Here is a 72,089-nt window from a genome sequence, read left to right on the forward strand (position 1 = left end):
TTAGATAGGACTTGTTAAGCTGTTGTTGTAGGATGCCTTTTGCCTTGAGGCACTGATTCTCCTATTGCTCTCTTGGAGTAGAGAATGCCTTGGCCGTGGCCTTGGCCTTGGCCCCATGGCAACTGGATGAGAAGAACACAGTGGTAGCTAGGTCGACAGTAGTTGTAAGGAGCTGCTAACACTCCCAGTCAAAAGAAGGATGGGGTTGGGGTGGGACGTGGGATGGGGTGCAGCGTGGTACTTACTGAACAACTCCCTTGGGATTCCAGCTTTTCCCATCTGCAAGGGATCTTGGGATATGCTAGAGTGTATAGGAAAGGGAAGATTAACTAAAGAGAGTCCCTATAAATGCAGCTCCATGAGGTCACCACTCATGCTAGGGTGGAAAGTTGTGATGATATGTCAGTTTGGGGTCTCCTCTACTCCTATAACCCTTCCCATGAACCTGCAAGTAAAACCAGCAAACACACTGGTTCGTAACTGGGGGTTTGGGTTGAATTGTACTCTGATTTATCACTGGTGCACGTCTGGAGCGAGAAGAGATTTATTTACTTCTTCCCAGCAAAGTTAAAGTGAGGAATCAGATGGGGAAGGGGCGTTATAGCCAATGACCCCTCTCTTTGTAATGGACAAAGACACACATAGCACAGAGAAGGCAGATGCTTCCAGGCAAGGTAGTGTCCTTCCTGAGAACCCTCTGATTGATGTGTGGTACTTTCAACACCTTAAACTTGAATTTCTGGCCTTTGGGACAATGGAGTAATAATTTGGTTGTATAAAAACACTCATTTTATGTTCATTTACCCCTAAGACTATTCCAGGCATAGAAAAACAGTGACATGAACATGAGCAGGCTTTGGGGCCTGCTTTGGCTGTTCTTAGCTATCAACAAAGCAGTATCTGAATTCCCTTGCCTGTTGAACCGAGTGAATGTTGCACGTGTTAGGAGCTGCATGACGGCACAAAGGTTAAGCCTGTTAACATACATGAAGAAGTATGCTTTCCACCGTAGCTCCCCAAGCTGCTTTCAGAGTGGAGAGCAGAGGAGCCTCAGAGCATGGCAATCGTGGGGCCTTGTCCTCTCTGTGATCTGTTTGCCTTCTTTCCCAGGAACACTTGACCCATCCTTTTCTTGGTCTCTCAACACTAGAGTGTGTCAGGCAAGCCTATGCTCCAGGCACTTTGTTGGGAGAAAGCAGACTGTGAGATCTGTCAGGTCTTTGTCTCATCTCTGCTGACCTAACAGCTAGGTCTGTAACTGTGGCTGCTAGGGTCAGAGGCTCAGCCCTGCCAAGGCACTCAGCCTCAATTGACCAATTAGAGAGATAATTAATTGTGAAAAACAGAGAAAGGTTTTTTTTTTTTTACAATGCAGCTACTTTGTGAAGAAGAAGAAGAAGAAGAAGAAGAAGAAGAAGAAGAAGAAGAAGAAGAAGAAGAAGAAGAAGAAGAAGAAAGAGGTCTGGTGACACTGACACCTACGTCCATCTTCCAGGTCTAGACAGGTTTAGGTTTAAATAGGCTGAGAGAGGTATGCAGAGTGGAGCAGTCTGGGAAAGCTGTGCACTGGTCAGTCATTGTCTGGGCCACAGTCTTTCAGCAAGGTGGTCTGGCAGGTTGTCAAAATTAGGCGTAAAGTCTTCTTGAAGACAAATTCTCTCTCTGGCTGGCACCGGGCTTCAGTTTTTGTCTTCTCCCAGAAGCAATTTTCTAGAGAAATACCATTTTTTTTCTGCTCCATCTTCTGAATAGTTTAATATTCAAGGAGTAGAATGTGTCTTCTTTTCCACCAGGATGATCACAGGCTGATTCTGAGGCAGAAATGCAGGATTTTAGCAGTGTACTTTGCTTTGCCTACCCAGAAGTTTTGGATGCTCCTGCTATTAGGGTGTAAAGGAGAGCCTGTAAGGGCTGAGGACTCTTCTTTTTGTTTTTGTTTTGTTTGTTTTTGTTTTTCGTTTTTTGTTTTTGTTTTTGCTTTTTTTCTTCTGTGTCACCTAAGCAGACAGGCACCAATGATGGTCATAGTGACACTGTGAACCTCTAACAGCCATCACAGCTAAGTACTGCATCGTTCCCTATCCCTGTGGCTTGTACCAGAGAGAGCCACAGAATTTACAAACGTACGAGCACGTAGCTGACTGTGATGACACCTGTTCCCACAGTCTAAAGATGCGGAAAGATAAGGGCGTGACAGAGACTCATGCCCTGCAAGTTCAGGCCTCCCAATTTATCCTGTTTTCTGTGGCCTGGCTTCTCTATCTTGCCACAGTACGAGCCCACACAGTGAGAGATGGCCTCGGCAGGTGAAAACGCCCTCATTCATGAGCAAAGCCTGATTACACTGCTGCTGCTGCCTATGCTGGAAATTTTGCTGGCTTCAGGCAAAAAAAAAAAAAAATCTGTCCTGATAAGTCCCACTGGTAAGAGAGAAAGTCTGTGCTCTCTTACTGTGCTAGAATTTTACCACAAGTATACCCCACAGCAGGTCTCAGCCCCCGCACCTCCCCCCCAAAGAAAGAAAGCTTTGCACAGAGACGGTTGAGGTCATTTCGTAAAAATGAGCCTTTCTTTTCATTGTTTTTATATTAAAATCCCTTTACACTTATTTTATTAATAAGTTGGGGGGAGTGCATGAGCCACAGAAGACAGACGGCAACCTAAGGGGTAGTTGGTTTTCTCTTTCTACCATATGGGTTTCTTCCAGGGCCTAAAAACTCAGACCATCATGTTAGCCATCAAGAAACAAGTGCCTACATGCAGAGCCACTGTATACACTCTATATGTGTTCACATTTATACATGAATGCATGCACGCATGAACGCACGCGCACACACATGCATACATCATGCCCACATAAGAGAAGGGCCCTCAGGCTGACCTCACACTTCCAGTGTAACTGAAGATCGCTGCTCTTGCTCCTTCCCTCCTCAGTGCTAGGCTAGGAGGTGGGAGGCATCATGCTTCCTTGCTTTCAATGTCTCCTGGACCCTCTTTCTGTTCCTCCTGGAAATTTCCATCCATCCTCCTTATTCTCTCTAGCTCTCACTCACTAGGCCTGTCTACATCTGTGAATTCTGCTCTGTAAGTAGGGGCTGAGGTGAGAGTAGTAAAGCAGTAAGATCCCACATACACACAGGAAAGACAATCCCACATTCCGAAGATTACATTATGTGTACGCACCATGTGGAACAAGCACGCACCCACCAGTCACTAGGATATTTTAAAAGTCACCGTCTGCCTCTTCAGGGGTGATTCCTTTTTGTTTCCACAGAAGTAACCCTTTCCTATCCCCAGCTTTGTCTATTCTTCTTTTTCCTGTATGCATCCTTGATTTATCTGCCACAGCTGACAACTATATACATTTATTCTTTTTTCTTTTTCTTGTATTATGTGTATGGGTAATTTGCCTTGCACGCATGCCATGTGCACCATGTGCATGCAGGGCCCACTGAGATCGGAAGAGGGCAATGGATTCCTTGCAACTGGAGTTGTGGGCTTCTGCGTGGGCTCTGGGTGTTGAACCTGGGTCCTCTGGCAGAGTGGATGGTGCTCTGAACCACTGAACAATCTCTCCAGCACCCATATTTATTATTTTCAACAAGCCAAAACTTATCCAAAAATTCCTTTAGAGGAATACCTATTGGTGCTAGGGATCAAACTCATGTCTTCTGTAAGAGCAATGCATGCTCTTAACCTCTGCAACCACCTCCCAAGCTCTCTCATGTCCCACCTCTTCTGAAACAGGATCTCGTGACACTGCTTAACAAGGCCTTATACGTGACTTGCAGCCCAGGTAGACCTTGCGAGCCTCCTATCTTAGCTTCCTTCCTAGATGCTAGGATTCCACCTTTAGACCATCAAGCTTGAGTCTTTGTGTTTCTTCTAACAACCCTTGTCCCCACCCAAGCCCTGCTAAATTTTTATTTGATACTTAATTTATCTTCTATGCCAGTGTATGTATGTAAGAGTAGAATATTTAACTCTAATTGAAATTTATTCTAGAGTTACTAAGTAGTGCATCTAATCGCTGTTCAGTTTTAAGTACTTATATTATTAGCTCAAGTTACTTTGTTGTTTATAAAATTTGAGCTTCTTTAATGATATTTTAATTTCATTTATTTTTGGATGATGAGTTATGTTATAATTGTGATGTGGATCAGAGAACATTCATGTGATGCTGCTTCTTTGAAATATCGTGGGACCTCTTTATGCTTATTTGTTAACATTTGTTAAGTCTTCCATGGGTGCTTAAAAAGAAATGCATACTCTACCCATTGGATATAATTTTCTTGTAGAATTACATGAAAACAAACATGACAATTTTATTAATTGTATTTCCTGTCTTTTCTTTTTGTTTATATATGTGGCTATTTTGCCTAATTTATTAACTATTAGCATAAAATTTGAAATCTGAAAAATTCATTTTGTGCTGTTTAGTTTTTTTTTCTCAACCTACACAAACTACAGTCATCTGAGAAGATGTCAATCTCAGCTGAAAAAAAAATGCTCCCATCTGATTGGCTTGTGTGCAAGCATTTTCTTGGTAGATGGCTGATGGTAAAGGGCCGTGCCATTCCTGGACAAGTTGTCCTGGGTGCTATAAGCAAGTGAGCTGATCGAGCCAATAAGCACACTCGTCCAAGGCCTCTGCTTCAGTTCCTGCCTCTAGCTTTCCTACTTGAGTTTTTGTCCTGACTCCCTTCAGTGACCTGAAAGTTGTAAGCTGAAATAAACCCCTTCCTCCCAGTATTGATTTTCATCACGGTGTTTTACAACAGCAATAGAAATCCTAACAAAGACAGTCTTACTGAAAATCGAAATTTCGTGCTGTGTTGAAGATTTATGTGTTTGTTCTAGAGGTTCTGACACATTTTGTTTTATATGTTGTATGATTGTGTGTATGGCAGTTTTGACGTCCCATGGATTTTTGGTGAATTGAAATTCTGGTTAATATCAAGTAACTTTTGTCTAGTACACCCTTCCAAAGGAATTGCTTTTTGTTTTTCCTGACTACTAGAATAATTCCTGACCTGGCCTCATAGTTTGAGAAATCCAAATACTGTTTCTTATTTTGTGATACGTTATAGGTTATTTAGAGTAAGCTCTGATGCCTTAGAGTCATATCAGTTGAGTGAAGACTTCAGACTCTGTGTATTTGCTAACTCAATTCTTTCCTTCCAAGTACAGATCTCTCCCTCCCTCCCTCCCTCCCTCCTCCCTTCCCTCCCTCCCTCTTTCCCTCCCTCCATCCTTTCCCCCCTTCTCTGTCTGTCTTTTCTTGTTAGACAGTAAGTACAAATACCTTCAAAAATAAAAGGAAAAAAGTGCTTTCTGAGGTTGGCCTATTGTTTGCCTGTGGGTCTCTGCATCTGTTTCCATCATGCTGCATGAAACTCCTCAAAAGACATTTATGATAGGCTCCTGTATTCAAGCATAGAAGAGCATCATTAATAGTGATAAGAGTTGGCTCTCTCGAATGGGGTGAGTCTCATGTTGGGCCAGTCATTGGTTTGTCATTCCATAAATCTCAGCTCCATCTTTATCCCTACACATCTCGTAGGTGAAACAAAATTTAGGTCAAAGGTTTTATGGGTGAGGTGGTGTTCCCCTCCCTTCGCCGGAAGTCCTACCTGGCTACAGGAGGTGGCCATTTTAAGCTCCTTAACATCTGATGCTGGCAGTCTCAGCTAAGGTCACCCCCATAGACTCTTGGGAGCTTCACTTGTCTCAGAGATGCTCCTCCCTCTGCCAGTTCTGTTCTCTCCCCCTCCCCACCTCCACCCAACCCCGATCTTCCCACACCTGATTCTCATCCCTGTTACCCTCCCACCTCCTTTCCCACCAGTTTTCTCCTTCCATCTATTTCAGATGTCTATTTTATTTTCCCTGCTGAGTGAGAGTCAAGCATCCTCCCTTGAGTCCTCCTTGGCTTCTCTGAAGTCTGAGGAGTATAGAATGGTTAACCCATACTTTATGGCTAGTATCCACTTATAAATGAATGCATACCCTGCGTGCCTTTCTGGGTCTGGGTTACCTCACTCAGGATGGTCTTTTCTAGTTTCATCCATTCGCTTGCAAATTGCATGCAACCTAGATGTCCCTCAACTGAAGAACAGATAAAGAAGATGTGGTACATTTACATAATGGAATAGTAATCTGCTATTAAAAATAAAGACATCATGTATGTATTTGTGATAGATGAGTGCCTAGTGCCGGCAGAGGACAGTAGAGGATGCTGTGTTCCCTGAAACTGGGATTATGGTTGGCTGTATACTACTACCATGTGGATGCCAGGGCCTCTGCAAGTGCTCTTAACTGCTGAGGCATCTCTCCAGCCTGTAGATACTCTGTTTTAAACTTCTTTAGAAACCTGACCGCTGACCTCCACAGTGGCTACACCAGCTTATGATGCTAATGGAGTATATTTTTGATAGCTGCGCTAACATTTTTGTCTGGTAACATTGCCACAAGTATTTCTGGTTTTGTTGGTCTTTTGTGGATTTCTTTTCAGCTCCTTTGTATATGAGGCAGTTTAGGGCTTAATGCTGTTGAGTAATTGCTTAGGCTTCTTTTCCATACATATTTTGGGAGCTTTGTTATTAGACCTGACTTTGCTATTGGGAATCAATTGAATTTCCTCATGAATTAAATATTTCATCTTGTAAAGGTGGGCACAGAGCAACTTTACCTCTGTCCTGAGAATTTGATAATGCCCTACTTTGAGTGACAAAAATTATCAATTGCCTGGTCATATATGCTACAGGGATTTTTTTCTGCCTTAGACTGGGGTAGTTATTTCCCTGAGCTCTCATTTATTTCTCCTACTTGCATACACACACACACACACACACACGCACACACACACACACACACGCACACACACGCACAGACACACACACACGCACACAGACACACACAGACACACACGCACACACACACACACACACACACACACACATCATAGCTGGGCCATTCCTTCAGAGATCCTGCATATTCATGTTAGGTAGTTTTTTTGTTACTCTGCTCTGTGATTTTTGCCTGTCCCTCCAAATCCTAAGCTCTATTTTCTCCAATTATTGAGGTTATTCTTCTGTATGGTGGCTCCCTGTCTCTGTGACACCCGGCAGCTCTCCAGACAGTGAGCTGTTGCTTCCTCTCAGTCATCACTGGCCCACATGACCTGTTATGTGATTCTTATGCTATGTGACATTTGAAAACTTGTTTGATACAATCTTGCTATGTTTTCTAACTGGTTAAGGCTGGAGAGTAGGTTTGGTCTTGTTAGTATTTCACGGCCTTCGGGCAAAGTGATAGTCACTTCTCTTGCCTTCCTGCATGCACTCCCATGTGAGAACTGACAGGGCTGCACCATGAGGCCCTTCCTCATCCCTGAATGGTTTCCCTTGCACATTCTCCATGCTACTTCCTATCCCAGGCTGTTCTTCTTGTGACTGGTAGTTTTTCTAACCATGCCTCCTTGAACTCTCTGAAATCCTTCCTGTCCATCCTGTTAATCTCTCCCTTGTTTGAACCCTTTCTGTCTTTCCTTCTTGACAATGATGCTCTCGACATTGGAGACGGTAGATTTGGCTAGGGATTTATGCACATTATAGTACTAATAACAAGAATAGCACCTGGCCTTGTCCTGGTCTCTGTTTTTCCTCTTTTTTCTTTTAATAATTTATTTACTTCTCATCACAATCATAGCCCTCTGCCTTTTCTCCTTCAGGTCCCACCTTCACTCCCTCTTTCTCCCATTCCCTTTCCCCTGGTCCTCAGAAAGGAGGAGCCCTCCTCCCTTACTAACAGATCCCAGACTCTCAAATCTCTTCAGGACTGCCTGCGTCCTCTTTCTCTGTGGCCTGGCAGGTCCCCCTCACCTGGGGGGAAGTGATCGAAGTGCAGGTAACAGAGTTCATGTTGGAGATAGCCTCTGGCCCCATTACTAGGTGACCTACATGGAGACAGTTTCCAATTGGCTACCTTTGAGCAGGGCTCCTGTGTCCTCTCTACGCCTGCTCTTTGGTTGGTGCATCAGCCTCTGCAGGTCCCCCCTGTACCCAGATATGTTGGCCTTGTTGATCTTCTTGTGGAGTTCCTGTCCTTTCTAGGTTCTTCTATCTACTCTTCCAAAAGACTCCCTGCATTCTGCCCAAAGTTTGGCAGTGAGTCTCAGCATCTGCTTCAATCCCCTGCTGGGTGCAGTTTTTGAGAGGACATCTATGAAAGGCTCCCTTCCTATTTTCTCTATTCAGCCACTTCCAGGGTCTGTTCTAGTTTCCCTTCTGAATGAGAATTAAGCATCCTCCCTAGGGTCCTCCTTGCTACTTAGCTTCTTTAGGTCTATGGATTGTAGTATGGCTATCCTGTATTATATGGCCAATATTTGCTTCTAAGTGACTATGTTCTGTGCATGCCTTTATGGGTCAAGGTTACTTCACTCAGGATGATTTGCCCGTAAATTTCATGATGGCTTTGTTTTTAAAAGCTGATAGTATTCCATTGTACAGATGTACCACAGTTTCTTTATTCATTCTTCAGTTGAGGAACTTCTAGGTTGTTTCCAGATTCTTGCTATTATGAATAAAGCCACTATGAACATAGTTGAGCAAATGTCCTTGTTGTATTGTAGAACTTCTTCTGAGTATATGTCCAGGAATAGTAAAGCTAGACCTTGAGATAGAGCTGTTCTCAATTTTCTGAGAAAGGACCAGATTGATTTCCAAAGTGGTTGTACAAGTTTTCACTCCCACCAGCTTTGCAGAACTGTTCCCTTTTCTCCACAACCTTGACAGTATATGTTATCACTTGAGGTTTTGATCCTAGCCATTTTGATAGGTGTAAGATGGAATCTCAGAGTCATTTTTAAAGTGCTATGAGCATTTTTAAAGTGCTTTTCAGACATTTGATAGTTCTCTGATGACTATTTTGTTTAGCTCTGTACCACATTTTTAAATTGGATTGTTTGGCTTGTTGGTGTTTAAATTCCTGACTTCTTTATATATTCTAGATATTAGCCCTCTATCGGATGTAGTCTGTAGGCTGTCATTTTGTTCTATTGAGAATATCCTTTGCTTTACAGAAGCTTTTCAGTTCCCTGACCTCCTATTTATTGTTGATTTTAGAGCCTGAGTTGTTGGTTTTCTGTTCAGGAAGTTGTTTTTGTGCCAATGAGTTCAAGGCTCTTCTCTTCCTTTTCTTCTAGTAGACTCAGTGTGTCTGATTTTATGTTGATGTCTTTGTTCTATTTGGACTTTAGGTTAGCACTGGCTGATAAATGTGAATCTATTTGCGTTTTTTCCCATGTAGACATCCAGTTAGACCAGCACCATTTGTTGAAAATGCTGTCTGCATTCCATTGTATGGTTTTGGCAACTTTGTCAAAAATTAAGTGTCCATAGGTGTGTGGGTTTATTTCTGGGTCTTTGATTCAATTCCATCGATCAACCAGTCTATTTCTATGCTAGTACCATGCAGTTTTTATTACTGTTTCTCTGTAGTATAGCTTGAAGTCAGGGATGGAGATATCTCCAAATATTCTATTATCTTTAGGATTGTTTTTAGATATTCTGGTTTTCTGTTTTCCCATATGAAGTGGAGAGTTGTTCTTTCAAGGTCTGCAAAGAATTGTGTTGGTATTTTGGTGGGGATTGCCTTGAATACGTAGAATGCTTTTGGTACAATGGGAATTTCTACTATGTTAATCCTACCAATCCATGGGCATGGGAGATCTTTCCATCTTCTGACACCTTCTTCAATTACTTTCTTCAAAGATTGGAAGTTCTTGTCACACAGTCTTTGACTTGCTTGGTTAGAGTTACATAATGATACTTTATATTATTTGTGGCTATTGTGAAGGGTTTTGTTTCTCTAATTTCTTTTTCAGCCCTTTTGTCATTTGTATACAGGAAGGCTACTGATTAATTTGAATCAATATTGTATCCAGCCACTTTGCTGAAGGTATTGATCAGCTTTAGGAGTTGTCTGGTGGAATTTTTCAGGTAGCTTATGTGTACTATCATATCATCTGTGAATAGTGATACTTTGACTTCTTCCTTTCCAATTTGTATCCCCTTGATCTCCATGAGTTGTCTTATCATTCTAGCTAAGAATTCAAGTATTACATTGAAGAGATATGAAGAGAGTGGGCAGCCTTGTCTAGTCACTGAATTTAGTGAGGTTGTTTTTAATTTCTTTCCATTTAATTTGATGTTGGCTATTGCTTTGCTGTATACAGACTTTATTATGTTTAGGTATGGACCTTGTATCCTTGATCTCTCCAAGACTTGTATATGTTAAATGATTTTTTCATGATCTAAGGAGATGATCATATGATGTTTTTCTTTCAGTTTGTTTATATAGTAGATTACATTGATGGATTTCCATGTATTGACCCACCCCTGCATGCCTAAGATGAAGCCTATTTCATCATAGTGAATGATATTTATGATGTGTTCTTGGATTCAGTTTATAAGTATTTTATTGAGTATTTTTATGTCTGTTTTCATAAGGGAAATTGGTCTGAAGTTATCTTTCTTTGTTGAGTCATTGTGTGGTCTAGGTATCAAGGTGACTGTGGGCTCATAGAATGAGTCTGGTAATGTCCTTTCTGTTTCTACTTTGTGTAATAGTGTGAAGAGAATTTGTTTTAGCTCTTCTTTGAAGGTCTGGTAGAATTCTGTGCTGAAACCATCTATCCTTAGGCTTTTTTTTTTTGTTTTGTTTTTTGAGACTTTTCATGACTGCTTCTTTTTCCTTAGGTGATCTAAGACTATTTAATTTGTTTTCCTGATCTTCGTTCAACTTTAGTAAGTGGAATCTATCAAGAATATTGTCCATTTCATTTAGATTTTCAAAATTTGTGGCATATAGGCTTTTGAAGTAAAAGTAATGATTCTTTGGATGTCCTCCATGTCTGTTGTTATGTGCTCCTTTCATTTCTGATTTTGTTGGTTTGGATAGCGTCTCTCTGCCTTTTAGTTAGTTTGGGTAAGGCTTTGCCTATCTTGTTGATTTTCTCATTAATACTTTGAATTGTTCTCTTTGATTCTAATTTATTGATTTCGGCTCTGAGTTTGATTATTCCAAGCAGTCTACTCCTCTTGGGTGTGTCTGCTTCTTTTTTTCCCCTAGGGCTTTCAGGCATGTCATTTAGTTGCTTATATGAGATATTTCTAATCTTTTTATGGAAGTACTTAATGATACGAACTTTCTTCTTAGCGCTGCTTTCCTTGTGTCCCATATGTTTGGGTATGTTATACCTTCATTTTCATTGATTTTATGAAGTCTTCAATTTCTTTCTTTCTTCATTCCCTGACCCAGTTGTCATTGAGTAGAGAGTTGTTCAGTTTCTATGTATGTGTAGGCTTTTTGTTATTTCTACTATTGTTGATGTCCAGCTTTAGTCTGTGGTGGCCTTATAAGACACAGGATATTATTTGAATCTTCTTGTATCTGTTGAGGCTTCCTTTGTGACCAACTATATGGCCAATTTTGGAGAAAGTTCCATGAGATGCTGAGAAGAAGGTGTATTCTTTCATGTTTCAGTGAAAAGTTCTGTAGAAGTCTGTTAGGTCCATTTGATTCATGACATCTGTTAGTGCCATTATTTCTCAGTTTAGTTTCTGTTTCACTGACCTATCCTTTGGTGAGAGTCGGGTGTTGAATCTTCCACTATCAACATGTAGGGATTCATATGTGATTTAAGATTTATTAATGTTTCTTTTATAAATGTGGGTGCCCTTGCATTTGGGGCATAATTGTTCAGAGTTGAGATGTCATCTTGGTGGAATTTTCCTTTGATGAATTTGAAGTGTCCTTCCTTATCTCTTTTGTTTAAGTCTATTTTATTAGATATTAGAATGGCTACTCCAGCTTGCTTCTTAGGTTCCTTTGCTTGGAAAACCTTTCTAACCCTTTACTCCTAGATTAATATCTACCTTTATGGTGAGGTGTGTTTCTTGTATGCAGCAGAATTATAAGTTCTGTTTACACATCCATTCTATTAATCTGTGTCTTTTTAATGGAGAGTTGAGTCCTTTGATATTGAGAGCTATTAATGACCAGTGACTGTAAGTTCCTTCTTTTTTGATGTTGATTATGGTAGCATGTTTTTGTGCTTGTCTACCTTTGGCTTTGCTGTAGTGAAGCTACTTATATCCTGTGGTTTTGTTTTGTTGTTGTTGTTGGAGGTGTAATTAACCTCTTTGGGTGGGAGTTTTCCTTTTTGTATCTTTTGTAGGGGTGGGTTTGTGCATAGATATTGTTTAATTTGTTTCTGTTGTGTAATATCTTGTTTTTTGCCTCTATGGTGATTGAAAGTTTTACTGGATACAGTAGTCTGGACTGGCATCTATCTTCTCTTAGGGTTTTTAAGGTGCCTGTCCAGCTCCTTCTGGCTTTTATGGTCTCTTTTGGGAAGTCAGGTATAATGCTGGTAGGTTTGCCACTATATATTATTTGGCCTTTTCTCTTGCAGCTTTTAATATTTTTTCTTTGTTTCATATACTTAGTGTTTTTGTGATTATATGGTAGGAGGATTTTCTTTTCTAATCTATTTGGTGTTCTCGCCTGATCTTTTCTTGCTCTTTATTTTGGTTTTAGATATTATTCTCATATTTTATTGGCAGAGATTGAGAGTGGATGAATGTGGATTGGGAGGTAGTAGAGTGGAGACATTTAGACTGGACACTGTGGGGCTGTAGAAAATGGCTCAGTAAGTAAAGCGCTAGCTGATCAAGTGCGAGGACCCGAGTTAGATCCTCTGTACCCTCAAAAAATTGCTGAATATAGTAGTGCATATTTATAGCTTGTAGTTACATCTCTGGAAACACACTGGCAGGAAGATTTCTGGAGCTTGCTGATGAGAGAGCCTAGCTTAGTGATGAGCTCCAGGTCAATGGGGACCATGTCTCAAGGTAAGTGGACAGCATCCTGAGGATGATACCCACAGTTGGCCTCTGGCTTATTCATGTATGGGCACACACACAGGAACTTTAAAAACAATAAGAAGCCATTGGAAGTGTTATCAGTAACTGAGGCCATGCCATAAAATTAAATTTTTAAAAAGTCATGTGTTGCTTTATATCTAGACTCTTAGTTCAAATCTTACTTTCACTTCTAGAACTATGAAAGGCATCTGAAAGCAACATTCAGTTCTACTGTTATTTTGAGAGTCACTGACTTTATACATAAGAATCATTATAGCAGGGCTGAAACATACTAAATCTCCAGTAAGCTATATTGTTGCTTGATCTTTCTAGGTGTGGGTAGAATAGACATGAGCCTATAGATAGACCTGAGAAACTCTGAAAGCGACCCACCGCTTCAGTTACATCTCTCAACACACCCTCATTCCTAGCCATTGTTGGTCAGTTCACACATTCAAGGAACAAATGTAGGACCCTTTGAAAGATGCCAGACACCAATGTTGCGATGCTTCTTCCTTCTTGATATGTTTATGAACTTCAAAACGCATACATTTCTGAAATAAGAAAAAAGGGGTTTAACCTATTGCTTCTCTGTTGCTGTTGAAAGTTTTGTGACCTCTTCAAGGAATATTTCCTTTTTAGTTTAGTTTTGGTTTTGGTTTTTAGATAGTGTTTTGTACATTTAAAGCTGGTCTCAAACCTGTGTTCCTTTGCTCTTCGGATCCTCCTTATATAGTACTCCTTCGTGAAGAGTAAGCAAGTACTTTGCCTACTAAGCGCCATCCTTGGAAGTTTGAAGGTGCCTCTGACCATGGGAAGTATCACTCTTTGCTAGCTTCCCATTAATCCCCTCTTTCTAAGGTTGCAGGATTAGAAGAAGCCCCACTACCTACCTCTGCTTTAGAGCAAGACGTCCCCTGTCCAAGATGTACTGCCCCAGGTGATTAGTCTATTCTTTTATTCCTACATAAGCAATTGCCCCATCAAAGAAAAATGCATGTTTCTGTCGCCTTTGCTCATCCCTCTGTCATTTCTAGGGACATGACATTTTGTCCCAATGGTGACCTTCAAATGTCTTTTGTTTGTGTTAACTGGTATGCTATGGGACTATGTCCTCTCCTCTATAGGTGCTGAAACAGGAGCTACAGTTGTGTGAGTGAAAACTTCCCTACGGTGGGCGGGTCATGGCCCACTCTTTTTATGGCTAGTTGTCTTGGCAACAGGCATGTTCCTTTGACTTCTGCAGGGGTATTGCAAGTGCTGTGGTTCCTATGTGTCAGACACAGTCCTCTGTCGAAAAAGTGAGTTATACCCTACCCAGACACCGATTTTCTGGCTTAGTATCAATAGGGTCCATTGACGCCATCAAACTAGGGGCAGTACCTATAATTTGAAACTTACTTGGATAAATCATCCTGAGTTGTTTGCCGAGACCAGCTCCTGAAGGAGCTGGGCCTCCCCTCAGAGGAGGTAGAGTTCAGTCTCTTCCCTAATACATTAAGATGATTGAATATGATAAGATAATATTCAGAAAAGTTGGGGTTCAATCTCTTACTTAGTATGTTAAGATTCATTTGCTGGGGCTGAGGGGTAGCTCAATAAATGAAGTGATTGCTCATGAACTACAGAGATGACCTTTAGGGGCCCAGAGAGAAGCTTGTTGTTTGGGTTCCTCTTTCAGGAGGATGTTGCATTTTGTTCAGTTGTGGGAAGCCCCTGAGGCCAAGCAGAGAGCACCCAGGTCAGGCTGGGAGTTTCCATATATCCTGCTTTCCTATTTCCAGAAGAATTGTGAGGAAGAAGATAGGAACTCCCTTCCTGATCCAGCAGTTTCCTCCGTACCCATATTAATACAGGGTTAGGTATTTTACCTCTTGACAAAGTTTTAATATTTTAGGAGACAAAAATTCTAAGTTGAGACAAGGCTATGTTTCTATCCTGGGGGATGTCTAAGGATGTGAATAAGAATGCGCTTTGCTTATGGCAAAACAAAAACAAAACAAAAACAAAAAACAAAAAACAAAACAAAACAAAACAAAAAAAACTTCAAGCCTTCCTTCCCTATATATATCAAGCTTGCTTGAGACATGTTTCTGCTCAGGGATGAAACTGGCAAGAAGTCAGAATTGTCTGTCTCTCTCCCTGTGAGTTTTATGCATGGGATTCCCACTGTACATAATCGGTTCTCTTCTGGGCTAAAATTAGGCCAACAAGAGTGAATACTGTAGGAGGAATGTGAAGACCCTAGAAGCCCCAGACCCTGTGGTTGTCCACATTCTATAGTCAGATGCCCTTCTCTGCCCAGCCTTTTTCTACATAAAAGTAAGAAAGTGTTGGTGGCTTTGTCTCAACCAACACTTGCACTTCTTAAAACACAAGAAGTTGAGAAAGTTAGTGTGAAGGTGCGTTGGTGCCTAGTGCTAACAGAGACTGTCTGAGCTAGACTGGTAGGACAGACAGTGGGCCACAATATTAGTTATCAAACTGCCAATACTTATCAGGAAGTAGGAGCCCCTTTCACTCAGACAGCTGATGATGAGTCTGCCCTCGCCATCTCTGAGAGTTATAAAGCAAAGGCTTATCATGAATTGAAGGGAATCAGATGAAATTGTTCATATTTCATTTGTGTCTTTAAAGTAATATTACACTAAAATTGATAACATGAAACTGTGGAAAGACTTATTTAACAGTGATTAGGAGTTTTAGAAGAAGGTGGTTACAGTTGCTGCAACAATTGAAAAACAAATTTTACACACAGTAATAAAAAACAAAATTTAGTTAAACTGCTTAAAATAACTGCATCCTGTACAAAATGGGTTCTGATTTTTGAATATGAGTAAATAGACTGTCTGGTCCTGGAAGTTGGGAGCCTTACCTGGCAGTTCTCATTAGGAAGTCTGACCCTGGAGTCTCCCAAAGACACATGAAGTAATCTATTCCCCCAATGTAGCAGTGCTTAGAGTGACTGGACCACAAAGACAATAACCTAATCAGTAACTGGTTCAGAGATGAGTTAATAGCAGAAAGGGCCATTAGGGATGGGGCAATGAAGAAAGTAGGACCAAAGAAGCTATAGCTTGTCTGTGTGTGTACAGTGTAAGCACAGGATAGAAGCGTCTAAGCTATCTTTGAAGATTAGTGTTTATGGTGTTGGTGTTTCTGGAATCTTCTATCTTTAAACCCACTTAAAAAGTCTGTCCAATGCTTCTGCCAGATTTTCCATTCTTAGATAGGAAGAAAGAAAAGTATCAATGGCTGAATCTATTCAGAATTTGTGTGTAAATAAAAGTTACTACAACACTGAGCCTTTTAAACATTTTATATTCTTTTGAAATAAAGTATGACTTTTTTTTTAACTGCTAAAGCTGAGAGGTCTCCCGTCATCTCATACCTTGCTTACTTACTTTCTTCAGCATCCCTGGGGACACATGAGTCTCTGCCTCCACCCAGCATTGGAAATAATGGTGAGACTCATAGAGGTCAGAATGTAACCAACTACTTCCCTATTCAAGTTCAGAGCCAACTGAGAATTAGGAGCCACAAGACAAAGAAATAGAGACCCAAGGACAGTTTCCTGCCTCAGTGAGCAAGGAACAACCATGGTTTGTGGCAGGATGAAGTTACTCACGTACCTCATCAGATCTAGAAGCAGGTAACCTCTCAGCCACATCTCTTGTGTCCTACATGCTGCCACTGTGGGAATGGTCCTGTCTCTGGGTCAGAGAAAGGGAGTGTGCCAGCTTGGTACTGGCTTCAAGAGCATCAATTTCCTCCACTAACTTATTCCTTAGAAAGGTTACTGAAGGTAGTCAGCTTGGGAAGAAAAAAGGCTTCACTTGGATTAGTTTCAGGATTTTGTTCTATGATGGGGTCCACTTCTCTGGGTCTGGGGCAGCACAGCCTTAGGGGAACATGGTGGAGCTTGTGCGCCCACCTCACGGATGGTAAATGAGAGAAATGGAAAGAGGTTTCAGTTTCATGGCTCCCACTCCCATTCATCATGCCTGCCCTTAGTCCCCACCGTGTTCCAACGAGCACCACACTGGGGACCAAGCCTTTGGCACATGGGCCTTTGATGAACGTTCAGCTCCAAGCTCCAACAGTATCTGCTCTTGTTGCTAAAAGAGGCAAGGAGTGGGGAAAAATGGAAGGACATGGTGTCCCCTGAAATAGCTTTCAGTGTAAAATAAAAAGTGGGGAGTATATGTTTCTAGTAGTGAGGAAGACTCTGGATCATGACTCTCGAGAGACCAAGTAATTTTCATGGGACTTAATTTTGCATGTAATACATGTGTCCCTGACATGACACATTCCTTCTGAGATGTTACTCTGTGTCTGTTGGCTCAATGTAGTAGTTAATAGGTTCTTCTCTTTTGGGGACCTGTCTCAGTGTGGACCACAAGTGTTGTAGTTTCTCTAGTGTCTGGGAATAAAAAGGTCAACAGACTAAGTCTCCTTCCAGAGCCTGAGAGTAACCTATAAACCCATATTGAATTCTTGGAGTCTGAGATTGTACCCAGGATATGCATGGGGTGGAATTTCAGATTAGTGGGAACCACGGTTGTTCCCAGTGTGAACAATGAGGACAGTGTTCCCAGCAATGTGAAACCTCCACTGCCAGCTTCACTTTAGTGACAACCTTTCCAGGCTGCCTGTAATGTCCTTCTAGAATCTCCTCCCTTCTGCATCCACAGTAGCAGCATATGCTGATAGGATCCAGCTTGATGATATAGGGATCATGGTGAGATTCAGTCTCCAGAAAGCTAGCTTCCCCTGTGGGGAAGAGAGAATGAAAAACACCCGAAACTAACAGAGAGACCAGGGTGACAAACTCCAAGAAGACTCCAGGTCATTTCCTGAGGAGTTGTAGCAGCAGCAGTTGTTTTCTGTTGTTGTGATCAAACACCATGACCAAAACTGACTTTAGAAAGAGAGGTTATTATTTATGGTTCCAGAGGGAGAGTCTATCATGATACAGGAGCCACGGTGGGATGAGGCCAGAGCAGGAAGCTCTGGAGGTGGAGCAAGGCGATAAACTTTCTCAAGGCACCCCTACTGAAATACTTCCTCCAGCATGGCTCCACTTCTTAAAGGTTGCAGAACTCCCCAAACCGTGATGCTGGTGACCAGGTGTTCAGCTACATGAGCATATGGCAGACATTGCTCATTCAACCCAATACAGTGGCTTTGTCTGTGAAGTGCTTGCTTAGCATGTTCAATCCCCAGCACCCATAAGCTGGGTGCAGTGGTGTGTGTCTATAACCTGCATGTTGAGGAAGTAGGCGCAGGAAGATGAGAGATCCAACATTATTCTCAGCTGCAGAGAAAGTTTGAGACTCTGTGTCAAAACAGATAGGTAGATAGGTAAGAAGGAAGAAACAAAGAAAGGAAGGAAGGAAGGAAAGCAGGAAGGAAATGACTCTTGTCTGTCCCATTGGAAGGAAACCCATGTGTGTAAGCTCCAAGGCTAACTACCGTTCTCCTATGTGAGGCTACAAGAGGGCAGCTTGTTATCAGCAGGGCTGCACGTGCTCACACACATTGCCCCTGGGGTCTAGTGAGAAAATGTTAAAGTCTATTAAAAGTGTTCCGATTCAAGGTCAGGAAGTGTGTTTCTTCTATTAATTGATGAAAATGTGCCAGGCTCTGTCAGAAATCATTTCTTTAACCAGACTCTAAACGGAAAGAGGTGTTAACTGGGGAGCTGGGCTACTATTCTTAGTAATAATCCCATCTCCACCTGCTGTGCTGACATGCTAATTTCTTACCCAGTGTTTGAGAATACTTTCACTGCAATTAAAAGTTTTGTAAGTGTGAGGTGTTCTACAGAGAACAAGGTAAAAAAAAAAAAAAGTAGGTGTTTGCATCCCACACCTCCCCCTGGAATTCGTAACTCCTAACTACACCGAAGAATAAAGAGGCAAGGGCTGGGGGTGTGGCTTGATTAGCATGCACACAACCCTGGCTTTACCTCTAGCAAGGTATAAATGGGGTGTACATGCATGTAATTCTGCACTTGGTGCATACAGGCGGGAGGCTCAGAAGTCCAAAATGATCTTTCATTACATAGGACGTAAGAGGCTGATCTAGGCAACATGAGATCTTCTCTTTAAAGATGAAAAAGAATGAAAGAGTATTGCAAGCCCTATGCATGATGATGGCTGGCAGAAGACCAAGGCTCACAGGACCAGAAAGCACAGGGAGAAAACTCATGTGCTAAAGAAGGACGGGCTGCAAGGTGGAGCCCTCTCCACAGCCCGATGATAGCAAAGCCCAGGCTGACCTAATCACACTGGCTTCCAGGGCGTGCTCAGGCAGATTCAGGTCTCTTTGTCTGAAGATGGAACATTATTGTCAGGCTTTACTCAGTTCAAGACATTTTGAATTAGTGAGGAGAAACAGACCCTGATGGACATCATTTGAAATCATTTTTAGAAGATGGGTAATTGTTGATGCAGAATATAAACTAGTGACCTAAGCAGCACAGTGGGGAGGATGAGCCGAGTGACACACAAAGCTTCCTTCTTGTCTCTGGAGAGAATGTGGTTGTCAACAAGGTAGTTTTTGTAACAGTTTTAAGAGCAACTGTTACAAAAAAAAAAAACTGTATGAACAACAACAAACCACCAAGGTATGTAGGCTCAATTTTCTTAGCAATTATACTTTATTATGAGCTCACTAGCAGTGTACCTCACTCATAACCCGACTAACTCAAACAATACTAAAAGGAGATTAAAGAACACAATAATGAAACTTTAAGGATATCAGTTCCCAGGAACGATTCTCCTGGCATAGGCCCTCAGCAAACCTGCAATTCAACCAAAGTTGCTGCTGGAACCTAGAACAGCAGCTGAGGCCCAGAGCCTTAGCTGGAGCCCAAAGCCTTGAAACCTTGCCTGGAGCAGTTCTCTCTAGGAGCTTCTCTTGAAAGTGTAGCAATAAACAGCCCAAACAATCCCAAGTCCTCTCTCAAGCCTCTTGATTTGGAGATTTTATATATATATATATATATATATATATATATATATATATATATATATGTATGTATGTATGTATGTATATGGATATGGATATGGATATGGATATGGATATGGATATGGATATGGATATGGATATATCCTCTCAGAGTCTCTACTAGGATGTTTTCAAGTGACAACATCCAAGCTCCCCCATGAAGTGGTTGAACTTCCAAGTGGAAAAACCTGTTCTCCATCCCACACTTAGGATCAACACAAAAACATGTTTATCTCTCCTACATCTCCCTCTTTCTATTAAATATAATAAACTATATACAATAAAAACAATTATGAGAATTGGTCAGTAAAAGTCATATCTACAAGAACCAGTCCATTTGTATTTGACAATCTTGGAGAAATTATTTCACTTTCTATGCTATCCTACTGAGTCTTATTCTAGTGTGCAAAGTTTTGTTTTGTTTTTAACTCTTAAACTAAAGCTTATAATAATACTGTGGCTATCTTAGTCTTCAACCCCATCAGAGACCCCAGAAGGAAATACTATCTAATATGAAGGAAGTGCAGGCAGGCAACTTCCAAAAGTATTGACGGGACAGAGAGCTGACTGTCTGGACAGTCCCAAGTTTCTCTCCATTGTCTGGGAATCCAGTCTTCAGCCAGCCAGCCCAAAACCTCTGCCAGAAGCCTGCTGCCAAAGATCATGTTAAGTGCTACTGAGGAGAAAAGGTGCCTCATGTGGATGGGCACATTGGCAGGGCAACCACTGTGAAGACAGTGTGGAGGCTGCGCAAAGGTTAAAAACAGGCACAGGGGAGGTGAAGTTTTACGTTCAGTAAAGTACTCAACCTTGAAAACTTGAGAACCTGTGTTCAGTCCCCAGGACATATATAAAAAATCCAGATGTGCTGACCTAACCTTGTAATCCCAGTGCTGAGGAGGTAGAGACAGGGGGATCCCTAGGGCTCTCTGGACAGCCTGTTTAGCTTACTTGGTGAGTTACAGCCTAGTGAGAATCCTGTATCAAAAACAGATGAACATTGCTCCTGAGGAACAACACCAGAGGTTTGCAAACATGTTCATGTTCATTCTCTCTCTCTCTCTCTCTCTCTCTCTCTCTCTCTCTCTCTCTCTCTCTCTCTCTGTGTGTGTGTGTGTGTGTGTGTGTGTGTGTGTGTATTGAGACATGGTCTCATGTTGTCCAAGCTGGTCTTAAATTCCCTGTGTAGCCAAAAAGGACCTTGAAATCCTGATCCTGATGCCTTTATTTCACAAGGAATTTAGTTACAGGTGTGCACCATTTTGCCTTGTTTAAATGAACTGTTTCAGGTGTGCATGCATGTGTGTGGTCATGGTAGAAGTAGCTGTAGTAACAGCAGCAGTAGCGGCAGCAATAGTACTGCCAAATAGTACCAGCCAAAGACCTTGTCCTACCACTGGCTTGGACCTCCTGTCTGAATAGTCCTATCTTGCATTTTTTTTTCTATAAGCACCATTCTTGAACACATATTAAGAAATTGAATCCTATTTTATTAAAAGCAAAATCTTACTTGGTTATGATGTATTTAACTTATAAGTATAAGGGGTGGTTCAACATTAAAGACTATATTATAGTGAATAATTATATCAGATAGATCAAAGAAAACATCACATTCAACCATAGGGGATTATTAGTTTTTCTCCGCAGACATAGAACTTCCCTTTCATATTGATTTATGGGAGGGAGCACTTTATACATTCTTGAAGGTAGTCCTATCTCTTCTCTGCTCCTTATATGGAAAACATTTCCTGTTTTTTAAATTGTGCTCTACATTTTGAGTACTTCAGCATGTAGTTTTGATGTTGTAATCCTGTCAAAATTATATTTTAAAATTATATGCTGTTGAAGACAAGCTTTGCATTTCTTTGGACTTAAAATTGTCCTATAGTTTCTTCTAGTACTTTTAAAATCTCTTGGGTATTCCTGTTACACAGGAACATTCACAGAGCAGGGTTCTTCCCATAAGCTCAGATGAGAAAGAAGAGCTATGTGAAAGATGTAGAAAGATCTCCAGGGCATGTCTGATAAGTGGTAAGAGCAAATCACAGGATAAAACATAATGGCTAGCCCAGCGTGGAGGCACACACCCTTAATCTCAGTATTCCTGAGGCAGAGGCAGGTAGATCTCTGTGAGTCAAGGTTAGTCTGGTCTACATAGTGAATTACAAGACAGTCAGGGCTACATAGGATGACCATGTCTCAAAACAAACAAAAGACCCCACAGGAAACTCCAACACAAATGGTTTTGTTCAACCTCTAAGGAGTGCACAGGCACAGAGGATGCCTGCAGGTGCGAGTCCCTCTAAGAAGTGTACACACACATAGGAGGTCCTGAAGATGGAAGTCCCTCTAAGGAGTGCACAGGCACAGAGGATGCCCTGAAGATGCAAGCTCATGCAAGTAGTGCTGCTTCCTTCTAGGAAGAGGCAGTGCACTGGACCCACTCTGACTACCACTATTTTAAGTAAAGGAGTCTATGGGAATCATTACAGTAAGGATAGTAAGGTGGTCAGGCTTTTTAAAAAACTTGGTGTGATTCTTTGGAACCTGCCACTCCTTGAGCACAGATCCAGAGAGCCTAGACTACAGTAGGCAGTCTGGGCAGTCCCAGGCCACATGGATGCATGCAAATGACATTAACCTGGAGCAACCTGAGGGGATCACAATAGGACATGGCGCCTAAATTCAAACAGCCTTCTTCTCGTAGGAGGGGACAAAGTTGCACCCATTGTCCAGGCTGGCTATCTGTGAGACATTCTCTAACAGGGTGTCTGGTTACCTTTTCTGACTTTTAATCATCAAACAGAAGTTACCAAGGTTCTTTCTGGCTCTGATGCTTGACGGGTCATTAGAAGTTGGGGGTGGTGGCAGCTGGTAGAAGCTCCGTATTTTGGCCTCTGTGTCAGGTAAGGGAAAAAACCCGTTTACAATGGTAGCTTCTTACTCAGGCCTGTTGGATTAGATTAATTATGTGCTGTGGATTAAACCGGATTTTAATTATAGGCTCAAATAAGATCCTGGTGTGATTCATCCAAGTTAATGTTAAGACTTTATTTTATTTTTTATTTTTTGAATAGTTCTGACAGAAAGAGGGGAAGGGACATGAAAAGGCACAAATAGCCACAGCTGGTTTAATTACAGCTAGGACGAGATCAGAGGGAGGGAAAGGAGCAAGGTGTAGGACCCCACGATATGTTAGAAATTTTCATATGCATTGGTTTGCAAAAGCAGCACAAATCTGCGCCAGTTATTTTTTTCCAAAGACCTTGAAGAGGCTCTTTTGTGACTGCTGGCTATCTACGGATAGCTGCTCACCACACAGCCCTGGCTAGAGGAACTGATGATTTCTTTGTGATCCTCCTAACAGAAGCTGTGTGCTGATAAAGGGTGCCATTATGAGGACACAGGGATGTCATTCCCATCCATCCTGCAGCATTCTCTTGATCATCCCGTCCTTACTCAGCATGGCTGCTGTTTGCTTGTCTGCCTGTGACACTTAAATTTGTGTGAAAGCATCTGTTATCCATTTATCAGATCAGTCTTCGCTGAAAATATTAGCTATAGATGAAGATGGCCTTGAACTTATGACCCTCTTGTCTCTAGTCCCCAGTGCTGATACTAGAGATATGCATGACTGTGGTGGTTTGAATGAAAATGGTCCCCCAAGGCTCACACAGAGCAGCACTATTGGGGGGTGTGTGGCCTTGTTGGAGTAGGTGTAACCTTGTTGGAAGATGTATGTCATGGCGGGGGGGTGGGGGGCAAGGCTTTGGAGTTTTAGCAGCTCAAACCAGGCGGAGCATTGCTCTCTCTTCCTGCTGTCTGTTGATCCAGATGCAGAACTCTCAGCTACCTCTCCAGCACCATGTCTACCGGCACGGCACCGTGCTCCCACCATGGTGATAAGGGACTTATCCTCTGAACTGTGAGCCAGCCCCAGCTAAATGTTTCTCTTTATAAGAGTTTGTGTGGTCTCCTCACATCAATAGAGTATGGACTAAGACATCAATATGCCCAGCTTTATGCAGTGAAAGGTTTCACGTGCACTACAAACTGAGCTACAGCCCAACCAATAAGTCGGGCTTTTCCAAACACCAAAGATGAAGCATCATGACCTGACAGTGGCTCAGAAGTCACTGGCTCTAACTTTGAATACCTTTTAGCCCAGCAAATCCTTCTTTCTGTCTACCAGTCCCACAAGGTGCATTTTATTCCTTATTCTCTTTCCCAGTCCTCAAGGGAAAGATGGATCTTCATCCCTTTGAGTGCCAGCACCACTCTTGCTGTTTACAAGGGCAGCTGGATTACCACTGGCCCTTACTGATCTGTTTTTCCCATTAGCCAGGGAGCTATAGAGTTACAGACCTCTGTGCAGATTACATCTTGAAGCTGGTGGTCAGTTCCAGCCTGATTAATTTCTTTAGCCCTGATAGTTGTCCAAGTTCAAGTCAGGGATTTTCAGTTTCATGAAGAATGCTAGCTGGCTCCTCCATTTGGAGGACTGATTGATTGGGGCTGGATCCAAGGCATGTCTTCTGGCTCAAGATTAATGCAAATTCCGTTACAGATGCTCCCCCTGGAAGCTCAAACTCCGCTGGCCTGAAGCAAGGAGCGACAAGATCTGCCTTTTTCTCTCCTTAACTATTCTTCACGGCCATTTCAGTCCCCTTTGCTTCTCTCAGCTTGTAAGAGGCTCAGACTTTGAATTGGGGGCAGATTGAAGGCCACTCGGCTGGTTCCTCAGCCAATGCATTAATAAATGACTCAGAAAATATCATGTCAACTCAGATTTCCTTTTTTAGCAGCAAATATCAGCTCAGAAGAGTCTGCACATGTCCAGACCTCAGCACACTGTTTATGATTAGCTTTTCCATCTCTCCTGAGCTGGCAGCCACTTTCCTCTTCCTTGTTCTGAGCTGGAGCTGAAAGGCTTTCTCCTTGCCCGAGTATAATTATCTAAGGAAGGGTTTTTAGGTTTTAGCCCTTAGGTTTTAGCTCGGCAGTGAACATGGTTTTCCATTTAAGAGATCTGCAGTGCTTGTGAACAATTTCAAACACTGATTAAAAAACAAAAAACAATGAAACGTCACATTTCAGCTCCATTTTTCTACCGTCAAGTCACCTAATGGCAAATCACCCGCCAATATTTAGTGGCTACTTAAATGGCCATCTTGGCTCAGTCTGTTGCTCATTACTCTGGGTAAAAGTAGGAGTGATAAAGGGAAGAGTAGTGTGCCAGGCGAGGAATCAAGTTCAGGTCTTACTGTATAGTCACCACCCTTATTCTTGGAGAGAGGGCTGTGAATATGGCTTTCTTTCACTAATTGCCTTGAGCGCACCTCACCTAACCCTACACAGTCCAGACAGGCAAGCACTGCAATCAGCACTAAGGCTTTGCAGGCACTCCAAGTTAGAGAGGAGAGAAGAGAGCCGAGCTGCATTCTGTTTCTCTGCAGAGGAATATAGTAACTAAGCTAAGTGAATAGCTGGGTGGTGAGTGGGTGGTTCCTCTCTATCTCCTCGTCCTTCCATCTCTCCTTTCCCCAACCTCTCTCTTTCAGGAAGCTTCTCGTGTACCTCAGGCTGGCCTTGAATGTTCTGTGTAGCCAAGGATGACCTGTACTCTTGATTCTCCCGTCTCTACCTCATACCCCCATGCTAGGATTATAGGACCGTAGGACCTTGTAGGCTTATGTGGTTGTGGGGATCAAACCCAAGGCTTTGTAAATACTCTATCAATTGAGCCACACGACCTGTCCCCTAGATTTTTAAAAATAAGTAATGAACATTGTTTTTCTTATTTCTGTATTTTGGGGTGGTATACATCGGTGCAGTTTGGGGGTGGTATACATTGGTGGTAGTGGCAGGGTGGGGTGGGGTGGGGGAAGGTTTGCATACTTCTTTATATGCAGTGGCCAGGGGTCAATATTGGTGTCTGCCTCAATCATGTTTCACCTTTTATTTTGAGGTCAGTATGCCCCCAGGGTCCCTCTGTGTCTGCCCTCTGGTTCTGAGATTGTAGTATTGTGCTGCCATTTCTGACTTTATGTGCGTCCTGGAGACCCAAACTCAGTGAGCTTGTGGAGCAAGGATTTTACCATTGAGACATTTCCCAATCTCCATTCTTCTCCTCTTAATATTTGGTTTTACTTAAGTTTTAGAATGTTTGTGAATACACATACTCTATCAGTGAGTAAGTAATTGTTTTAGCAAAAAAAAAATTATTTCACTGAAAGAATATGAATTTCAGATTGACCATGAGCATGGGTATTGAATGACTAGGGATGCCAGCCACCCCAGGCATGCTTGTGTGAACTCAGCCCTTTCCACTAGCTTTCAGGAAACAAAACACAGTGTTTGGTCATTTAAGATGCTATGGTGAGTTGCCAAGGTCAGTGCTATGTTGGCGATGCTGTAGAGCACACTTAGTTGTGTTTGAGATTTTGGTTTGTTAAGAAATAGTCTCTGAGACACACAGAATATGGCGTTTAAAGTTGTTCTTACAATCCTAAATTTCTTCGACAACAAGACAAGTTAACTCCTGGCAACACCCAGCCAACCTCAAAGAAGATGATGAGCATCAGAGAACCTCCTTATGGAGATGGCTTCAAAGGTGGCAAACCAGCCATTGGGCAAAATGTCCTTGTTCCTGCCACAAACAGAGTCTGCCTAAAAATGGGCAACTTAGATGCAGGCAGAGTCGACAGCCACACTCTGCTAAGACAGGGTAAACAAGTCCTCAATAGTTCCTGCCCTGCGAACAAGTCTGGCAGAGATATTGGGCCAGAAAGGTGAAGATGAGGCTCCAACATTATAAAGTGTATTGGGTGACTGTTCAGGCAGTAAACTGTAAGTAATGAAAATTAACTTTGTGGTTAACAAGACTGGAATTGGAAAATATGTGTCTTTTAGTGTGTGTGTGTGTGTGTGTGTGTGTGTGTGTGTGTGTGTGTGTGTGTGTACAACAAGGTTGTAAACATCCTGTCAGATACACCCAAGTGCAGTCAAGCTGACATTCAAAAATTAAGCCTCTTTGGGATATTTGCACAAAGGAAACCATGGTGTTTTCTAACTTGGCAGAAGTTTTGGGCCATTGGAAGTTGAGAGAGTCCTTGTTAAGAAATACATGATAGGGTTTGTTTTTATTTATTTGTTCATCTATCCTAAAAAAGTACCAGATTTCCTCATATTTTCACACTTGATCTTACTACCCCTTTCCCTACTACACTCCTTTCCCCCAGCATTTTCCTTCCACTTTTCTATCGCATGGGTTCTATCATCCTCCCTTCCCTCCTCCCCCCATACTCCTATGATGTACATTATTACATTTTATTTATTTATTTTTATGACTGGGTGGGTGTAGGGATGCATGCACCACCACATATGTGTGGAGGTCACAGGAGAACGTCTACCATGTTGTTCCAGGTATTGACCTCAAGTCCTCAGGCTTGCTAACAAGCACCTTGACCTCCTATGTCATCTCTCCTGCCCCTGTGATGTAAACTATATTACTATGGTTTCAAGTGCTGTTTGCATTTGTTGAAAGTAGATTCTAGGAGTGGAAGTGGCCCCTATAGTGGTTTGAATAGGCATGGCCTCCATAGACTTGTGTGTTTGAAGGTTTGGCCCATAGGAAATGGCACTATTCAGAGGTGTGGCCTTCTTGGAGGAACTGTGCCACCGTGGGGGTGGGTTTTGAGGTCTTCTATGCTATGCTAAAGCTACGCCCAGTGTAGCACACAGTCCCCTTCTGCTGCCTTTTGATCAAGATGTAGAACTCTCAGCTCCTTCTCCAGCACCATGTCTGCCTGGATGCTGCCATGCTTCCCACCATGATGACAAAGGACTAAACCTCTGAAACTGTCAGCCAGCCTCAATTAAATGTTTTCCTTTGTAAGAGTTGCTGTGGTCATGGTGTCTTTCACTGCAACAAAACCTTAAGACATCCCCTTTATACCAGACTCCAAAAATATTTGTTCCAAGTTCTCTCCAAAGTTCCCTGTCTTAGGCAGGTAGGCCCTCTTCACTTTGACAGGGAGGAATGGAAACGGCAAGTGCTTAAGGACTGTGCTGGCTATTCTTATGTCAACTTGACACACGCTAGATTTATCTGAAAGGAAGGAATTTCCATTGAGAAAATGCCTCCATATGCCCCAGTAGTAAGGCATTTTTAAAATTAGTGAATGATGGGGGGAAAGTCCAGCTCACTGTGTGTGGTGCCATGCATGGGCTGGTGGTTCTGGCTTCTATAAGGAAGAAGATAAGCAGGCCATGGGCAGCAAGCCAGTAAACAGCGCCCCTCCAAGGCCTCTGCATCAGCAGATGCCTCCTGGTTCCTGCCCTGCTTGAGTTCCTGTCCTGACTTCCTTTGATGTAGAAGTATAAGTGAAATAAACCCTTTCTCACCAGGTTGTTTGGGTCACGGTGTTTCATCACAGCAATTTAACCGTAACTAAGGCATTAAACTAAGTGTTTAAAATGCTGCACTTGTGAGAGATGGTAGATGGTAAATAATTTCCAAAAGATAAGTCTTTGCTTATCTCATGGGGGTAAATATTTCTACAGTGGGCATGAGTAGGCAAAAGGTCATCCCAGAGGGAACATTTCCCCTCTTAGAAATTTCTCATTCAGAAACTCCAGCATGACAGTTTCAGCAGAGCTCCTATCACCTCTCAAAGGATGTCAGGGCCTTATTTCATGATCTTCCAATATCTGCCTGAGTCTTCTATCTGCTCCTTGAAACTATTGTGGATTTTGTTTGCTATAAACTTAGTAAACTCACCCAGCATTGCTATTGTAGGTCATTCTCCATAGGGAACAATTCCCACCCAGATGGCATATTAACAATTTAGACACTAGGGTCTCCGTATATGAGAGAACATAGAAAGTTTGTCTTTATGGTCCTGGGTTACAGCACTCACTGTAATATTTTCCTGTTTCATCCATTTACCTGCAAATTTCATTTTTAATGGCAGAATAAAATTCATATGCATAACATACACTCACACTTTCCTTATCCATTCATGTGTCATTGCACACCTAGGATGGTCCCACTTCCTCACTGTTCTAGAAAGAACAGAGTGGTGGCTAAATAAGATGTCCTCCATCGGCTCAGGCCTTTAAACACTTGGTCTTTAGGGGGTGGTGCTGAATGGGGAAGAAATAAACCATTGGGGGCAGGCTGTGAGAGTGTATAGCAATGGTTCTCACCCTGTCGGCCATGGCCCCTTTTATGGTTGCATTATCAAATATTATGTATATCAGATATTTACATTAAGATTCATAACAGTAAGCCAGGCATGATGGTGCACACCTTTAATCTCAGCATTCAAGAAGCAAAGACTCTGTGAGTTCAAGGCCAGCTTGGTCTACAAAGTGAGTTCCAGGAGCCAAGGCAGAGAAACCCTGTCTTGAATACCAAACTAAACCAAACCAAACTCAAAACCAAACAAAGCAAAAAACAAAACAAAACAAAACAAAACAACAACAACAACAATTTTATGGTTAGGGGCATATTAAAGGGTGAACTACTGTTATAGCCTGGCCTAGCTTCACTTCAGTTCCGGGTCTCTCTCTTTTCTCAATACTTTCAGTAGACTCACAGCTTCCTGCTGCAGACACCTGCTGTCGCGCTTCCCACCACTTATGGACTCTCATTCTGAAAGCATGAGCCGAAATAAACTTATTCTTTTATACGTTGATTTTAGTCACAGTAACAAAAAATAACTAATGCAGAGGAGATAAACACAGACGTGCAAACAATGGTGTCCTTTGTAAATCTTCCCAGGTGTGGTACAGCTGAGTCATATCATAGGACTATCTCTAGTTTTATGTCCATAGTGGCTGCATCGGTTTGTACTCCTACCGACAATGATTAATGACACATCTTATAAAAATTAATATAAAGCACTTTATATAAATTAATGAAATAGAAAAACAGATATAATCCAACCATCCTAACATTATTATGATCAAGCTTGAGAATTATTAAGTTCTATACTTATTATCATGTCTTAGCTTTAGAAAGGTGCCCTTGGTAGTCACTAATCTCTAGGTCATGAAGTCCTGGGGTCTAGTCATGGAGAAGTTGATATATGCCACTTCCTGTGGTTACACCCTACAACATCTGCCTGCTTAAGAACCACCTGGGCCTGACCTCAGTTTGTAGAGTGCTTGCTCTGTGCATGGAACCTTGAGTTTTATACCAAGCACTGCATAAACATGGCATGGTGGGAGTGGACTTCTGTCATCACAGCACTCAGGAGGTAGTGGCACAAGGATCAGAAGTTGAAGGTCATCCTCAGCTACATGGTGATCTTAAGGCCAACCTGTGCCACACAGCACACTGTCTAAAAAATTAAATCAAAATCACTCAAGGAACTTGAGTGAGTAGTTACTGATTTTAGGAAGATGAAACTGGTACTCAAGCCAGGCTCCCTGACATCAAGGCAGACTTGCTGGGTTGTGACATTGGCTCAAGGTCAAGGGCCAGTGACTCCCTTAGGCTCTGGGAAGAGACAGTGACAGTATTGAGGAGGCACAGAGAGTGCCTTCTCCCCAGGGTATCAAATGTTACCCCCTATGAGCAACAAATTAGCCAGGTGCCACGCCCCTGCTGGTCACATCTCCTCACCCCTGGCCTTCACTGTAGGCTTTGAGACTTGTGAACTTGGAAAACGTGTAATTTATGGGATTCCTTTGAAGAGGTCTCTTTGAATAATGCATCCTATGCCCATGTCTATCAAACAACTCTGCCCTTCCATGTGGGTATGACCAGGGGGACAGGAGGCCTTGGGCTCCTACTAGACTTGAAGAAGGGGGACTGTCTCTTCATAATTACCTGATGTCACTGGCAAGAGCTCTGGCCCAGACACAAAAGGCTCTGTCTCCCCATGTCACCTTGCCTTATCCGCATGCCTCTGTGGAAGTTAAAATAAAATACTGCCTTTTAACACTGACGGCAATTATATTCATTTCCCCACAAAGATTAATAGAGTCTACTGAATGTGCTCATTTCTCAAAGCTCACTGACTATGCAGAAACTGCTCCGGTGTGCAGGTGGGTGGTGCCCTCAGCCAGAGGAGCCTAGTCCAGGCAAATCAGCCACTTGTCCAGCAGGACTGACCTCTCCGTGCTCCCAGGTGCTGTCTCATTGTTGCAAGTAAGGATCCCTCTGCTAGATCCTTGGCCTTTCACCCTTGTCCTAATTTATGGAGGTGAGGCTTAAAAGTGGAGCTATTTTTACCTGTGGGCACAATGACAGCCAGCACCACATGGAGAGGGTGTGTGCAGGGCAGCACAGATCGCGAGGGATCCAAGAGTGCTCGCCTCTGCTCTTGTCCCCAGCTTTGTTTCCCATGTGTCTCCTGCTTTGGCCACACAGGGTGTGCAGCTGTGTTTCGGGGCCTTGTTGAGTTTCCCCGCTGTGGCAGTGCCATGGCTGGTAAGTGAAAGGTCCACACTGAGGGTCACCTTGAAGGCATCGCACTGTCTGTACATGCAGGACACCGTCATTGTGGGGAAGCGTAGGAAGTTACTGCGCAGTGCTGGTTTAGCCTCTTTCTACAAATGCAGTTGGAGAATGCAGTTCAGAACTAGAATTCCGGCCTCATCTCTCAATGATGAGTGTCAGAAAGGGGGTGGGTATATATGTATGCACCTCTTTGAAGGATTAGAAAAAAGGCAATGAGGAGAGTGGGAAATTGGGGGCCCCTTCAGCGGATACAACTCCCAGGATGCCACTGAGGGCCACAGAGGCCAGGTGGGACTGAGCATAAGGATGCTGCTCTGTCCCCTCCATGCCTGGTTGTCCCTGAGGCACCAGACCTTGCTTATATTAGTGTGGTGAGCCTAAAACCCACTGGCCTGAATCCGCCTGCAGGGTGACAGAAAAACAAGAGTAAAATCAGGTGTCTTCACTAAATCTAGCATTAGAATGACTCACCTTGAGGCATTTCCTATCTTAATAACTTGTCATTTTAAGTTTCCGACTTCCTGTGTTGAGAGAGCCAGCGTTCAAGTGGTGAACTGTCAATCCACACATCACTCTGCTCTCTTCTCCACACTGCTGTGAGGTCTGACGTGGTCAGGTATGTCAGCAGTCTAGGGTTTTGGGAGACTGCAGACCCAGGCACCAATTTCCAGACAGCTGACACCGTCTAATATCTGCACTGTTGAGTTGCCTGTGACATTAACCAATATGAAATGTAATTATCCTACCATGTGGAGGACTTTACTTTTTTTTTCCCCTTAAGTGGCGATGCATGTCTGAGAACAGTCACTGAAACAGCATCTGATGTGGTGGAAATGGAAAAATAAGCAAGAGGTTCAGTCGGAACATCTGTGGCCCATCCTACAGACAAGTTGCTAGAAACGTTTCACAGTATTCACTGACATGAACAAGCCAGATCAAATAACAGTGGAGCTGGATAGATGTATAGTGGGTGAAAAGTGCTTGCCACACAAGTGTGAGTACCCACGCTTGAATCTCCATCCTGTAAGTTTTATAAAATGTTGCAAAGAATTGGACTTTCCCATGTAATTTTTTAAAACATTATTTCTTAAATTGCTATGAGTGAATTGTAATATCCTCATAGGCCACATTGTTATAAGGCTCCAACACAGCAAATGTGGGCTTTGTTGTAAACATGAGTAAAAGAGCTTTTAAAAAACAGATGCTTCTCACTTTGTCATGAGTAAATGCACAATCTGAGAACAAGAGGGAGATGACAGCAGTTGACAGCCACTGACATCTTTTCTTTGCCTAGGGAGGCCCTTGAACTGTGCTGCGCCCTTCCTTCCCTGTCCCACACATGTCCCAGGTACTACACTGTATCCCCTGATCTGTAAATTGTGGGCTCACTTCCCTATGCTGAGATCCTTGCTAAAAATGTAGCTGAAGGAGATACTTTTGTATGTACTGTGTGCAGGTAAGTACATGTGTGCACGAAAGAGGATAGCCTTCTCTTCAGAAACTCTTGACTTTTTTTTTTTTCCAGACAGTGTCACTCACAGGGACAGGGCTCACTGGTTCAGCTGGCTCAGTGAGCCCAGGGGTTCTACCTTCATCTGCCTCCCCAGTGCTGGAGTGAAGAAGGCGTGCCACCGTGCCTGGCTCTTTAAATGGGGGCTGAGGATCAACGTGTGGCCTCCTGCCTTATCTTCTCAGGCCCCTGGAGACAGTTTTCTTAGTTTTGCCTTTGGCTCATCCTGTGGTGCATTTCTTTGTCATTGGGCCAGACCTGGTCAGAAGTATGCTGATTTGTCCTGATGAAGGAAGCTCGCTTAGCTCTAAGGCTGGGAGCAGTGTAGCCCTCACGTCCCTTGTCAGCTAGGTCTTCTCCAGCTTTGTGGGAAATAAAGGAGAAAGGGATGTCAGCCAGGACGTTCTCTTTCCTATCTGGATTTCTCTCTGTGTGGAGTTGTGGGAAGGCCAGGCGGCCCTGTACTTCTGAACAGCACCTATTTCCACCTGTTGCAAACCATCATTGCTATGTTTTTCCAAGATATCGAGTGATTGCTTAAGCATACCAGCTAATAGGAAAACAATGGCCGTGGAGTGGAGTGGGGTCTTTTTCACAAAAATGTGTCAGCTTCCCAATCCAGTGATAAAACAGCTGAGAAAAATCAAGTCATAGGCATGGAAAAATAATTTCTTTTGGGGTTCAGACTCAGAGGCCTCAGTATGTCACTCTGTCTATCAGGAGGCAAAACACCAGGGTACAGAGTGTCTACTGCTCAAATCAAGACAGCTTGGAACAGGAGAGGCCAGGGCTAATGACAATGTCATGACCTTGGTGATCTGCTTCCTCCCAGGAGGCGTCCCTGAAAGGTTCTACCCTTCCCAATAAACCATCAGTGGATTAATGCATTGATAAGGGCAGAACCTCATGCTCTAATTGGCTCTGAGTTCTTGAGACTGAGTATAACTGTCTTGGCAGAAATATACTCTGAAGAAAACCTGTACCCCTCCCTTTAAACAAAGCACCCCAAGAAATTAGAATTTTATCAGGACTCTGATGCTAGGAGAGGGAAGTTTGTGTTCCAGGGAGAGATTTTACCCTGTTCTGACACCTGCCCAGAAGAGACTGGTGCTGGGACAGGACTGCTTAGCTATGTATGCCTTATACTCTTTAGTTAAATCTAAACCAGTTAGGAATCCAAAATGAGATGATGTGGTGGTGTGGTGGGGGCTCTGTTCCTCCTCCTAATGTGGCCGTATTGAATAGATCTTATTCATATGGTAGTCACTAACATTTATTTGTGTAATTGGCCTATTGATGACACGTGATTGAGGCTTGGCTTGTTAAGATCTGCCAAGACTCTAACAAGTACTGTCCCTAACAACTTGCACAGCATGAACACCATGGCATAAAGTTTGTAGTTGTCTTCTTCACGTAGTGTCAGATCCTTCCATATGTCAAGAGCATCTGGTGACTATCATTCTGAAAGGAGTGAGTGACTGTCTCTGTGACACTCGTCCCTGTGCAGTCAGTTCAGGTTTAGGGGAAGGGAATCCAACAGGCAGTTTGATACAGTCTGGTTTCTGGTGCTGAGGTTTGCCTTCTCAAATCAGAGTGTTAGCTATTTTGAAAAACTGGAGTTAAAAATCAGCAAAGAAAACCAATGCCCCGCCCAAAGTGCCAACATATTGACTCCAGCTGAAGTTTTGAACTTAATCACATGCCTTATTTTTCTTTTCAAAAGTATTTCCTGGAGGAAATGTCAAATGATCCTGGCAGGAGAGCATTGTGGAGATGGACCCTGGGTAGCAGGTGAAGTTCTCGGGCCTTCTGCACCATTGTTAATGCCAGTCATCACAACAAGAAGACACAGCATTGCTACGGACAAGTGAGCAGGGCAGTTGGTCATGACACCATTCACCCTGTGAATGCAGAGTCTGGACTCTTCTTTTTCTTGATCATTACTCTGAGATGACATGAGAAGTGACTGTGGGGTATGGAAAGGGAAAATAACTACCAGATTTGAGAAGGAAGGGGGTATCTATTCCATCAAACCCATAAACTCTGGGTTATGGAATCTGCTTTCTGACTAGGTGCAATGGGCAGAGGCAGAAGCTAGACATTCCATTAGAACACACTCCTGGCCCTGCTCCAGTAATGCTCTCCTAATGAAGGGCAGATGGCAGGACAACCAGATCTTTCAGCTGTGTGCCACTTCTTAAGAAGAGTGACAGCCCTGGGTGAAGTGCTGGGGTTTTCTGAACGAACCAGCCAGGTGTGTGTTAAGGACCTTTATCATCAGGTCAGGGAGATGGAGCACAGAGCCTGTCACCTGTGCCACCCACAGAGGGGCAGAGTGTCAGCCTGAGGAAAAAGAAATGAGCCTATTGTTCCTGAGAAGCTGGGTGACAGTGGTCCCTCAGTGAAATAGCCAGAGGAGAGTCAGTGGGAAGGAAGAAGTAGAGCTCTTGCAAAGGGCTGCATTCATAATGGAAGGTGACAGCATTAACCTTCCGTCTTCCGTGTGTGAGTGTATGTGCATGTGCATGTGTCCGAGGCAAGTTCTTTATACACTATGCCTTAAATGACAGTAAGAGTATGTAATTAAATTCAAGACATTTTATGTGCAAATTTGTTCTATTAAGGGCGTATAATTTGAACATCGGTCCTCTGGTATTTGCATTGTTTTTCTAACTCCGGTATGCAGAAATAGATGTTTTCCTATTAAATTGGAGTCTATGTCTATAAAAGATACCTTTAATGTCAGGTGTGGCAGTCCACACCTTTAATCCAAGTTTCCAGAAGGCAGAGACAGAGGCAGGCAGACTTAGTGGGACATTAAAAAACTAATGTTGAGAGAGGTGTTTTCGGGGGCAATATAGGAGTCATTGGAAGGGGAAATATGAGGATATCTGATATCTTATTTTATATATATATATAAATCAGCAGAGTGTGACTGTGTTCTATGCAACCTGTGGGTAGAGCCACTATCTGGCCAAGATCTAGAACATAAGATTAAAAATTCCTCTAAGCTGAGTGGCTTCTGCGTTTTACATCTGATAACAATCTGCCACAGGGCAGGCCTGACTTCCCCTTAAACGCTTTCTCCCTTAAGTGGCTTTGCTGATTATGTTGTCATGACAAGTGGAAAAGTAACTAATACAATAGCCAAACCTCTGGGAAACTTTAGCTGTTACCTTAAATAGGGAATTTCACAAAATGATATCTGAAAGTTGCCCCTACACTGTTCCTGTGACGATTGTCCTACGGGTGGAATCACTGTACATCAGCACATTAAAGTGACATTCAGGCCACAGGCAGAGGGATGTAACTGGACAGCAGAGGCAAATGAAACTGCTATGGAGGATGACTTTGAATTCCTGATCCTACCTCTACTTACCCAGTGCTAAGTCTGCAGCTATGCGACGGAAACCGGTGCCAGGCAAGCATTCTGGCAACCAAGGCGTATCCCTAGGATAGTAGCTCATATTTCACAGGCTTGTGACATGTTAGGCCTGGTTCCAGAGGCTCAGCATCTGCCTTCTCCTTTGCTCCTCCAGGCTGCAAAGCGAGTGTAGCATCATCTTGCTCATTTTGCAGTGATAGAAGCTGAGGCACAGACAAGCAGGTGGTACAACTTGAGTTCACACACAGGCAAACCTGCCACGGAAGCCACAGAGTGATACCTTGTCTTGCCGCACATAGATGGGTGTCTTGACAAAAAGTAATCTAGTATTAGTCATTTCCAGCACAAAAGACAGAGAAGGAAGCATACTGTTACCTAAGAGCCTCAAGGGAGAGATGAATACTGTATACACTCACCTAGGTGACTTTTAGTGGAAACACTATCATGTCTTCCCCCCCTTTTGACACAGGTTTTAAGTCACCTTGGCTGTCTTCCAACTTACTGTGTAACCAAAGACAATCTTGAAATACTGATCCTTTTGCTTCCACCTCTTGAGTTCTGAAATTATCTGTGTGCTCCACCACACCTGGTTTATGTGGTCCTAGGGACTAAATCGGGCTTTCATTGTTAGTTGATTAAATCATGGTCATATCAAGTATTAGTCTATTTTTTATCACATGAATATACATCTTATGTGCAACAGAGAGATGATGATTCTATAGTAAGATAAGGTAAAATAGTTAGATAAGGTCTTCAAAATCCTCAGAGACCTACAGAATATGGCATTTAAATTATTATTATTATTATTATTATTATTATTATTATTATTATTATTATTATTATTATTATTATTATTTTAAAGATTCACTGACAATGAGACAGGTTAACTCCTGGCAACACCCAGCCTACCTTAAAGAAGATGATGAACATCAAAGAACCTCCTTATGGAGATGGTGTCAAATGTGGCAAGCTAGCCACTGGGCAAAATGTCCTCGTTTCTTCCACAGACAGAATTCTGCCTCAAAAAGGGCAAGCTTGGATGCAAGCAGAGTTGACTACCAAACTCTGCCAAGACAAGATAAACAAGTCTTCAATAGTTCCTGCCTCACAAATATGTCTGTCGGATATACTGGGCCAGCAGGCTCAAGATGATGCTTCAACATTATAGAGAGTTTTAGGTGACTGATCAGATAGCAAACTGTCCCTGTCATCTTCTCATTTGGGAAGCTGCTAACCTGCATTCCCTGTATACTCAGGTAATTAATTTTATTCCTTCTCAAGTCTCTGATGAGGTTGGAGACCAGATAGTTTAGTTTTACAATTAAGCTTAGTTGTTTAGGGGTTAAGAGGTTCTTAGGTCTAGATAGATGTTTTAAGTTGATAATAACAACATATGGCAGATATTGATTTACCTGAAGAATTTTAGATGCACCAAGATAGGAAAGATGTTTTCTTCAAGGCTGCCAAATACAAATAGCCAAAACACTAAGAATGTAACATTTATATAATTCCTGATTGTTTTCACGGTTCTTCTTGCTGTAGGTAGTTTATTGTATATATGTGTAATAATATAAATATACATGTAAAAATTAAAAATATATTTAATGAATGGTGAATTTCATGTAAGTCATGTCTAAAAGCTGTCACATATAAAAAGGCATCTTATCCATGCTGTGCCTATGTCTAATAAGTTGAAACTGTGTTGTAGGCCTATTGTTATACTGAGATTTGCATTATATCATTTTAAGTGTACGATGAAGTAATCATGACTTCTGCATGCATGTTGTTTAATGGATGGCATGTTATGACACCAGTTTCCTAAATGATTCTCAGGAAGCTCAATGGAAGGCCTAGCAGGCATGTGACCTATGTATAGGGTGTTCCAAGCAAACACAACTAGGGAAAAAATGGGGGTAGTAATTCTAAAATCTGAGAAAGTAGACTTCAAACCGAACTAGTCAGAAGAAATAATGAAGAACATTTCATATTCAACAAAGTAGTATTCTACCAAGAGGTTTTTTACAATATACATGTACACCCAACTTCTTAGAAGAAATGTTAGATGTAAAAATAATAGATGTAAAAACCACTGATTAATCCCAATATAATGATTGTGGGAAAATTCAATTACCCACTCTCATCAGTAGGCAAGTTACCTGAATAAAATTGAAGACAGAAATAAATCTTAGACTTAAATCACAGAATAAATGACATGGACCTAAGAACATCTACAGAAAATTCAACCCAAATGTTAAAACACATACACACTTTTCTTAGCAGCCTGTTAAACTTTCTCAAAAGATGACAGTATAGTATAAAGCAAGAGAAAAACTGAACTATCATCCTGCATTCTATGGAAACACAGTTAATAAGGCTAGATAACAACACCAATAAATACTAAGAGAGTGCACAAAAATAAGAAGGCAAAGCAACACATGGCTGAAGGATAATTGGGTTACTAAAGAAATCAAGAAAGAAAGAAAGTAAATCCTAGAGTTGAATGAAAATGAAATCACAAGATATCGCAATTTGCAGATAATATAATTCTATACCAAAGAGACACTTAAAATGCCACAATAAATAAAACAAAAGTGCTGATAAGCTGTCATGTCCTTGCATGGCTCCAGTGGCTGGTCTGACTGTGTGATGAGGGAATGAAGGCTTTACCATTCCCCATGAGTCTAAGGCACTGATGGGTCTTGATACGGCTGTGCCTATATCAGTAGCACACCTATACTCAGGACATCATTCATTCAGCCTTCTTAGGCTTCCCACATCTTCCCCTTTATGATGTCTTAGATGTTCATGCTTAGTCTAGGAGTAGTTCACTGCAGTGCTCAAGACCAGAATGTAAAGAAAAAAGATCATGACAGTGTCTATACCCAACACAGAAGGACTCTTTTAAACAGGCTTAAGGGATTGAAAACCCAAATTTGTTAAGGACCATTTTTTGCAATATTAGAAGAAGAAAGAAATGATTTTCTAGGATTTACCATTGTAACTGGGCCAAAATCATGCTATAATTGTGAGTCCAAACACCTAAGAGGTGGGTCCCAATTAATTCTGGATTATCTTGTCTAAACCACAGGGTTGTAGCCCACCCTGAATAGTTGAACAGAACTCTGGTTAGACCTAAAAGGATGAATTCATCGTAAACAGGCATTGTAGATACGACCAAGTGACTGGATAAAAATTATAGGCCCAATAGCCATCTTCCCTGACCAGTCTTACTGAATGGCTACACTTACCAGACATTTTGGAAGTTTATCCACTGGGTTATTGAGTCAGGTTGTTCAAAACCCAGGTAGTACTTAAAGACATCAAGCTTTCTGTTTGGCTGCACACCTCCTTCTGCATGCTCCAGCTCAGCTGCCCATCCTCAGTGCCCTGGATGCTCAGTGCACTGAGGCAACACACACCATCCTCTGAGGGCCTAGTCTCTGACAAGACGGGCACCACTTCCTGCTCACCCAGCTGAGCAGTTAGGCAGGCCTGCCGACTCCCCAAGCTCTACCACCCGCATCTGTCACCTGTGCTCTGCTTATGTTTTTGCCAAATATTATTATTATCTCATAGTATTTTCTCATATTCCCCAAACACAGACCACAAAGCAATAAAGCTACAGTGCCCCTACCCCACTTCTGAGGTTTCTCCAAATCTCCTCCAAAGCACCAATTTATAACTATTTACTTGTTCCCAAATCTCTTTCAAAATGCCCTATCTAGATTCTGCTTATTAGCATACAGTTCGCTCTCTCTAGATTCTACTTGTCCCGGTGTTTTGTACTTGACTAATTGAAATGTACTCCTTGCTATTCCTTTATTTGTCCTTTCTCCTTCCTTTTTCACTTTTGGATCGTCCTTCCCACTAACTTTTTCCTTTATCTGTACGTGTGTACTTCTCACGGGAGGTTTCCTTCATCTGAGTGATGTCAGTCGCCCATAGCCAGTGTTCACATTCAAGCCCCTGTTTTGGTGTCCTTTGAAGACCTTAGGGATTGCTCTGATGGGGGCAGTAGGGTAATGAAGAAAAGACACACACAGACAGAAAATCTGGTATAGAGTAAACTGGTCAGCAAGGAAATAAAGAAAACAAACATATTTATGGGGGGGGTGCGGATCTGGTATGGGGCAGACTGGACTCTTGATGGAGAAGCCTGGCACCCTAGCTCAGGGTGTTTATTATATACAGTTTAATAAGGAGGCGAGGCTATGTTATATATCTGAACAAGGGGGCAGAGTTTATAGTATAGAGCTGAACCAGGGAGGGAGGGTTAACTAGTCTCTGTAGAAGAAATATCTGTAGGAAAGCCGACTTCAGCTGTAATAGCCAGAGGGAGAGAAAGAGGTGGACATTTTCTATACACACACTATCAGCATTTGCAGTTGGATAAGGAGAGAAGAAGTCTGTCATTTCCCTCAGCCCAGGGGAGGGCATGCCATTTTACGTGGGTCTACGGAACTGGCGTCCCTGACATAGCGTCACTCGTGTCAAAAGCACACATTCACTCAGGCATCCCTCCCTCCTCATAGTAAGCACACTCTTCAAAAGAAAAGAACACAAAATTAGCACACAAAGTTAGTAGCTTTTCTGCATACAAATGACGAATATACTATTATATGTAGCCTCGACTAACAAACAAGCAAGCAACAAAAATCTGACAACAACAACAGCAAAAATAAAATATTTTGGAGAAAATCTAACCAAATAAGTGAAAGGCTTGTACATTGAAGTTTTTAGTACACCGAAGAAAGAAACTGCAGGAGACAGAAAGACCTCTCATGCCCCTGGATTGGCAGGAGCATTATTATTTAAAAAGGCCATCCTACCAGAAGCAATCGATAGATTGAATGCAACTACCATAAAAAATTCCAATGAAATTCCTGAAAAAATTTATAGAAATAATCTCAAATTTTATATGGAAACACAAAAGACACAGGACAGCCAAAGCCATTATGAATAACACAAGCACTGCTGCAAGTATTATCACCTCTTAGTTTGAAAACAGTAGTTAAAACAGAATAGCGGCACCATCAGAACAGACTCATTGATGAATTAAATAAAACTGGGGATCTAGATATAAGCCTACACTCCTAAAGTCATCTGAATTTTGACAAAAGTAAAAAAATATGCAGTAGAGAAAAGACAGCATCATTAACAGAGGGTGCAGGTCAAACTAGACACCAACTTAGAACGAAACTAGATCCTTCTCTCTCACCCATCACAATATTCAACTCTGAATGGATCAAGGACCTTCAACATATGGCCTGATACCCTGAACCTGATAGAGAAAAAAAAAGTAGGAAATATTCTTCAACTTATAGTTCTAACACACTCAACACACACAGTTGTGTATACATACATATAGAGTTTAAGTTGAATTACCCAATGGGTGGGCAGTGCTTCTCCGAGATACCATAGGCCATCAAATAATAAGATGAGTGATAGTTATTGGTTACTTGTAGGTAAGTAGGGTTCTATAACTCCTCCCACCCCAACATCACAGGCTTCTGCCATTTATCATGGTCACCCTCCAGAACTTGGTAGTAAGACTGTATTGGTAAAGAGAGCACGTACATGAGTTACAAAACCTGGAGAAATCAAGCTGGTAATAGCATGAAAGCCTCATCCTCGTTTGTGGCTTTTACTTTGTTACAAGGTTCTACCACGTGCCGCCAAGGTAGAGTGCTCAGCTTTAAATGAAATATCTATGTTACATCTCTCCTCCAAAGCCCTGAGGCTCATTATGGAAGAGAAGGGAGAGAGACTGTGGGAGGACGCGGGAGTATATAGATCTGTAGAAAAACAGATTTTTGCCAGACATTTGAATAAATGTCCTCACGGCACCTCAGGGCTTCATGCACAAGGGCATCCAGGCTTGTAACCTCTCTCTGTCCTCCGAAGAGGGCTCCTTCTTCCCAGTCTATTCCTGGTTTAAGTGACACACAGTGAGTGCCTGACTGCTTAGCCTTAAGTGCTTTTATGCCTGGTGTCTCCATTTTCCAAGCCTCGCAGAGCTTATCTGAGGTGCTGGCTGACCACGTTCTGTCAAGGCCTAGCCACCATCCACTGCCACCTACATCCCCGGTGCAGAAATTTAGCTCTGTGCCCCTTCTCTGTGCCTCCTGACCTCTTGGTCCCATCACTAGCTCTCTGTCCTTTGCTACTGTGGTTTACAATGTTTGGTCCTTATTCACTTATTTGTTTAGTATATAATGAACAACTTCTTGCATGATGCACTTTTATCCAGTTTCAACTCCCACCTCCCCCTGTTTTGTAAGCACATATTCCTTATTGTGCATAAACTCTGTAAGAGAGACACTGGAGCACTAAAGAGAGTTTTGGAGAAGCATGTTCAAGTGTTTTTCTTTCTTTATCTTCATAAGACAAATTGGTGCACACATGTTCTACTGGAAAAGCCTACTTACCTATGTGTGCAACAGTTCTTATACCTCAGTGGAAGAAGGTCAACCAGGAACCAGATGAATATGAACACAGAAGGAAGTCACATACTAGGACGAAAATCACAATATTTACGTGTTTGCGTGTATATTGCACACACAAGTGTGCATGTCGAAGAATTCAGAGAATAATTTATGGAAGTCAGTTCTTTTCCAGCTTGTGGGTTTCGGGGATTAGATGCAAGTCATAAGGCTTGGTGGCGTGCACCTCTGCCTTGGAGTCATCTGGCTGGTCATAATTTGGAAAATATTTAAAGCAGAATAGTCAGCTATCCCAATAGCTAAACAGAGCCATGATTTTTACCTGCATATCTCAAGAGAGGCTTCAGTGAAAAAAAAAATATTTGCATAAAACCTGAAGTCAATGAAGGAATGGGAGTAGCAGATCCTCAGGGCAGAAGATTCTGGGAAATACGGTATGCATGTGGCAGGACCCTGCTCACCTGTGCTTGTTGAAGGTGGTACCGTTAGCAGGGGAGAGCAGGGAGAGGCTTTATTAGGAGTTGTGTAGAGCCCACTCTGATGCTGAATCAGAGAGTCTCACAGGCACCACTCCAACTCCAGACAAAGATGAACATGCATGGAAGATGCCTATTGCTTTCCTGAAAGGGGAAAGTATTAAAAGTGTGGCTAGACAAGAGATTCTTACATGTTTACATGTGAAACCCAGAGAGAAGCAAAAGTTTTTCCTAACTCTCACTCAGCATGATCTCAGCCAGCAGGTGCCCAAGCTCAGCACACAGGACTATTGCCCAGACACCAGGATCTTTCAAGATTCTCCATTGAGCATTATGCTTTTATTTATTTATATCTAACCAACTGTTATAGCCATATTTACAAAACAAACAATGCTCATTGCACTGGAATAAATCCCGCATGAATAGTAGGTGAGACTTTTGTCTTGTGACTCAGCCTGATTTCCAGGATGGCAGTGTATCAGGAAGGTGTTATTAGTAACGATCTAAATGTGATATTGTGTAAGGAAAGCATGTGAACAGTTCTAAGTTAACATTTCCATAGGGAATCTTTGTTATTTGTGCACTTTCTCTGTCTGTTTAAAATTGCTTATGGTTTGGATGATTTAAAATGTATTGTGGTGGGGATTGAGTTTCACACGAACTCTGGTGCCCCATATTTGACCACGTCCCCTTGATATGGAGACCTGGTGACACTCAGAGGAAGGATAGCAGACTAACAAGAAGAGACTTGATATCCTATGAGCCTATACAGGGGGAGGAGGTCCCCCTCAGTCACAGACATAAGGGAGGGGAGTAGGGAGAAAGCGGGAGGGAGGGAAGAATGGGAGGATACAAGGGATGGGATAACAATTGAGATGTAATATGAATAAATTAATAAAATATTTAAAAAATGTATTTCCAGAGCAGAGACTGCTGATGGACATCTGTCATCCCAGTACTGGAGATTCTGAGGAGAAAGAATCTCAAGGTCAAGGCCAGTTGGCCTGGGCTACAGAATGAGTGAGTGCAAAGACAATTTGGGCAATCAAGTGAGACTCTGCTTAAAATAGAAGGTAAAAAGAGGGCTAGGGATGTAGCTCAGTGGTAGAGAAATTACCCAGTGTGTGCAAAGCTCGGAGTTCAACCCCCAGTGCTTCAGTAGATAAGTTAATAAACAAACAAACAAACAAATTACTAAATATTTTTAAATGTATTTCTGGTTGGGATGAAATAGAAATTTTTCATTATTACTGTTAATTGTCAAAATGATAATAAAAAGAAAACCATCAAGTTTTGCATATAGAATAAAAAGAACTTTACCATCATTTATTTATTGCCTGGAGTTGGGCTGAGGCAGGAATTTACCACAGTGAAAAACGTAGGAGTCAGAGGGCACTGTGTGTGTGTGCTGACTGTCTCCTTAGATTCTGTAGGTCCTATAGATTGAGTACAGGCTCTTAGGGTTGGCAGTAGGAACTGTTGTCCTCTGCGTCATTCTATTCAATTTTAAACTTAACCAAGCATCAAGCAGAAGTTTAGATATAAGATTTTTAAAATCATATTAAACAGTCTTGTGTTTAGTGATTTTTGTGTTCATTTTTCTAATGGTGAATTGCTAAACTGACTAATGGGAAATTTTCAGGGTGTCCACAGATGCTGACTGTAAAAGAGCACTTACAAACAGCGGACTGCTTTGCTATGCAGTGATTGTCATTACTGTTTCATTCCATATGGGCTCCTCAGCAGTGCTGTCAAGAAAGCCAGGACTGGGCTGGGAAGGGAAGTGTATGCTCTAGCGAAGACTCCATCTGCTGTCTTTGAGCAGATAGCACAAAGCAAGTGGTCTCATTTTGGGCATAGATCCTCTTTAACTTTGAAGACAAACTTCTGAAAGCAAATAGGCAGTGAAAAGCAGGTCACAGCACGAGCCACAAATCGCAGCACTGTGGGTGTCAAGATGTCACCGTGTGACAGGCTGGGTGGTGGGATGCCCCATGTGACAGGCTGGGTGGTGGAATGCCCCATGTGACAGGCTGGATGGTGGGATGCCCCATGTGACAGGCTGGGTGATGGGATGCCCCATGTGACAGGCTGGGTGGTGGGATGCCCCATGTGACAGGCTGGGTGGTGGGATGCCCCATGTGACAGGCTGGGTGATGGGATGCCCCATGTGACAGGCTGGATGGTGGGATGCCCCATGTGACAGGCTGGGTGGTGGGATGCCCCATGTGACAGGCTGGGTGGTGGGATGCCCCATGTGACAGGCTGGGTGGTGGGATGCCCCATGTGACAGGCTGGGTGGTGGGATGCCCCATGTGACAGGCTGGGTGGTGGGATGCCCCATGTGACAGGCTGGGTGGTGGGATGCCCCATGTGACAGGCTGGGTGGTGGGATGCCCCATGTGACAGGCTGGGTGGTGGGATGCCCCATGTGACAGGCTGGGTGGTGGGATGCCCCATGTGACAGGCTGGGTGGTGGGATGCTCCATGTGACAGGCTGGGTGGTGGGATGCCCCATGTGACAGGCTGAATGATGGGATGCCCCATGTGACAGGCTGGATGGTGGGATGCCCCATGTGACAGGCTGGATGGTGGGATGCCCCATGTGACAGGCTGGGTGATGGGATGCCCCATGTGACAGGCTGAATGATGGGATGCCCCATGTGACAGGCTGGATGGTGGGATGCCCCATGTGACAGGCTGGGTGGTGGGATGCCCCATGTGACAGGCTGGATGGTGGGATGCTCCATGTGACAGGCTGGGTGGTGGGATGCCCCATGTGACAGGCTGAATGATGGGATGCCCCATGTGACAGGCTGGATGGTGGGATGCCCCATGTGACAGGCTGGGTGGTGGGATGCCCCATGTGACAGGCTGGATGGTGGGATGCCCCATGTGACAGGCTGGATGGTGGGATGCCCCATGTGACAGGCTGGGTGATGGGATGCCCCATGTTACAGGCTGGATGGTGGGATGCCCCATGTGACAGGCTGGATGGTGGGATGCCCCATGTGACAGGCTGGATGGTGGGATGCCCCATGTGACAGGCTGGGTGGTGGGATGCCCCATGTGACAGGCTGGGTGGTGGGATGCCCCATGTTACAGGCTGAGTGGTGGGATGCCCCATGTGACAGGCTGGGTGATGGGATGCCCCATGTTACAGGCTGGGTGGTGGGATGCCCCATGTGACAGGCTGGTGATGGGATGGCCCATGTGACAGGCTGGGTGGTGGGATGCCCCATGTGACAGGCTGGGTGGTGGGATGCCCCATGTGACAGGCTGGGTGGTGGGATGCCCCATGTGACAGGCTGGGTGGTGGGATGCCCCATGTGACAGGCTGGGTGGTGGGATGCCCCATGTGACAGGCTGGGTGGTGGGATGCCCCATGTGACAGGCTGGGTGGTGGGATGCCCCATGTGACAGGCTGGGTGGTGGGATGCCCCATGTGACAGGCTGGGTGGTGGGATGCTCCATGTGACAGGCTGGGTGGTGGGATGCCCCATGTGACAGGCTGAATGATGGGATGCCCCATGTGACAGGCTGGATGGTGGGATGCCCCATGTGACAGGCTGGGTGATGGGATGCCCCATGTGACAGGCTGGGTGATGGGATGCCCCATGTTACAGGCTGGATGGTGGGATGCCCCATGTTACAGGCTGGATGGTGGGATGCCCCATGTGACAGGCTGGGTGATGGGATGCCCCATGTTACAGGCTGGATGGTGGGATGCCCCATGTGACAGGCTGGATGGTGGGATGCCCCATGTGACAGGCTGGATGGTGGGATGCCCCATGTGACAGGCTGGGTGGTGGGATGCCCCATGTGACAGGCTGGGTGGTGGGATGCCCCATGTTACAGGCTGAGTGGTGGGATGCCCCATGTGACAGGCTGGGTGATGGGATGCCCCATGTGACAGGCTGGGTGGTGGGATGCCCCATGTGACAGGCTGGTGATGGGATGGCCCATGTGACAGGCTGGGTGGTGGGATGCCCCATGTGACAGGCTGGGTGGTGGGATGCCCCCATGGGACAGGCTGGATGGTGGGATGCCCCATGTGACATGCTGGGTTTTAGGATTTTCTCATGTGACATGTTGAGTGTTGTTATGCCTTCATGTAACATATTGGGAGGTAAGGTGGTACCCTACTCTGTCTTACTCCTATTAAGATAATTGTAAACAAAAACAACAACTAATGCGCTATTTGGCCGGTATACCTAACTCTATTTTCCATTTATAAGTATTGTGATATAAAATAGCAAAGAAATAACTTGAATTTGTTGATTGCATCCCATTCTGTCTTCCAAGATTTGAGTACAGGTCCTATCTCCTGACAAGGGACACTTTACTTTCATATTTCATAGACGTGAAAATGAAATTAGCACAGGTGACTATTAAATCATCTACTATATTTAAGTAAATTTTACCTCTACTGGAAGCTAAAGGTTTCAGCAAGATAGAAAAAAAGAAGAGGTAAAGTGTGGGTTAATGGAAATGAAAGATATATAAAAACACCTGATGATATCCCATTCATTTATAAGGTCATTAAAAATCTAACTACAACAAAAGAGGAGATTGGAAAGGTGAATACTGGCATTGGTGAACAAAGCTACACCCAGAAGACATGGGTTTTGAAAGAAAAGAAAAGAAAAGAAAAAAAAAAAAAGCTCAGCACCAGGCAAGGAAACCTCCTTATGAGAGGGAGACCCTAGAGATACCCAAAACAATCCATGGTTCCTTGTTAACCACAACTAGACGCTGGATCCCTGTAGCTAAAAACATCACTCACTGTGGATGTTGCACATAGAGAAGTCAACCTCTATTGACCAGGAAGATCTCCATATGGGCAACTTTCATAGTTGCTAAAAGGTGCTGGGCAGGCGGCTGGAGCAGTGGTTTTATTTGGCAATAGACCCTGCGTGTTACAGTAAGGAACATCCAGGAAAGATGTGCAATAGTGGCCAGACCATTTATGGAGTAACCTACTGTTCTCTCAATTAGATTTGAGGCCTGCTCTAGGGGAGTAAATTCATTCCAGGCGCTGTAAACATGGTCAGGAAGCCTGACCTTATGCTAGAAGGTCGTAAGTTCAAGGTGTATGTGTATGTGGGGGGTGGGGTGGGGACGGAGGCACTTTTGGTGTTGTCTCACTAAACCATCATTTTGTTAAACTGCTTTCTCAGGATTTATATGTACATCCATGCCTCTGTGCTCCTTTCAGCCTTGGCCACAGAGGCTTCTCACTGCTTTGGCTTGTGGTTAATGCAGAGACTCATGGCTGTTCAAAGTGCTGAAAACAAGTGACTATTTGTGATCATCCATAGGTGGAACATCTATTTCAATCATCTGCCCCCATAAGGTGTGAGAAGATTGAAAAATATAGAAGGCTAAGATGGTTGGGCTGATCTCGGATTGTCTGCTAAAGCGCTACCTGTCCTGTGCCATCCTTTCTTTCAACTTCTCTCAAACCTGTACAGTGTGTAGAAAAACAGGCACCTTAGATTCATAAGATGCTTCCATAACTACAATTGCCACCATCTGTTTTGTTCTCGAGGGCCCAGCCAATACATCTGAGGCAGCAATAACAATTTTGGGGAGAGTTTAGAATAAGTTTATTAGGATTGGGGTCTTAAATGTCACCTAAGACTTCTGTGTTAGAAGCGTAGCTGCCAGTCCATGATACCTGTGGGAGGTCGTGGCGTGTTTGGATGGTAGAGCCTTAATGGAAAGAGTTAAATTGTAGGAGGCATGCCCTTACAGCAAATACCGGGGCCCTGGCCCATCTTCTCTCACTGGCTGGCATGAGGGGAGTAGACGAAGTACCTTATAACCTCATGTGGCCTGCTTGCTGTCTTACCAGCTACAGAGTTCAGCCATTTGGACTGACACCCCTGCTGCTCTGAGCCCATATAAACTTTTTCTCTCACAAACTGATGTATTTGTGTCAGCCTTATTTTTTATGGAGATGGAAAGATAACTTCCACAACAGGCTTTGGGGGAAAGAGCTGTCTTTCACAATATAAAATGTGTTTCTCATAATGTCTATGTCAAAGAAGACAATAGAGGTGGGGGGGGGGACGGTATGCTCCAGGAATATTTATAATTTATCCACTTCCATCAAAATGTAATGCAACCGCACCTGGGCAGGTTGCTTAGTGGGTAGCGTGCTAACCCCTCATGCATGAGGCTCTGTGTTTGATCCCTGGCATGAAATAATGCAGGACTACTGTGGTGGCCATAATCTTAGCTCTTGGGAGGTGTAGGCCTGAGGTCACCCCCAGCTTCTTAGGGAGTGTGACGCTAGCAGGGGTACAGAAGCCCAGTCTCCAGGGGAAAAAAATGACTGTAACAACATATAAGCCTCCAAAAGACAAATTGCAGCCAATTGAGGAGCTGACCTCAGAGGGGGCACACCTTATGACATAATCAAGGGAACTGTGCAAATCACCGTCTGAGTCTCCTTTGCTTCCCTTGGGGGAAGATGCAGAAAGAAGGACTGGTTTTAATCTGACACCGCCTCTTTCAACCAGACCTCAGGAGGCAGTGCTCCCGGAGAAGCAGAGATATGAAAGTATTGGTTACATGAGAGGAGAGCTTTAAAACAATGCAGAATGGCAAACGAACACCTGACAAGCTGCCCCTGCCTGGAAAGACAGTGTCAGAGATCTGCTGGAGAGACAGCTGTCACTAGGATCTGATGTTAGGCCAACTTTCTAGTGGAGCAGCAACAAATGCTAAGCACAGTGGGTATTCGCTGGTCGGACAAAGCTACGCAGAGCACATGGTCTCTCCTAAGGGCCAGTTCAGACGAGTGGTCCAGCACTGAGAAGCACTTAACAATAGAGAGGAAGGAAGACTTGATGTTCAGTTTGTCTGCCTAAAATGATCCCTGGAGAGGAGCCCTCCAAGGTCTACACACTCAGCTTCGCTCTCAGAAAATATATCATCAAAATGTTTCTTCCACCTATGTGCTGGACCTGAGAATTTGAAACAATGAAGTGTTTAAACCCAATTAGTGTGCATCAAGGTGTCTGGACACCAGCGGCAGGAGTGAGTGTATCAGATTTACAGCTCATGCATATGAATGTGTGGAGTTGTTTGGTTTGGTTGATTTGGTTTTCTTTTGACAATGGGTTTCGTGTAGCCTAGACTGGCCTCAGATTTACTATGTAGCTAAAGCTGGCCTTGAGTTCCTTATCCTCCATCCTCTGCCCCCATGAGCTACCACACTGGAGTTATGTGGTGCTGAGAACTGAACTAGGTTTTGGTGTATTTTAGGTAAGCATTCTACAAACTAAGTACAATCCCAGTCTAATTATTTTTTTTTTTGTAGAATAGAATAAACAAAATTTAACAAAATTCAACTTGACAACAAGTCTATTTGCAACAGTTGTACATAAAACTGAGAATGGATAACTAAAAACCAAACCAACCAACCAAACAGAACACAGAGAGCATGCCCAAGACAGCACTGCCCCACACCACATGGAAGACACCTAGCGGCCCTGGGAGATACTAAGATGAGCAAGTAAGTGGCGGAGTGATAGAAGAGAAAGAGAAGCAGAAGGATGTGCGCACAATGAAAGGACGGAGAACTGGAGGCTCGAGGATAGCGAGGAACAGCCTGATATGAGTAGTTACGGTGAGGCCCTGGCCCTGTGGTCCTGCAACAGTGGGAGTCTGGACCACTGACCACCACTGAGGATGCTCCTGGTCTGGGCTGCCACCTGGAGCCATGTTGATGTTTCTGAGCTGTGTAGAGCTGGACAGACCCTCTCAACTGATACAGCACTCAGGGGGTCTGGTACTACCCCTCCTGGGCAGGGTGAAAAGGCAGCATCAGAGGGCATGTGCGTAGGAGAGCTGTCTCCACCTGTTGCCTGGGCAGTCGGCTCTCAGGCTGGCCAACTCAGCTATGACCCAGCCCCTGATCTAGGGCCGTGAGTTGGTCTACCCCACCTGTGAACTTCTGGAGCTCATAAAGAGACTGGTCTTGCTGATCCAAAGCTACGGGAGCTCCATGATATGGGCAAACAACAGGAAATCTGTGAGGATCCAGTATTGATATTGTAGCAGAAGCCAGAGGCCTTGAACCAGACCAATGACTCACTGTGTAGGCAAAAGGGTATACTGTGTGACATCCTGACACACATGGATATTTTGGGTTTCTTGTTTGTTTTCTTATGTGGGGGGGGGCAAAGATCTGAGGGCAGATATGGAGGAACAGAGAGATGAGTGGGATTGGGACGCATGATGTGAAATTCACAAAGAATTAATAAAAAGTTAAAGAAAATGACAGCAACGAACTGTTAAAATCATGTGTTACGTAAGTGAATTTATTTACTTACTTTTTAGACAGAGTCTTGCTCTGCAGCCTACAGCAATGCTTTGAAGGCTGAGGATATAGCTCAGTTGCCAGAATGCTTGCCTAATATTCAGAATACCCTGGGTTTGATCCTAAATCCACATAAACTGGTGACTACCCATAATCCTTAGGAGGTAGAGACAGCTGGATTAGGAATCACGGACATCCTGATGCCACAACAAGTTTCAGACTAGCCTGGACTTTATTATGAAGTGCTCTCTCTCTCTCTCTCTCTCTCTCTCTCTCTCTCTCTCTCTCTCTCTCTCTCTGTCTATCTCTCTCTCTGTCTCTCTCTGTCTCTGTCTCTCTCTGTCTCTCTCTCTCCCCTCTCTCCATATATAGAATTCTGAAATGACATTTTTTTCTGAATGATCTCCTAAGTATGTATTTCACTAAGACCATATAAATTGGTGGAAACAACTGGAGATTAATGTAAAAGAAGAAACCTTTTGCTATTTGAGAAATTTCAAATAAAGTGAACTATATCAGCCACAAAAGCAAAATCTCAGGTACCATAATTATCCATTACCCCAGGACCTTACTTTGTTTTTAACAGGCAACACGTGGGCTTCCCATGACTGCAGGAAAGACCCTGTGGCTCTAGCCTGCTGTCAAGGCTTCTGCATATAAAGCAGCATTTCCTTCTTTCATAGGTACACTTGCACGGATATGGCTAGTGTACCTCACATCTCTTTAGTGTACACTAGATCTTGTTTTATGCTATCTTACCAGATGAGTTACTAGCCATGAATACATCTCTTAAATCTGTACACATGAATGTGACATTATATGTTCATTTTAAAATGAAGTAGGGTTGTTGGATTTTTATTATGCTTTATACTATGGTGATTTAGTTCATGAGAAGTCTAGTATGATTAAACACTTTTGTTCATGATGACAAAAAATTTTAGTTTCCAGGGAGTTGTAAATCATGAGCAGAATTTATGAGTTACTTTTCAAAGCTAGCACAGTAGTACATGTTAAATGGAGACCTTTGGAGACACCGTCTTCCCCAGGACTCTAAAACAATCTGACTGTTTCTAAGCACGTAGCATGGTTGCTGTGAATTCCTGTGAGTGTGGCTCTCTTTGTAATCCAAGGAATGACTTTGGTTTGGGGATCAGAGGTGTGCTCCACCACAGCTGACTCACGTGGTGCTAGAGTCTGAGCCCAGGGCTTCACAGGTGCCAGGCAACCTCTCTCCAGTGAGCAGCAGCCTCAGTCTAAGAATTATTCATTACATAAGATAAATGTGTGGGCTACTCTGAGCCATGCACTGCTCGAGCACTTCAGAACAGTAATTGAGAAGCAGCAACAGGATGCCTCAGTGAAGTGTTAGCCTGGCAAGCATACGCTCCTGAGTGTGATTCCTGGAACCCACAAAAAATGACCCATCATAGTGGCATGCCTAGAATTCCAGCACTGGTGGAAATAGGCTGATCTCTGCGACTCACTAGCCAGCTTTCCTGACCCACTTGGTTGAGTTCCCAGCCAGTGAGACCCTGTCTCAAAAAGGGGTGGAGGGACAACGTCTGCCCATGGAAAATTATATTTTACTGTAAGACAAAATCAAACATATTAAATAAATGCTATGATATTACAAGTGACTGATATTTCAGAAAGAGAGAAAAAAAAAACCCAAAGCAACAACAAAACTGGCATGGAGAATCGCAGTATATAAGTTGAATAGTTAGCTACAGGGGTGGAGCAGATGTCAGCGGAGTCTTGACTTCTGCCCTAGGTCTCAAGGCTGGTGAAGAAGGGATCAGCCTCTGTAGAACAGTAGCAGCTGTCAGCAGGCAGAGACCTATTACGGCAGCAGCTTTCCTAGCATAGCAATGAAGAGATGGGGCTGAGGGAAAGAGATCCATAGTATCAAATCAGTGGGGTCTTGAAGACTTTGGGTCTGGTTTCCAGAGCCATGAGAAAGGTTGCAGCAAGGCAAAGACCTATAGAGAGGTCAATTCTAAGAGAAGCACTCTTCTGCAGAATCAGAAATAATAGCAACGAGGGAGGAAAGGAACAAAAGAATGCCAATTAGGTGATTGTTATAAGGTTCAGAGAGGTGGCCCTCTAGCATGCTAGAGGAAGGAACTGGTCAGAATGGAGGTGCATTTGAAGGTGCTGAAATTCTATCACTTTTTAGGCCATGAAAAGAAGAGAAGTCAAGGAGGGTCCAGAATTTAGGCCTCAGTTCCATTACTGAGACAAGGAATATTGGGATATAGTAGGCTGAGGCTGAGGCTAGCAGTTCAGTTTCATACATGTGGAATTCAAGTTGTCTGATAGAAAATTATGCTCAAACACGCTGTGGCCTCTGGACATGAACATGTGCATTTTAAAGGCGACAGTCTGGGAAACCGTGTGAGGGGCACTCACCAGTCGCACAGGGATGATTCAGTTTGGGCTCTTGAAGCTGCGATTGCTAAGAAGCATTGGCTCCTTGTTGAGGCCACACTCTCAGAGAGAGAGAGAGAGAGAGAGAGAGAGAGAGAGAGAGAGAGAGAGAGAGAGAGAGAGAGAGAGAGAGAGAGATGGGGGTGGGGAGAGGGGCAGAGAGGGAGAAGGAAAGAGGAAGACACACAGAGAGAAGAGCTTCCATACACAAATGGTAGGTGTGGCTGGAGTTCTCTTAAAGTGAAAACCGTTTCACGTACTCCATTGTGCCCCAAGACAAGAAGTAAAATGATGCGTCGTCTTTGGCTTGGTTTGGTTTTGGACTTGGGTCATCTTCCTTTTAGACATCCTCTCATATAGCCCATGCTGACCTTCATCTCACTGTGTTGTTGCACAGGACGACCTTGATCTCCCAAATTTCCTGCCTCTGTCCCCCAAGTGCTAGGGTACTAGGAATGGACCACACCTGGCTGCAATGTGTATTTAAATTACTGCTACAGCATTTCTTTCTCCAAAGGCTCAAAAGACTGTGCAATTTTAAGTCAAAAGATGCAAGTTAGCATTTAACATGGCTGTGATGTTTTACTGTCAGTCCTCCATGTTACACTTGATGAAAACATCAGGAAGGTGAAAGGCTCCATTGTCCTTCCAGTAGCAACTCTGTAAATAGCTTGCTTCAAAATACTACTAAAGAAACAGTCAACATTTTAAGACCTGGGCTTCAGAGTGAGAGAAGGCCAGCAGCCATTGTGTGTGAATGCTAAACCTGGGTCAGTATCTCCACACATGAAGACCCACACTCAATCAAACCTTACTTGGGGAAATATTTATAATGAGATTTTTCTTATTTAATTTGGTAATTATGACTTAGGTTGACAGAGGACATAGTCTGTAGCAATATTTTTTGCCTATTAATTAAACTGAAAAAGCAGTTAAAATATTCAATTTAAAACAATACACTAGACCATGGGGCCATGCTGTGAGTGCTGGTGTTTGTGATATGAGAGAAATGTCTGGTAAATACAGAATTGTACATAAGAAAACAGAGGAAGTACACCAGAAAACTCCTCCCCACTCTTTCAGGCTGGTTTGCAGCATCATGGTACTCAACTTATATGTGAAGTCATTTCCTAAACTAGCAATCCCCTCTCAAAATGTTACCCTGCATCTTAGTTTCAGATATGAAGTTGAGTTACTCTCCAGGAGTCCCTGAGAGAAATGAGTGAATATGAGTGAATAGCAGGATGAAACAGGAGCTACATCGTATAGGACATGAATGTATTTAATGTAGAGAATTACACACACACACACACACACACACACACACACACACACACACACTATCTTCCTGGATTTCTAAATTCATGCTGTATTATTTAGCCTTAAAGTGGAAAAACTAATGCTGCTTTTAAGGTTGACTAAATGTTTGTAACAACCAGCAAGATATTTTGGCAAAGTCCCCTCAAAATTCACTCAAATCTGTAGATCTCCAAATGTCCTGTCCATTACAATGTAGTTTAAGTGAGTTACCATGCAGACAATTGGTTATTTCCATATGTTCTTGCCTCCTCCAGCAGCCTTTTCTCTGCCCTGGAGCAGGTCAGACTTGAACAAGTCTAGTTTATTATAATGGTAATGCTGATTGTAGACTGGACAGCTTTCAGCCCATGGGCAGACTCACATGGACTATCTAGATGTAGTTAGGCTCTGGGAACACATGGCGGGGTTATTTAGAGTACGTTAACTGAAGCAGAAAACCATCCTGAGCATGGTAGCACCTTCTGGGACAGTCTCAGATGTGAGGAGGCCCTAGGGGAAGACTTTTCTTTTTGCCTGCTTCTCTGCATCTTGCTGGCAAGTGCTGCTGTAAGTGTCACCCTTAACTGACCCAAACAAGGCCCAGCTTGTTTGGCCTTCCAGCATGGGCTGAAGATTATTGGTGTGAGCTTTGTGCTCTGAGGTCAGGGAGAAAGAAGTCACAGGGAGCCCGGAGGCTGAAGATGTTGTGGAGTTGCAGGCAAAGAAGAGAATCTTTATTCACCAGCACACAGGCTGAGAGGCAGCCATAGCATGGGCACCTCGACAGTCTGGCACACAGATGACATAGAGGTAGGTATATACACACACACACAGACACACACACACATGCGCATGCACACACACACACACACACACAGACACACACAGGCACACACACACACGTAGACAGGCACACATGCATGCACACGTTAGCAAAGGGCTCAGTGAAATTACTAGGCCTCTAAACTCAAGGCTTATACATAACCACGCATAGTTTCACTCTTCCAAATATTATTGGAAGGTTATCTCAGAAGTCACTTAGGGATTTCCTTGACATATGGCGTCAGCCAGGTTGTGCTGACTCATAGATATCGATAGCAGCTCTATGTTGTCCAGACACAAAGTGGCCATTACTGCCTTTTGTTTCCAACATACTGTTCCCCAGGAATTCTCCAGACCTTCAGCACCAGATGGGGGATGCTGAGACAGTCATTCTCCTAAGCTGAACAGCTGTCGGGTTCTCAGCCCTCCAGAGTGAATGCAGCCTTTGTTGCAGGACCCCAACTATGCTATGTAAGTCAACCTAATACATCCTCTGTCAACATAGATTCATATCAAAGATCATTGACTAACTAATACAGCCACCAACAGCACGTTGCATGTCCAATGGGAGGCATCATCAAGAGATGAGAAGCTGAAAGGGGGAGTCTCAGAACGCACCTTCCCTTCCCTCTTTTCACTTTTCACTTCTTGTGTTGGAAGTGGCTGGTCTTTTGTATTAGCTGTATTAGCCTCCAGCTCACTCTGGGACTAACCACTGTCATGGTGATTTCTGACCATCACCCTGACATGATCTAGACACATATGGGAGGCAAATCTTTAGGTGTATCTGTGAAAGACTTTCAAAATTGTGTTGAGTGGCAACGGCCAACCCTAGTTGTGCTTGTCATTATTCCCTGGGCTGTGATTGCAGACTGCTTGCTGGGTAGTATTTCCTCTTTTTGCTTCTTGAGTATAGATGCAGTGTGTCAGCTCACTCACAGTCCTGCTACTGTGCCTTCCTGGCTTAAGTTGCTTCCATTCAGGCATTTAGTCACAGCAACAGGGAGAGCAGCTAAGATGACCATTTGCCCACCATGGTCCCTGCTATTTTCAGACTGGTAATAACTCTTTTTAAAAATATATTTAATTAATTTATTCAGATTACAACTCAATTGTTATCCCATTACTTGTATCCTCCCATTCCTCCCTCCCTCCTGCGTTCACCCTATCCTACTCCCCTAGGCCTATGACTGAGGGGGACCTCCTCCCCCACTATATGGTCATAGGCTATCAAGTCTCATTTTGGTAGCCTGCTTATTCTTTCTTTGAGTGCCATCAGGCCTCCTCACCAAGAGAAGGTGGCCAAATACAGTAAGCAGACATTCTGGAGCTTTCCCATGAGTCATAGGAACCTTCAACATTGCTCATATTTCTGAAATTGTGTTACTATTAAACACTCTTCGATGGAGTCATTAGATTGGTTTTCTTCCTGTTACTCCATCTGAAGCTAGTGAGATTATGAAGGTGACCTATCTTCTCCATGAAGGTGATGGCACAGCCAGACCCACATGTCTCTGTTCAACAACAGAGCCCTTTTCCTGTGACAAGTGTAAAGCAATGGCCAGGTAACCCCATGTTTTGATAGGAAATCAAATGTGAATTTCAGAAGCTATTATTTCACACCTGGCCTCAGGAGTCCTTGTGGCTCCATATGGCCACATCCCCTTGTGAGCCTTCCTGCTTCTTCTCCTGACTTCAGTAGTTCTCAGTGGCAAGTAAGGCTGCCTCAGTGCCTCTTCCTCACCTTCACTCTTGTTCTAACTGGTCCTCAGCAACCAGACTTTCCAAGGAGGATCACATCCTCCAAAATGACTCAGAGGTGTTGCTTGAGGTGCCTGCTTCCACTTTCTGAGCACTTGGTTTGGCTTCCCCTAAGTTTATCCCCACAGAGAAGCCCAGCCTCTTCTACCTCAGGCTTTTTCTCTCCTCCTTGCGTCTATCTATCTGTGAGTTTGGTTGTGGGTGTGCGTAGAATCCCTCGTTTTTGATACATTGTTTTTCAAATGGCTTAGAGCTCACTAAATGGGCTAGGCTACCTGGCTACTGAGTGTAGAGACCACCTGTCTCCATCTCCCCAGCACCGGCATTATAAGCACATGTCACAGTGGGATTTCTATGTGGCTTCTGGCAATGAAACTCAAGTCCTCAAACTTGCAGGGCAAACACTTTATAATTTGAGGCATCTTCCCAGCCCTCTGGCCTCTTCTCTATTGTGTTCTGATAGCTGATCACAGGAAACTTTGTTCTCTGGTTCCTGACTGGCAGCATCCTTTTAGTTGGGCCAATAGGAGACATTGGCTAGAGAAAAGAGAGAGAGAGGCCTAAGATAGTTCCCTACTCTCATGCTCACCTAGAAAAGTATTTGTGTTCCTTAGGAACAGGGTGACCCTGCCCTTTGGGCTTTTCAAAGGCCTGCAGTACCACTTTTGCCTCTCCACCCTCACAACTATGATGGTATCGATATTTCTTACTGCTCGATATCCTTCTGTCCCAGCATCCTTTCCTGTTGCTTTAAGCATTTCCTGCATTTTCTGTGACACCATCATTACTTTCTAGAAGCTGTCCATATGAGATTTCCTTCTACTTCCCTAGTTTATTTCTTAAACGTTGATTCTTTCTCTTGTGTTAGTTCTGAAACAGTATGCAACTGGTTTGATTATCAAAACTTTAATCAGAGCAGTATTTCTTCAATCACTGACAATGATGCTATTGTAGGGTTAAAAATGTGGCTCAGCTTGGAGGGTCCTTACTTAGCATTCCTGACACTCTGGCTTCCATCTGCAGTGCCCCAGAAAGTGGGTGTGGCCATCCACACCTGTGATCCTAGCAGTTAACAGCGGAGGCAGGAGATCAAGAAATTCAAGGTCACCTTTGGCTACATATCACATTGGGAGCAACCTGGCCTGCATGTGGCCCTGTCTTCAAAATAATGTTAATAAGTTACCTTCACTGTCATAATATCATGGGAACAGAACCAAGTTTATTTGCTTTATATGTAAAATCAGGACAGTAAAGATAGAAACAGAGCAAGGCAACTTGTTCTGTAGCTCAGATCATGCTAAGAGTTGAAAACTCTTTGCACATGTCCAAGGAGTGGCCAAGTCTACTTTACAGGCTGAATCAAAACAAGCTCTCTCTTTGTCTACAGAAAGATAGTCGATGGGGACTGAGTGATTTGTCTATTAGCTTTTACCTTTGACTTAGTGTTATCTCTTAATTGAGGCTTTTCTTCCTCTTTCCTTTTCTTCTATCCTCCTTCCTTCCCTCCCCCTTCTTCCCCCTCCCTCCTTCTCCATCTCTCTCTATTAGGAAGGGTCTCCTGTATCCTAGCTTCGAACCCATTATGTAGTAGAAGATGACTTTACACATCTGATCCTGCCTCTGGCACCCAGTGCTGGGATTATATATATGCTACCACACCCAGTTTATGCAGTGCTGGGGATGAAACCCAGGTATTCGTACATTCTAGAGAAACATGCTACCTACTGATATACACCTCTGGCCTCACTGTTCCATTTTCTTCACTATCACAGAACATTAAAAATATGCCATTGCTCCTGAGTAGAGTTACAGAATAACTATATATAAATGTGTGTATTATTAATTATTATTATTATCAAGTAAATGTAAAAATGAACACCTTATTTTGAATAACAAACACAATTTTTCAAAAGAAATTTTTTAAAAAATAAATAGTACTAACAGAGCACACTAAATCTTGGGAATATGTCAGGATGTGAGTCTCTGGCCAAGAAAGGAAGAGTGAGAGACAATAGAGAACCCAAAGACTTAGGGTAAGACAGTTAGCTTGCTTTGTTTCTCCATGAAGGGTTGGTGTTAGTTAACATGTGGAACTACAGATAAAAATCCCGATTTAATGTCTGGAAGTGAAGGAAAAGCCACGTATTTTAAAGAGGTAGCAACAAAGGGTGCTGGTCAGTCAAATACATACACATATGACACCAATTGGTGGCAGGAAGGGGGCAATTTCTCAGCCCCATGGGGTCAGACCAGCTGTTTTCAAGACTATTTTGACATAACTGTATGAAAATGACCTTAGTAAAGATTAGCATCATACTTTAAAGTGCCCCTTCCCTCTCCTATGTGTGGGTTTCTCCCTCCATCCTCCCCCACAACCTCTCTCCTTTCCGGCATGGGATCCTGGGCTTCAGCTATATTAGGGAAGCCCTCTGTCTGTGAACTACCACCCCAGCCCAGATATAGCTCAACCTCCCAGCCACACCCACCAAGGCTATCGGGCTGCTTTGTTCATTTCTGCATTGCTTTAGTTCTTATAGACAGTTATTAATTGTTTTGTCTCATTTAATTACATTTTAATTATTTCAGAAGTATTTAAAAAATCACTGTGTTTATTATTACCACTACTGCATTTTAAAGCTTTTTGATTTTTTGAAAATTTCATAAATGTTTACAACATATCTTAGTCATATTTGTTCCCCAGCCCCTGCCTTGTCTGTCACCTCTCCAACACATTTCCCATCACTCTCCCAATTTCATGGCTTTTCTTCTATAACCTGCTAAGTTCCATAGTGCTGCCTAGATGCACATGGCTGTGGAGATTACCATGAGGGCAAGGGCAGGTGACTTTTCTGGCTCCCTAGCTCTCCAGTTGGGTTGGGCATCATGAGCTCCTTCTGTCTTCGTGCTGTGGGTTCATGTGAGTATCAGACAGGTTATGTGCAGAGGGCAGAATTTCACAGCATGTCTCCCTGTTCTTCATCTTACAATCTTTCTCCTCTTCAGTGATGTTTCATGAGCCTTGGAGTGGGGAGAGGGTGTTATAGATGTTTCATCAGCAGCAAATCACTCTTATTAGCTTATTCTCAGCATTTGGAACAGTTATGGGTTTCTGCATTAACCACTACCCACTGCAATCAGATTCTTTGACCAAAGTTGAGAATAACACAAAGCTATGGCCATAAGCATAAGTATTTAGAAGGCAATGTGGTAACATTACCATTTAGCAAAACAGCATTAATAGTTTCTTCTCTAGGGTCTATAATTTCCCTAGCTATGGTTTTTTTTTTAACCATGTTTAGAGCACCAGACATGAATTCCCTCCTTTAGAGCATGCCTCAAATCCAATGAGAGAGCAATGGGTTATCCCATAAACAGTCTGGTCACTATTGCACCAATGGACACATTTTGCCTCGCTGTTCTTTATTGTACCATGTGTCAGAACATGTCCATGAATAAAGCCGTGTGAGACTTCTGAGAACTTGTGAGAAAACTCCAAGTAAACAGGACAAGGGTCTTGTAACGTCTGATGCTCCATAACACAGATTGTTCTTGGCATGTGCTTTTGTGTCCCTCTCAAGGGTAGTAAGTAGGAGTGGGTTTACTAGATCACCCGTCATTTTACCCATGCAGAATGACATTTCCAAGCACCAGTTGTCCTTCTGACTTGTATATAGACTAAACTTATGTGACCTTGCACTGGTGGCTGTGAACAGCTTAAATTCATGTGAACTTTGCTCATATGATTTTGCTTAACCCTCAGAATGCCTTCAGAATAGAAATTTTCTGATGCCCTGAGTAAGGATGGCTATTGCATGAGGCTTTAGTCAGCCTCAGTTTTAGGTTTCACTCATCAAGGTTAATGTCACTATGCAGAGGCAGCAATACCATGCAAAGTCCACTGCTAGATAAAACCACTAGTGTCTTTTTCTGCACCAGCAGCCTTCATAGCACCTTCTGGCAACTTCCTGGTCAGTAGAGATAGATTTCTCTATGTGCTGCATCCAAAGTGAGTGGTGACTTTAGCAGCAGGGACTCGTCGTCTAGATCTTGTGGGCAACCAAGAAAAGCCCACTGTTGGCTTGAGTGCCTCTCGGTTCTTTCTGATCGATGACTCATAGGCTTGTGTTTTTTTTTTAACCATGTTTAGAGCACCAGACATGAATTCCCTCCTTTAGAGCATGCCTCAAATCCTCTCGGTTCTTTCTGATCGATGACTCATAGGCTTGTGTTTAGCATGCAAAGCTTTGTTTAATAACCATGTCTTCTGAGAGTAGCATTGTTCACCCATGTCAGTACCTCTTTTCAAACTCCCTTTTTCCCCCTTATACTTTACATAATATTAGAAACTAATAGGGTTTCATAAAGATTTTTTAAAAAAATCTTTAGTTCTGGCTAACCCACCCCCCAGCTCCTGGTTTTCACTACCCTTTGTCCATATCCTGCTTAAACCTTTAGTTTCCCATATTTAATCCTTCTAATCGTATAACATGTATTGTAGCATGCCCCTTCATTATATTCTTTCCTTGGGTTGCAACATCATAAGTTTTCATGTGGCTCCTTGATGTATAATTCCTTTTAATTAGCCATTGGCCTGCTCCTCATTTCCCTGTCACCATCACTCAACTACTTGCTTGAACTTTATAGCCCCAGTAGTCTCTCAGTTTGTTTGCATCTCACCTATAATCTCCTTTCCTGTGCCCAAAATGAATGCTGTAACCCACCGGACCATACTAGTTTCCTGACTTTTACATGTGCTCCAGGGTAAACACACAAACACAAGATTTGAAGCTGGCACATGCATATGAGAAAGAGCAAATAACATGTGCCTTCTGGTGCCCGACTGACCCCATTAACTGAGCGTAATTTTTTTTCAAGTTCCATCAATTTGCTTACAAATTTTATGATTTAATTTTCTTCATGCTAGATAATATCCAATTAGTTCAGTGGTTCTCAACTTGTGGGTCACAACCCCTTTGGAGGGGGGAGGGGGTCAAACAAGCCTTTCCAAGGAGTCATATATCAGATACCCTACATATCAGATATTTACATGACTCATAACAGCAGCAAAATTACAGTTATGAAGTGACAATGAAATAATTTTATGGCTAGGGGTTACCACAATATGAGAAACTGTATAAAAGAGTTGCAGCATTAGGAAGGTTGTGAACCACTGGCTTAGACATACGTACTACAGTGACAATAAGCATAGGTATGCAAGCATCTGTATAATAAGATTAAAGTCCTGGATCTGTGCCCAGGAGTGCTTCATTGTTGGGTCATATGGTAGTTCTGTTTCTAGTGGTGTTCTGTTTTGTTTTGCTGTTGTTTTTTTTTTTTTTTTTTTTTAGAAATATCCAGATTAATTTTCAAAGTAGCTGTACAAACTATCTGTAAAGTATAAACTGTCACTCTAACTAGCAGTGTGTCAGAGGTACCACCATCACTGCATCCATGCCTGCATTTCTGTCACTTTTAGTCCTGGCAATGGGCATTTTGACTGGTGTGAGATGGGACCCTGAAGTAATTTTAGCTGTATGTCCCTAATAGCTAAGGATGCTGAACATCTTTTAAAAGCATATAGTCATCATATTTTAGTTTTTATTTCTCCTTGTGAGAAATTTCTATTCAGAGACATTTTGTAACATTTCATTGAGTTCATTGTTTTCTTGGCTGTGTGTGTGTGTGTGTGTGTGTTAGCGGCATTAATCTCCTGTCAGATGTATAGTTGGCAAATATTTCCCCCCATTTTGTTGGCTGCCTTCTCACACAATCACACAATCAATAGTTTCCTTTGTTGCAAAGACCTTTTTTTTTTTTTTTTTTTTTTTTTTTTTAGTTTCACATGATCTCATGTCTCAGATTTCCTGCACTACTGAAGTCCTATTCAGAACTTCCTTCCCTGTGTCTGTAAGTTGAAGTATCCATATTTTTCCTTTAGCAGTTTTAGGACATCACGTCCTATGCTGAGGTCCTTCATCCATTCAACATGCACTTTTATGCCGGGCGAGAGGTGTGCAGCTCTCCCCATGCTACTGTGCAAGAAGAATTTTATTTTGAAAGTGAATTTGCCTTCAGATAGACCATTGGTTCTTCTCCACAGCTGCAGATGCTCTGTGTGTGAAACACCAGGAGGTTGAACCGCAGACCTCCTATGTTACCTGAAGGGCATGGCTGACTTCATGATCCTCCCAAGTTATGTATTATTGAATGTAGGTAAGAAATCTGGAAAGTTGGGAATGGGGATATGACTCAAAGGGTAGAATGCTTTGTGTGCAAGCAAGAAGACATGAGTTCATATCTCTAGTACACAGATGGCATATATACCTATAACCTCAGTTATGGGAAGGGGCAGACAGGACGATCCAGTGCTTTCTGCTCAGTTGCTCTAACCGGAAAAAAGAAAATGACCAGCCCCAGGTTCAGAAAGAGGACTCTGTCTCAAAAAGGTAAGGTGAAGAATGATAGAGGAAAGATAACCAGTGTTGAACTCTGCCCTTCACACTTGCATGGGTGGCTCATACCCATATGTGTGTACACATGCACTCCCACATCATCACATATATGTCTAAGTTTGTATGTTAGCAAAAGGTCAACTGTTAAATCACTCAGTGAATTTATAGCTAGATTATTGTAATACTCTTTGGTCTTGAGTTCCTTAGTAACCACAGGATAGGAGTCACATATTAAAAGGTTATTTGGTGCTTTACATGCTAAACACGACAGTACACAGTGAAGTCCTAGGATTACAGTGTGAGAATGAGCCAAACGGAGCTGTGTCTTCAAACTACTATTGTCCAATTAGAATACCCTGAACTGTGTGAGAGATGTTAAAATAGTAGGATATGAGGGATAATTGGATGATTAATTCATGGTCATCCATGAGGCCTTCTAGTCAAGGTTCCATTAAAGGTCATTTGTGTCTCTCTTTTCATTTTAAAATAATGAGTGTGCAGCATACACCTTCTTTGGAAGGACATTCAGAGTAGCTTCACGAAAATAAAATGAATTCAGGCATTTTTTTTTTTCAGATGAGGCCAGATGTTTTCCCAGGAGTCTCACATTCCTGACCACAAGCTAGTGTCTGCCAGATTTAAGTACTTGTTCTAAAAAAAAAAAAAACCCAAACACTCTGGGTTTAATACAGATCCAATTAGAATGAGAAAAGTAATTATCAAGGATTTACTGTAGCCAGCAGAGAAGAGCCTGGTTCATACACAGAGGAACTGCAGGCCTGCTAAGGAGTTCTTGGAGGTGTTTGTCTTGGTTGAGGCTGAGAAGAGTCCCACAGAACTAGCTCTATATTACACTTCCTGCCTCCCTATTCCCTAAAGGTCCACTTGAGAAAACAGCTGTAGGGGTTTAAAGAATAACTTCGGTAACAAAACTGCCTGACAGGAGATGGGCTCCATTCATCTGCAAAAATAAGCACTGACTGATGAGCCAAAAATAGCTGTGCTGGGCAGGAGGGCAGGCGGAGGCCATGCTGGTCTGGTAGGACTGGGGCAGTCTTGGTCAAGAAAAGTATACAGTGGGTAGAAGGTATTTTCTACTTTCCTTTTCTTCTGACCTTTTTGTTTGTTTGTTTCCATAGGAACTTGGCAGGGAAGAGAGGGTGATGAGCTCGCTTTTGCTGCACATTGATTCATTTATTTGCCAGAGTAAGTGCTGAGCTCACATCCTGAGATTTCCTGTAGCACTGTCCAGGGAAACCACACTGATACTGGAATGTCAGGCTACATCAAACACCCACCTAAATCAAGCTTGCCCTCCATGTAGTTTTGTGCTTTGGGGATACTTTCTTTCTTGGGCTACATGTAATTACTGTATTGAAATAACAAGCCAGGCTTTAGGCCTGAGAATTTAGCTTCACTGGTAGAATGCCTAGCATGCACAAAATTCTGGGTTCCATCGATAGTAAACTGGACATAGAGGTACATGACTGTAGTGGTAGCACTCAGCAGGTGGAGGCAGGAGGGTCAGGGGTTTGAGGCTAACCTTGGCTATATAGCAATCAAAGCCAGGTAGAGCTACAGAAGCCACCATCTACAAATCAGAATTAAGTTTCATCTGCAGAAGTCATCAATTCTGATTCAGTACAGAGCACTAGAGCTGGGAAAGATGTCTGATTTAAGTGTCTGGTTTTATTAACAGGAGCCTAAAGGCCTTTACCAGATCACACAGCCGTTAGCATCTTTCCCCAGCACTGTAGCTTCGTGCCAGACTCTTGGTTGCCTCCCTTGTGAAAGGACAGATCACCTTGGTTTGGCCTTCTTTGCACAGTTTCTTTGGAACCTGTGTCTTAGTGCTTCATTAGGAAGATACAGAGGAGAGCAGGCAGCAGGGCCCTCACTAACATGCAGACTGGATTAGATATTCTGTCTTTCACCTTGTTGTTCACTCAGGCACACTAGCATATATTTGTCATGGTAAACCAGTAGTTTCATATAGAATCATTTCAAAAAGAAAATCAAGTTTAAGGAAAATTGGCAATAAAAACATTCTAAATAAACATTCTAAATTAGAAGCTAGCATTACAGAACGGTCTTGGGAGGGCTGCCCTGACTGGAGCACCTCTCTTTTTACCTAACAAAGACGAGAAGAGGGAAGATGGTTCAGCTGCTAAGTTCTTGTCATATAAGCTTTGAGGACCTATGTGCAGATTCCTGGAAACTGTAAAGTGCCAGGTATAGTGGTGGGCTTGTAATCCCAGCCTTAGGGAAACAGACAAGAGGATCTTGGGGGCTTAGTCAGCTGGTATATTAGTTACTTTTCTGTTGCTGTGATAAGACGCCATAACCAATGAGAAGCTGAAGAAGAGAGTTTATTTCGGTTTACCACTCCAGAAGAGGGAAAGCCCATCATCTCTTCATCGGGGCAGAAAGCGAGGGACACAGTGGCAGAAGCAGGAAACTGAGAGAGCACATTTAGAACTGAAAACAAGAAGCAATGAGAACTGGGAGTGAGGTGAGGCTAGGGACTCTCAAAACCATCCCATAATGACATACTTTCTCCAGCAAGGCTGTACCTCCTAAGCCTCCCCAAACAGCAGCAGAAAGCAGAGGGCAATCGCTCAAATGTTTGAGCCACTAGGGGACACCTTATTCAAGTCACCGCAGCCGACAGCCTTGTCAGTGAGCTTCAGGTGCAGTGACAGACTCTATATCGGGAAGTAAGATGGAAATTAGATGTTCACCTTTACTTGGATGTACCTGCACATGCATAAACGTGTCCTCATATGTCAACATATGTCCACACAGACACACACACTCAACCATAACAAGAGTGGTGGTAAGTGTGCGTGCCACTTGTTTATCAGGAAACAGACATTGCCAAGGAGACTAGAGGAGGAGGATGGGGTGACATATTTATTCCGGTTCGGCAGTTGGCTTTTGTAGGAAAGCTTTCAACATAGACGTAGACTTGATGTTGTGTTGCCCTTGCTCTCACTTTGCAGCTAAGAACACAGAACTGCACTGAGTCATGTTACCTGAGGTCACACAGACACTGGGTAGCCAGGGCATTGTCTTTACACTTACAGTACCCACTCCGTTGCCTAACCAGGCACCGCATTCTGGATTTTTCATAGATACGGTCTACATCAACATGACAGTGACAGACACATTTCCTTCCTAGACCCAGAGAGCTGTGGTCTCACCATGGCATCAGAAGGCAAGCTTGAAATTGAAAATCCAGGAATGTCTTATGTTAAAGGTCAAAGTTATCCTCTTCTGAATTCAGGCAGGCTGCCTTTCTGAGGACTCTGAATTTTTAAGTAACACTAACACTACTTTATTGTCGTTTACAGTTCAGTCAGTTTCCTCTGTGGAGAGTAAGTCTCAATAGGAATTGGAACCAAACTATAATCTTTGCCTAATATCACCTTTCATTTAAACTTTGTCTATGAAATATGAATTTGTGAATAGGAGCTGATGGCTGGAATCTGGGGAGTTACAAGCTATTGAATGAGCTGCCACATTTCCATAGCCTGATTTAGGTCCTGGGCGGCGATCGTGACTGGAATTTTCAGGGCTGAAATGATGATGGGTGAGAGATGCATAGAGACGTTGTGGCAATGTAGTCCTGAAAATGGCTGTAAGGGCAACAGCCTGTGACCAGAGGTGAGAGTCACAACTACAGGCAGAGAGACTTCAAGTGATAGATATTGCTAGGGCGAAGGGGAATAAAACAGGAAGCTGTGAGGCACAGGGAGTTTCAGGAGCAGAACACGTTCTCACAGATGAACTGAATCACAGATGACGAATTTTTAAAAAACCTACAGTCAGACATCAGTCATTTCGGGCAAGTAGCTGAGAGGAGGAAGTGATGCCCTCTGCGAACTTTTGGAGAGCAAATGCTTAAATCTTAAACTCTAAACCCCTTCCTTCTTGACTTCAGAATTCCAAGTTCAGGGTAGTAGACTGATCACTCGTTGTGTAGCCCAGTGTGTGTGTGTGTGTGTGCATGTGTGTGTGTGTGTGTGTGTGTGTGTGTGTGTGTGTGTGTGTGTGTGTGAAGTAAGCATTCTCCCAGCTGAGCTAGATCCCCAGTCCCCAACCATTATTTTTATGGCTGAGAAAAATCAAGATTTATGGCAGGAGAGCATCCCTGTAGCTCTTAATGATTCAGCCTTTTTCAAACCCAGCATGCGGCCTTTCCCTCAGGAACTGTTCATTTATTGGTTTTTTTTAGCACAGTGGCTCTCTTGAATCCTGGTAACAACGAAGAAGTTGGAAGTGGTCAAGCGAACCAATGTAGAGGCAGAGGTGGTAGATGAGCCGGTGTGGCTGACTTTGGGAGAGCTCTCGGGCTCCTCAGTGGTTCTCTTTAGTGTGAATGAAGTGGCATTTCTCGTGTCGCTAGAGCATGAAGCCTCTGTAGAAGTGAGCTTTGCTTTTTAGTCTGACATTGCTCTGACCACACTCAGACTTCCTGGCCACTCATGAGAATATCTTGTCATTTCGTGCCCAATGCTTTCTTTACGGAGGACAAGGGGGACTCTAGAAAGCATGTGGGGACATGGAGTGCACATCCATACTGCCCTTGCCGCAGTATGTCCTGATGTTAAAGACCTCTAGATTTCTCCATTGGCATTGTGCAAAATAGCCCATTACCTAACAACGAACACTCACCAAGAATGCAGACCTCTCTTTTCCAGCTTTGCAGACCTCTGATCAACTCGGATCAATTCAGAATTTTTGGTCTTGGTTGGGTGTTGGGAGGAAAGCAATCAGTTTGAAGCAACTTACACAGACACATAAAAGACCGGGCCATGTCTGAACGCTTCCGGAGCTGGTTGCATTTTTTTTCTTAAAACTGCTTATTGGCAGTGGGGGGTTGGGGTGGGGAGGAAAGCATGTCCTGGTGATGACTGCAGCCAGAGCAAAGTGAAACTCCAGGCACAGCAGGGACAGATATTTTTGGGCTAGTGGAGGTCACCTCATCCTGTGTCCCTGTCCCTGGCCAGCTCCATGCTGCCTTCTCTTTTTCAGACTCTGCCTTTTCTATACTTCTGAACCTTCGGCTTCTCTAAAGCTTTTGCCTACCCAGAATGGCTTTTTGGGCAGCAGAACCAGAGATTCCAGGCAGGAAGAGAGGAGAGGTGGAGGGCATTTGTGAAAGTGTTTTATGTTTCTGCGTCATTTACAGGTAGGGGGTGTTCCTGTGAGCATTTTTTTGACATCCATTTCAATGTGGTGGTGATAGCCATATGATTGTGTAGTTGCAAGTTAGATGGTTTATGGGCAGGGAGAATTTACATGAATGATTATGAAGATTAATAAAAGCCTGAGAAATAAATTGGGTTTTGTGTTTTGTTTATTTTTATTTTGAGAGTATTTCTTGTATAATATGCTGGCCCAGAGCTCACTATGCACCTAGAGATGACTTTGAACGCTCCAGTCTCCTCCCACCATTTGCCAAGACTTGTGATTCTTTATGTGAACCACCACAAGGATTAATGTGGCGCTAGGGATCAATCATGGGGCTCTGGACATATTAGATGAACATTCTACCAACTGAGCTGCATCCGAGGGCTGAAGTAAATTTTCTGAGAACAGTGAACCTAGTTTCCCACCCACAGTGCAAGGCTTTCATGTTTAAGTTAGCAGTATAGGTCTACAATGCTCACTCTACGCATAAGAAATGAAATCTTTTTATTTTATTTTATTTTATTAATTTATTCATATTACATCTCAATGGTTATCCCATCCCTTGTATCCTCCCATTCCTCCCTCCCTCCCATTTTCCCCTTACTCCCCTCACCTATGACTGTGACTGAGGGGGACCTCCTCCACCTGTATATGCTCATAGGGTATCAATCTTGAAAGGTAAATGCAGCCGCTTGTAGAGTTGCTCTTGCTGGGTTTTCTTCAGGTCTTTTGCGGAGCTGAAACAAACAGAAAACAAGAGATGGTGAAGGAGATCCTCTTTGCTAGCTTGAAATTTTGTTTCTTCCCAGAAGCTTAGCTTAAAATGAAATTGGTGGGTAGAACAGAGCAGATCACTAGGTGGTATATTGCTTGAGGACTGAGGCCAGGAATCCCAAGAGGCAATTTGTTCCAGGGAGTGTGTTCCGCTCTGTGAGAAAGGACTCTCAGGAAACCCGTTTGCCTCCACGGTGAAGGGAGGGAGGGTGTGGGGATGGCCCTGGGAAGGTTGGTTCTGAGCCCTCTGTGTCATGCATGGCTGTGTACATCACTGGGTGCCTCTGCTGCCTGAAGAACCCCTTTCAACTGCTAACTTAAAAAATCCACTGGCTGGCCAGAGGTGTGGCCAGGTTGGTAGAGTGTTTACCCTGAATGCTAGAAACCCTAGGCTCCACCCTCAGTGTTGCATAGTCCAGGTGTGGTGGGACAGGGTTGTAGTCCCAGTTTGAGGATTCAGAAATTCAAAGTCATTATGGGCTACTTGAAACCCAACCCCGCTCCCGAAAGAACAAGTTAACAAATAAATAAGTAAATAAACAAATGAAATCTATATTTATATAAAAAGTGAACTGCTTGACTCACAGTGGATGTTAGTGCCAAATATCTGTGTAAACATGTATTGTAGACTGTGCCCACAAACACGGGATCTTTTTGCCATGCTTGCCAATTTTGTGTGTGTGTGTGTGTGTGTGTGTGTGATTTTCTTCCTTACTCCTTCTTTCATTAATCAGAACTGATTGAACCTTTTCCTCTAGGCTGGAAAAGTTCCCTCATGTTAATCCCATGCTCCATCTTCTTCTGGCTGGGACTCAAATGCGCTGCCAGGAGGCCTGTGGAGGCTCAGAAACAAAACCCTGCAGCCTTTCAGCCTTCTGCCAAGTGCACAGGTCATAGGGCAAATGCTTCTGGGCCTGCTAGGGATATCTGACCTTTAAGCGGGTGAAAATATTCAATTAAGTTTTTTTAAAAAAAATATTGTGCCCCTAGTACATCGTTCCTGCCATTTGTGAACATTCATGGCTTTTTAAAAAATATTTTATTTTTGTACATATACATTTATATTATTACACATATATACAATAGGTTACTCATGGCAAGAAGAACTGTAACACAACCAGGAATTATATAATTCTTAATGTTTTGGCTACTCGTATTTGACAGCCTTGAAGAAGACATCTTTCCTATCTTGGTGCATCTAAATTTCTGAATGTAAATCAATCTCCATCACATCTTGTCATTATCAACTTAGAACACCTATCTAGACCTAAGGACACCTTAACCCCTAAACAATTAAGCTTCATTGTAAAACTAAGCTACCTAGTCTCCAGCTCCCTCAGAGACAATGGAAGGCGTAAACTTGATCATTCATGGCTTTTTGATGGTGTTCTGCATTAAGTTTCTAGGATAAATGTTGTCCCTGTTTGAGCTTAGAGAGCTCCCACTTCTCAGAGGGCCATGGTAGAAAGTTACTCATCACACACTGGACCTGCCCTAGTCTTCAGGTAAATTAGGAAAACTCAGTGGTTTCTGGTTATCCCTCTATGAGAGTCTTCACATCCATCTGGCACCGTACAAACTGCAGGAGCCTCTGTCATGTGTCCTGAATGCTCTTCTCTACACTGGGCATCAAAGCCCCCTGCAATACAGCTTACAGGAGTTGCACCCTGTGTGCAGGGCTGGGTTAGTATCTTGACTTACCTAAGGCCAACTATTTCAAACTACACTTTTGCCAAAGGAAGCTGAGATTTTTTTGTTTGACTGTGATTTTTGCATTTATTGATGTGAACATG

The sequence above is a fragment of the Acomys minous genome, assembly GCF_964271855.1.
Source record: "Acomys minous genome assembly, chromosome: 5".
In the NCBI taxonomy this organism is placed as follows: domain Eukaryota; kingdom Metazoa; phylum Chordata; class Mammalia; order Rodentia; family Muridae; genus Acomys; species Acomys minous.